Genomic DNA, 65512 nt, shown 5'->3' with positions numbered 1-65512 from the left:
CACATATGAACTAAGGAAAGTGTTAAAAAACAAAATTCAGATGAGTAAATTTGTAGATCTAATTGGCTTTATTTGATGATTTATGAATCAGGCAGCATCCCATCCCATCTTAGCAAATAGGAAGGTGTTCCAAGGAGCTATACAAAGTAGAAAGCTTTTATAGGCAGAAGGAGGCAGAAAAAGAAAGTTTCTTGCACAGAGCGTTTACTTTAGGCAAGGTCACCTTCCTTTGAGAGAAGGTAGGGGGCCTATCAGGCAGATTACCTCACTAGTGCTAACCAGGTAGTTCCAGATTGACTGGTGAAAGGTCATATTCCTAGGAGAAGCTGAAACTGCAATTAGGTTAGGTATTCAGTCTATGGTGATGTGGGCTTAGCACAAGTGACTCCATTTGAGACTTGTCTCTCTCTCTCTTTTTTTAAATTTTTTATTTATTTGTCAGAGAGAGAGAGCACAAGCAGGGGTAGCAGCAGGCAGAGGGAGAAGCAGGCTCCCCATTGAGTAGGAGCCCTATGTGGGATTCAATCCCAGGACCCTGGGATCATGACCTGAGCCAAAGGCAGACAACCGACTGAGCCACCCAGGCATCCGGGGCTTGTCTCTTTTTTTACAAAGTAAACTTCTTCTCTGGTGATGAAGTTGGATGATATAAGGTCAGAGGCTTACAATAGCCATCATTTTAATTTCATGCAGTCCAAGTGCATGAGATAAGACAAAGAAAGTGACATTCAGAGAAGTAAGACATATATAAGTAGGGATATGGAGAGATAGATACAGAGTTAGAGGGAGTCCTAATGGCATTTAAGTCCTTAGCTTCAGGTAGTCTTTCCCAGTAGACTCTATGTGCTATTTGATGGCATATTACTGTTGCCCAGTGAACTAGGTAGACTCCAGGCCCTGGGGCCATGACCCCACCCATCTCAAAGATGTCCAGGAAGGTTCTTGGTCATGTCACAAGAAAGAATTCAAGGACAGACACAGCACTAATAAGCAACAAAAGTAGTAAAATTTATTAAAGCCAAAGTACACTCGAGATGTGAGAACAAGTGAGTTCAAGAGAGAGAGAGAAAGCTGAGCACCCCAGTGTTTGGGTTTCTATCTTTTATTGGCAGTTGTTTACAAAGGGATGGAATACTCATTACTTGGGGCAAGGATTTCTTGGAAGAAGGGTTTTACACTTTTTCTTCCTTATTTGGTCAAGGGTTTCCTGTCATGGCACCCGCCATCTTGGACCTGTCTAGTTTGATCTGGCTCCTTGTGGAGTGCTGCCAGGATAGGCCTCTAACTTTCCCTATAGGTAGCCATAGCTTCCACTATGCTGGCCTCCAGTTATCCTGTTAGAACTGAACTAACTGCTATCAACTCTAACATTACCTGTGTTTATATCCTGAGTGCTTTGGATACAAAATAAAGACAAAAAATGTGGAGTATGTCATAGTCAAAAGAACAAAGGGTAGATTTTTAAATTTAAGATGGTGGACTAAAAAAAATATATTTGCTTTTGCTGTCTCCTTAAACTCTCCTAAAGCAACAGTGTCATGGATTGAATTGTATCCCCCCAAAAGATGTTGAATTTCTAACCCCCAGTATCCATGAATGTGACTTTCGAAATAGGGTCTCTGTAGATGATCAAATTAAGATGAGGCCATTAAGGTAGGCCTTAATCCAATATGACTGGAGTCCTTCTTAAAGAGAAAAATTTAAATATAGGGACAGACATGCATAAAGGAAAAAGTATGTGAAGTCATGAGAATAATGCCATCTGCAAGCCAAAATGCAGGAGTCTACCGAAAGGTAGGAGAGAGGCATGAAGTAGTTTTTCTCACAGCCCTCAAAAGGAACCAACTGTACCTATACCCTGATTTCAGACATCCGGCCTCCAGAAATAAGAGACAATCTATTTCTGTGTTTAAACCATCCAGCTAGTGGTACTTAGTTATGGAAGTCTGTGATATTGTACTTCATAATAATAAATATATATTTGGTCTTTTAACTAGTTCCTATCAGAGCTCCTAAAAACCCTTGGAATTTCCTAAGTGAGGAAAGCAATAAAGATGTATTTTGTTGTGCTAACGAGTGACTTTTGGAATGCCCTTAGGCAACCTAAGAATGGGGGCTGGTCACCAGAGGAACCAACCAAGGGATTAAAGAATTGGAACTTTCAGTCCCACCCTACTCCCCCACTTCCGAGGAGAGGAAAGGGCTGGAAATCGAGTTCAGTCACCAATGGCCAATGACTTAATCAGTTGTGCTTATGTAATGAAGACTTCATAAAACCCCAAAAGGATGGGGTTCTCAGAGCCTCTGGGTTGGTTGAGCTCGTGGAAGTGCTGGATTGGTGGCATGCTTGGAAAATGCATGGAAGCTCTGCACCTCTTCACACATACCTTGCTCTGTGCATCAATTCCATAAGTAAAATGTTTCTCTGAGTTGTATGACCCACTGGAGCAAATTAATCACACAAGAAGGAGGTCTTCAGAACCTCCAAACTATAGAAGCTCAGGTGACAATCTGGATTTGCAATTGGCATCTGAAGTTGGGGATGAGGGGAGCAGTCTTGTAGGACTGAGCCCTTAACCTGTGGGATCTGACACCATTTCCAGGTAGCTAGAATAAAACTGTATGAAACTTGGGGACATGAGAGACTCCATTTTGAGAAAAGCTCCATTCTCCTTTCTAAAACAAATGGCTAATGAATTCTTGAACTGGACAAAAAGACTCTTGAACTGGGCCAGAAGCAGCAATTCTTTTACAAGGAATTGTTCTTAAAAGTCAACAGGACAAGAGTTATCTTGATCATAAGACTTGATTGCAGACTTTCTGAAGAGAAGATAGTTAGCTAACGCATACCAGGAATAATTTCGTTTAACGCCAACAGAATAGTCAATCAATGTGTAAACAAAAGCAGCTCAGCCGGTTAGTGCCAATTGACATTTTATTTTTCTTTTTTTATCCAGGTCATATAATTGCCACCTTTCCTCTTTCTCATAAAAACCCCTTGCTTTTATAACCGGACCAATGTGAGTTTTCTCTTCAGTGAGTCAGATACATCAGATGAGTTGTCCCACAAAGTAAACTTTATTTGCAGCAAGTAAGGAGATCACAAGGAATAATTTCCAAAGACTGTGACTCCCTCACAAGGGTGAATGGATTCCTTTTATTTAAGGTTAGGATGGATATTTAGATAAGGAAGCCTTGTCATCATATGTAGAGGCAGGCATAAGGTCACACACGTGCCTTAAGGAAACATTGTGCCTATACATACATTATATGTTATGTAAATGAGGCTGAGGTTCCTCCTTGTATGGAGATCTTATTTTTTCATTTTTATTTTATTATTATTATTTTTTAGTATTATAATGATGTAAAGGCAATTCTCAGTCATTCCAGGGGTTATTCCCTGGTCCATCTGTGCAGGCACAAGTTTAGCTCAAAAGGTCTGGGTGGTCTGAGCTATAGGAGGTCTTGTCAGGGCAGGCAACATCACCTGACGGGTGGTTTCATTTGCCTGAGTTAAAAGGTAAGCTAGAAAGAAGAGGTCAAGGAAAAATGTAAGACAAAGGTTAGTGAAAGTGAGCAGTGAAAGTCAGGTCTTGGGACCCAGCCGGTGACAATTTCATCCCTCGGTGGGATACTATTTGGGTTTCTACCTGAGTCTGTGCTCCCCAAATTGCAATTCTGAGGCCCCAAATAAAGGCTTTTGTTCTTTTTCAGCTTTGCCTCTCTTCTCAGATGACTATAGTATCAGAATTGAGTTGAATTGCAGGACACTGAGTTGGTGTCAGAGAATTGCTTGGTATGGGGGAAAAACCCACATGTGGGAATTGGTGTCAGAATCCTACAGCCTGAGGAAATAATACAGACTGCAAAAAGAAAAAGGAAGTAAAAAACTCACAAAGTCAAAAAAAAAAAAAAAAGAGAGAGAGAGAAAATAGAAAACCATTTTAGAGTCTAAAAAGAGTGGCAAGTGACAAATAACATACTTAAGAAAGGAAATCCTAAACTGACAGTAGTGGATACCTAAAGTAGCCCATTATTCATTAAAGAACTGAGAGAAAGGCTCAGGCATTTTTGCCCCCAGGCTACCTCCCTTGCCCCATACAACCATGTGATCGTCTCTCCTTACTCCCTGTACAGACAGGAGATTTACTGGGTAAACAAGGTCTATGAACTGTGGCAGAAGGGGAAAGCAGGCTCAATCCAAGATGGTGCACTGAAAACGGAGTGGGGGTGGGTGAGGGGGAGATTCAAAATTTACACACATGAATACCCCACCTTCTTCCTCCTAATCTGTGCCCAGAATTCTGGCAGCCCAGCTGGGTTTGCATGCATACAGAATTTCAAAAGGGCTTTGTAGTGCCCTGTTCTTAAATACAAGCAGACAGTAAGGAGTCAGGATTTGAGGGAAAGATCTGATATGAAGCAAACAGTGAACAACAACTTCAAGAGAATAAAAAAAAAAAGACTACTTAGGGAAATTACAACCTCAAAAAATTTATCATTAATATCCTCAGAGAAACAAGAGAAAATATTGCATCCATGAAACAAAAATAGCTACAACCAAAGAATATTCAGACCATATAGAGAGAGAGAGAGAGAGAGAGAGAGAATGAGGAAGGTAAAATTAAATAGAAGTATTAGAAGACAGTTGAAATGTTTTAGAAAGTAAAGTAACAAGGCAAAAAGATGAGGAAGGAGGCCAGGGTATGTAAATTAGAGGTCCAACTTTCAAATACTAGGAGTCTCATAGAAAGGATACAGAAAACGTGGGAGGGAGGTCAGATTTTATTTAAAGTTAGTTATGCCTTTAAAATCATAAGGGAGGGACGCCTGGGTGGCTCAGTCAGTTAAACCTCTGCCTTCAGCTCAGGTCATGATCCCAGGGTCCTGGGATGGAGCCCTGAATGTCCTCCCACCCCCTGGAGCTCCCTGCTTAACGGGGAGTCTGCTTCTCCCCCTCCCTCTGCACCTCCCCCCGCTCATGAGCACTCTCTCTCTCTCAAAAAAAAAAAAAAAAAAATCTTTAAAATCCTAAGAGAAATTATTTTCTTCCTAGAATTTTATGCTAAACTATTATTTAAGTATGAGGGTAGCACAAGAGAAAACTTGGACATGGAAGGTCTCCAGAACTGTGCTTCTTCTGTATCTGTTTTCAGAAAGAAAGCATTCCCAAAATGAGGAAGTTAACCAAGAAATGATAAGACATGGGATATAGGAAATATATAGGATTTACAGTGGATTTAACATGAGAGATAAGATAATCTATATATATAGATTAACATATAACATACATGTTTTATATACAGTATGTACATATGTATTAACCCCCACAATCCTCACAAAATAATATAATGTATATGTACTCATTTTGTCATTATTTTACAGGTGAAGAATTTGAAGCATAGAATGATTAAGTGACTATAACCAGAGCCAGAATTTTAACCCATAAGACCTGATTTCAGGCTCTTAACCATTAATAGTCATTTTCCTGCTTCCCAATACACTCATTTAATAAAAAATTATGATAGAACTATATTTAGAAGATGGGAGAGGACACAAGAAATGTTCTCATGTGCCCAGGTAGCCAAGGCAGAGATGGTGATGAAAAAGCTAAGATTTCATCTTCCGTAATGGCAAGTCAATGCATGATACTCCAAACTGGAAATAAAAATCAGGAACAGCAATATATGCATAGTATTTGGAGAAATGTAGGTTTAAAAGGATCAACTACAACTATTACAAGTAGGGAGTGGAAAATAAGTGCATGGTAAGGGGGTGTTATTTTCCTTCGTAAGCCTTGTAGAGCTATTTGACTTTTTAATCTGTATGAAAGTCTATATTTGATTAAAAGGAATAAAGCTTAAATTAAAAAAAAATAAGAGCAGCAGATTTTTCAGTTTGGAGTTTGAAGTCTAAGTAATTTGAGTATAAAACCAGTTCAGTCAACTCAGGCTTCTGCAGGTTATACCACTTCTCTGTCATTCAGCCTCCAAAGCTGATAAGTAATGAATTAAATGCTGCACTTTAGGCATTCAAATAGTTATGATTACTTACCAATTATTTGACTCCTGATGGACTTTTGTCCATTAGAGAGCAGGTTCTAAGTTTAGTGTAAGAAGGGAGTACAGCAGATGACCAATACGGGCAAGTTTGTCATATAAACTGGGACTCAAGAAAGGTCTGGACACTTTGTACACTGATAACATTTGTCAAATAAGGACCACAATAACCAAAGGGCAACAGAAACAATTAAAGAATAAGTACTGAAAAAAAAGTACCGAGAAGCTGAAATACAGAGAAGAGACATTATATTTAGTTGGCCTTATTACGTAATTTTGCTTATAACTAACCTTTTATGAAACACAGGGAAGAAGTATTGTCTTTGGGATAGTTCAGGACTATAATGGTCTCCTTGTCCTCTAGATCTCACCTCTTACTTATGCTTAATTGACATCCAAAGCATTTTATAAGTTACATGATCTCTTTTCTCTTTTCAGAACTTTACAATGGCTTTCATAGAATGTGTGATAAAGATCAAAATGCTTCAGCTCCCATGTAATGCCTTCCCTACAAAGATGCTAACCTGTCCTTCCAGATTCATTCCCATTATATCACTTTTGGTATTTTTAACATTCTCCATGATTCACATTCTCATTTTTCCTCTTTATTCACAGACAAAAAAAAAAGCTCTTACACTGTATATTTGATGTTTAAAATTTTATTATTCTGTAGGGTTCAACTCAGGTATTACCACATTCACAATACCCTTTCCAGACTTTAAATGTTATGAGGCATTCTGAGGTGGCAAATAGTGCAATTATGGGTTAACTAAGGTGAAGGTGCCAAGAGAGACACTGGCCAACATCATTCGAGACAGCATGTAAAATATCTCCCACAATTGAATTCTCAGTATATCTTGGACAATCCATAAATCACTATAATTATTTTCCCAGTCAGTCTGCCAGCTCAAGGGCAAACTTCCCATCCTGGTCTCCTTTTTGCCTTCCAGACAATCTGTTTACCCAAGGACAAGAAAACAAAACTTGCTATTTTCAGACTCTGCAATTTTTCTCCTCAGCCTCTTAAATTTGTTACATAAATCCCATTTTTGCTTTATTTCCATATTCTTATATACAAGTATACTCTTAATGTGTAAAAGAATCAGACCCTCTAATAACCGTCTTACAGACCACACTTAAAAGGCTAACTCAATAAGATTCAATACTGTAATTCCTGACAGATAAAGCGTAGCAGAATTGCCACCTCAAAATATGTTTCTTTGGCATAAGGATTATCCTAAACTGGTTATTTTTAATAACAGTAGACAGGAGAAGTTCTGAAAACTGAGTAAAAGTTTTGTAAGAGACATTTATGTTTATAAGGGAAATCTCCATTTGTAAGGGTGTCTCCTTCTCTTTCCCAAGAAGAAGAAGATGACTAAATCTCCAGAAACTCTCAACAATGGAGAAGACAGTGATTTAAATCTGCGTAACAACTATACTTTCATTTACTGTGCTTTTCCTGGTAACCTCTCATATCTCCCAAACCACCCAATCTTCTTTTGTCTTTAGCTGGAGATGGTATTCAAGGTGATGGCTTGGGCCATTTCAGGGAGTCTTTCTTGGGTCTCTCCCATGTATACAGGAGGTATACATGTTATTAAATTTTTATTTTCTCGGGGCGCCTGGGTGGCTCAGTCGTTAAGCATCTGCCTTCAGCTCAGGTCATGATCCCAGGGTCCTGGGTTTGAGCCCCGGATCGGGCTCCCTGCTCAGTGGGGGCCCTGCTTCTCCCTCTCCCACTCCCCCTGCTTGTGTTCCCTCTCTTGCTGTGTCTCTCTCTGTCAAATAAATAAAATCTTAAAAAAAAAAAATTAAATTTTTATTTTCTCTTGTTAATTTTTTTTTTTTTACTGGGGTGTCTCAGCCAAGAACCTAGAAAGGTAGAGGGAAAATTATTTGTCCTCCTCTACACAGGCCACTGCAGGGCATCCTGTACTGTTGTATTTGCCTCCAACCCACAGATAAAGCTAGTCAACATAGCCCAATCAATCATTTTTCACACCCATCCTCCCCACCACCAGGAAGGAGAATCTATATTGCTCTTCTGTAAATCAATATATGTCCATCTTTCAGGTCTCCCTCTTGGATTGGAAGCTTTGTGCTATCAGAGTCAACTCCTCCCACTATGTAGGTGTAGATACCTTCTTTCAGATAGTGATATCCCACAAGACACTACCCCCTACAGGAGTTTTAGTTTGGGTAAGTAACAAACTATGGAAAATATGGGGGTTTTTTTGTCCAGAGTAGTCACCCCAAGAAGCCCAAAGTAACCTGTAGAGGGTGGCTAGTGCAGCTTCACCACCAGACTACAGAAGATTTAATACATATTTGTGTCACTTGGGCTAAGAAAGAGGTAAGAGAGAATCTCTACTGCTTAAAATCAGAGCAAAGGGGCACCTGGATGTCTCAGTTGGTTAAGTATCCAACTCTTGATTTCAGTCAAGTCATGATCTCAGGTTCATGATCTCAGGGTTCTGAGATGGAGCCCTGCATTGGGCTCTGTGCTCAGTGCAGAGTCTGGTTGTCCCTCTCCCTCTGCTCCTCACCCTGCTCACACTCTCTCTCTTAAATAAATGAATAAAATCTTTAAAAAAAAGTCAAATCAAAGGAAAGATCTAGAAAAAGACCTAAAGAACCTAGAATTCTGCTGACAAAAATAAATAACTGTAGTCCTTTTCATCACCACTCCCAATGTTCTTTTTCAGATTCTCACCATCTTTAACTAGGATTTTTACACTATGCTCCTAGCTGAAATGAGGATCTGACTTCCTTACACTTCACCCAAGACCTCAAACTTTCACTGGAGTATCTTTCTAAATATTGATCACATTATAAAACTCTCCTGCTAGGATGATTGACTATTGAGTGTCGTGAGAGGTCAGATTGCTGTCAGACATGGCCCACGGACATGGGCATGAACACGGCCCTAGTAAACTGGAACTTCCAGATTATAAACAATGGAAGTAGAAGGGACACCATTAGCAGTTGTCCAGGAGAGGCTGGCTGCACGAGGGCTAGGGGATCCATGGGGCCGCAATGAAGCTTGGAGATACATTGGTGGCTTTGCAAACAATGTTTCCTTTGTTGGTGCATTACTAAAAGGATTCAAACGGGGATTTGCAGCATTTGTGGTACCTGTAGGGGCAGAATATTACCTGCAGTCCAAGAATAAAGATAAGAAGCATCACTGAAGATAATACCTGGAAGTATCTTAAAGGCTTCTTAACTCTCTTATAAAAATAAGATTTCTTCAATGTAGCCTACTTGTCTGTGTGTTTTTCCCTTAAAGAATACTAGTAAGATTTAATAAAGTAAGAATACATATGCAAAAAAAACCCCAAAAAAACAAAAAACAAAACTCTCCCACTAATAAAACATTAAGTAGAGCATGCCAGCTCTTTCCTGTAAGGATGAGACGTGCGTTCAGAAGTGGCTCTTTGTAACACATCTCTGGGGAAGGACCTCTTAATGGTCAATCCCTCAAAGCCCAACAACTTACCTGCCTGGGACAGTTTTCTGACACCTGAATCATTAAGACCCATGCACTTCACCAAAGTGGTTTGAAAAACCTTTCTGTTTTCTTCCAACTTCCCTGCCTGCAGCCCTGGTCTGGTCGAGTCAAGAATTTGGGCTTTGGAGCCAGAACCTCTTCAGCTCCCATCCAGGCTTTGTCCCTTGTTGTCATGAGATCACAACACAAGATGGCAAAGGAGTAGGGGACTCCGTTTCAACCGGTCCCCTGAATTTATCTAGATATCTACCAAGCCACTCTGAACACCCACAAAATCAGCCTGAGATGTAAGATTATACATCTGGATCTCTACGGGGGCACAGGATCATCAGTCAAGAGGGTGCACCTTGCCTGGATTGTGGTTGATATTTTCAACTGTACATCCCCTCAACCACAACTCAACAGAATGATTAGGAGGAGGAACTCCCAACAAAGAAAAGACCTAGAGACAATGGCCTCTCTCTCAGACCTAATGGATATGGATATAGGCAAGATGTCAGAAATAGACTTCAGGGTAACAGTTATGAAGACAATAGCTAGGCTGGAGAAAAACATTAATGGCAACACAGATTCTCTAAGGGCAGAAATGAGAGCTAATCAGGCCGAACTTAAAAATGCTATAAATGAGATGCAGTGTAAACTAGATTCTCTAATAGCTAGGGTAAAAGAGGCAAAAGAAAGAATTAGTGATCTAGAAGAAAAACTGATGGAAAAGAAGAAACAGGAGGAGGCCTAGAACAAACAGCTTAAAATCAATGAAGACAGAATTAGAGAAATAAATGATGCCGTGAAACGTTCCAATGTCAGAATTATTGGGATCCCTGAGGGTGTGGAGAGAGAGAGAGAGGACTAGAAGATATATCTGAGCAAATCATAGCTGAGAACTTCCCTAATCTGGGGAATGAAACAAGCATTCGTGTCCTAGAGGCAGAGAGGACCCCTCCCAAGATCAAGGAGAACAGACCAATGACCCGGCATGTAATAGTAAAACTCTCAAATCTTAGAACTAAGGAAACCATCTTAAGGGCAGTTAGGGGGAAGAGATTCCTTACGTACAGAGGGAGGAACATCAGAATAACATCAGACCTATCCACAGAGACCTGGCAAGCCAGAAAGGCCTGGCAAGACATATTCAGGGTACTAAATGAGAAGAACATGCAGCCAAGAATACTTTACCTGGCAAGGCTGTCATTTAGAATGGATGGAGAGATACAGAGCTTCCAGGACCGGTAGAAACTGAAATAATATGTGACCAGTAAGCCAGCCCTGCAAGAAATATTAAGGGGGGTTTCTATAAAAGGAGGAAGACCCCAAGAGTTATATAGAACAGAAATTTACAGAGACAATCTACAGAAACAAAGACTTCACAGGCAACATGATGACAAAAAATTCATATCTTTCAATAATCACTCTCAATGTGAATGGCCTAAATGCTCCCATAAAACAGCACAGGGTTGCAGATTGGATAAAAAGACAGGACCCCTCCATATCCTGTCTACAAGAGTCTCATTTTGAACCTAAAGATACATCCAGACTGAAAGTGAAGGGATGGAGAACCATCTTTCATACCAATGGACCTCAAAAGAAAGCTGGGGTAGCAATTCTCATATCAGACAAATTAGATTTTAAGTTAAAGACTGTAGTTAGAGATACAGAAGGACACTATATCATTCTTAAAGGGTCTATCCAACAAGAAGATCTAACTATTGTAAATATCTACACCCCCAACATGGGAGCAGCCAACTACATAAGCCAACTGTTAACCAAAATAAAGAGACATATTGATGATAATATGTTAATAGTAGGAGACCTCAACACTCAATTCTCAGCAATAGACAGATCATCTAAGCAGAAAATCTACAAAGAAACAAGAGCTTTGAATGATACCCTGGACCAGATGGACCTCATAGATATATACAGAACATTCCACCCTGAAACAACAGAATACTTATTCTTCTCAAGCGCACATGGAACTTTCTCCAGAATAGACCACATACCGGGTTACAAATCGGGTCGCAACCAATACCAAAATATTGAGATTATTCCCTGCATATTCTTAGAACACAATGCTTTGAAACTGGAACTCAATCACAAGAAAATTTTTGGAAGAACTTCAAACACTTAGAAGCTAAAGACCATCCTGCTCAAGAATGTTTGGGTCAGAGGTGCCTGGGTGGCTCAGTCATTAAGCATCTGCCTTCTGCTCAGGTCATGATCTCAGGGTCCTGGAATCAAGCCCCGCATTGGGCTCCCTGCTCAGTGGGAAGCCTGCTTTTCCCCCTCCTACTCCCCCTGCTTGTGTTCCTTCTATTGCTGTGTCTCTCTCTGTCAAATCAATAAATAAAATATTAAAAAAAAAAGAATGTTTGGGTCAACCAGGAAATCAAAGAAGAACTTAAACAGTTCATGGAAACCAATGAGAACAAAAACACATCGGTCCAGAACCTATGGGATACTGCAAAGGTGGTCCTAAGGGGGAAATACATAGCCATCCAAGCCTCACTCAAAAAAATAGAAAAATCCCTAATACACAAACTAACTTTACACCTTAAAGAACTGGAGAAAGAACAACAAATAAAGCCTAAACCAAGCAGGAGAAGAGAAATAATTAAGATTAGAGCAGATATCAATGAATTAGAAACCAGTAATACAGTAGAGCAGATCAACAAAACAGGAAGCTGGTTCTTTAAAAGAATGAATAAGATCGATAAACCACTGGCCAGACTATCCAAAAGAAAAGAGAAAAGACACAAATTAATAAAATTATGAATGAAAGGGGAGAGATCACGACTAACACCAAGGAAATAGAAACAATTATCAGAAATTATTATCAACAACTATATGCTAATAAATTAAGCAACCTGGAAGAAATGGATGCATTCCTGGAAACTTACAAACTACCAAGACTGAAACAGGAAGAAATGGATAACCTGAATAGACCAATAACCAGTAACAAGATTGAAGCAGTGATCAAAAACCTCCCAAAAAACAAGACTCCAGGACTTGATGAATTCCCTGGGGAATTCTACCAAACATTCAAAGAAGAAATAATACCTATTCTCCTGAAGCTGTTTCAAAAAATAGAAACAGAAGGAAAGCTTCCAGACTCATTCTATGAGGCCAGCATTACCTTGATCCCCAAACCAGGCAAAGACCCCATCAAAAAGAGGAATTTCAGACCAATATCCCTGATGAATATGGATGCCAAAATTCTTAACAAGATCCTAGCTAATAGGATCCAACAGTACATTAAAAGGTTCCTGGGATGCAAGCGTGGTTCAACATTCACAAATCAATCAATGTGATAGAACGCAGTAATAAGAGGAGAGAGAAGAACCATATGGTCCTCTCAATTGATGCAGAAAAAGCATTTGACAAAATACAGCATCCTTTCCTGATTAAAACTCTTCAGAGTATAGGGATAGAGGGAAAATTCCTCAAGTTCATAAAATCCATCTATGAAAAACCCACAGCGAATATCATTATCAATGGGGAAAAGCTGAGAGCCTTTCCCTTAAGATCAGGAACATGTCAAGGATGCTCACTCTCACCACTATTGTTCAACATAGTACTAGAAATCCTAGCAACAGCAATCAGACAACAAAAAGAAATAAAGTGTATTCAGATTGGCAAAGAAGTCAAACTCTCTCTCTTCACAAATGACGTGATACTTTATGTGGAAAACCCAAAAGACCCCACCCCCAAATTACTAGAACTCATACAGCAATTCAGTAATGTGGCAGGATACAAAATCAATGCACAGAAATCAGTTCCTTTCTTATACACTAACAATGCAACTGTAGAAAGAGAAATTACAGAAACGATTCCATTTACAATAGCACCAAAAACCATAAGATACCTCAGAATAAACCTAACCAAAGAGGTAAAGGATCTAAACTCTAGGAACTACAGAACACTCATGAAAAAAAATTGAAGAAGACACAAAAAGATGGAAAAACATTCCATGCTCATGGATCGGAAGAATAAACATTGTTAAAATGTCTATGCTGCCCAGAGCAATCTATACCCTCAACGTCATCCCGATCAAAATTCCAATGACATTTTTCAAAGTGCTGGAACAAACAATCCTAAAATTTGTGTGGAATCAGAAAAGACCCTGAATCGCCAAGGAAACGTTGAAAAAGAAAAACAAAGCTGGGGGCATCACGTTGCCCGATTTCAAGCTATATTACAAAGCTGTGATCACCAAGACAGCATGGTACTGGCACAAAAACAGACATACAGACCAATGGAACAGAATAGAGAACCCAGATATGGACCCTCAACTCTATGGTCAAATAATCTTCGACAAAGCAGGATAAAATATGCAATGGAAAAAAAAACAGTCTTTTCAATAAATGGTGCTGGGAAAATTGGACAGCTATATACAGAAGAATGAAACTCAACCATTCTCTAACACCAGACACAAAGATAAACTCAAAATGGATGAAAGACCTCAATGTGAGACAGGAATCCATCAAAATCCTAGAGGAGAACATAGGCAGTAACCTCTTTGACATTGGCCACAGCAACTTCTTTCAAGATACATCGCCAAGGCTAGTGAAACAAAAGCAAAAATGAACTTTTGGGCCTTCATCAAGATAAAAAGCTTCTGCACAGGAAAGGACACAGTCAACAAAACAAAGAGGCAACCCACAGAATGGGAGAAGATATTTGCAAATATCTACAAATAAAGGGCTGGTATCCAAGATCTATAAAGAACTTCTCAAACTCAACACCCAAAAAACAAATAATCAAGTCAAAAAATGGGCAGAAGACATGAATAGACTACTTCTCCAAAGAAGACATACAAATGGCTAACAGACACATGAAAAAATGTTCATCATCATTAGCCATCAGGGAAATTCAGATCAAAACCACATTGAGAGACCACCTTACACCAGTTAGAATGGCAAAAATTGACAAGGCAAGAAACAACAAATGTTGGAGAGGTTGTGGAGAAAGGGGAACCCTCTTACACTGATGGTGGGAATGCAAGTTGGTACAGCCACTTTGGAAAACAGTGTGGAGGTGCCTCAAAAAATTAAAAATAGAGCTACCCTATGACCCAGCAATTGCACTACTGGGTATTTACCCCAAAGACACAGATGTAGTGAAAAGAAGAGCCATATGTACTCCAATGTTCATAGCAGCAATGTCCACAATAGCCAAACTGTGGAAAGAGCAGAGATGTCCTTCAACAGATGAATGGATAAAGAAGATGTGGTCCATATATACAATGGAATATTACTCAGCCATCAGAACGGATGAATACCCAACTTTTACATCAACATGGCTGGGACTAGAGGAGATTATGTTAAGTGAAATAAGTCAAGCAGAGATAGTCAATTATCATATGGTTTCACTTATTTGTGGAACATAAAGAATAGCATGGAGGACATTAAGAGAAGGAAGGGAAAAATGAAGGGGGGGAAATCGGATGGGGAGACGAACCACGAGAGACTACAGACTCGGAGAAACAAACTGAGGTTTTCAGAGGGGAGGGAGGTGAGGTGGATAGGTTAGCCCGGTGATGGGTATTAAGGAGGGCATGTATTGCATGGAGCACTGCGTGTTATACGCAAACAATGAATCATGGAACACTACATCAAAAACGAATGATGTACTGTTTGGTGACTAACTTAACATAATAAAAAATAAATTAATTAAAAAGAAACATTAAGTAGTCCTCATTGTCTTCAAGTTCAGTATCTGAATTATTTAATTTAAGCCTTAACAATATGACATTTTTCTTTAATTCCATGCTCCCGCATTTCCCAATACATAATTTATACTAAACTACTATATAACAAAGGAAGGAAGCCAGTAGAAAGTAAACAATTAAAGAATAAGAAAAAGGAAGAAGAAGGAGGATGGTAAGGATGGGGAACTACCTTATTTATACCCATAAACAGTTGACCCTTGAACAATGATGGGGGGAAGGGTTAGGGGTGCTGATCTCCATGCAGTCAAAAATCCATGTATAACTTTTGACTCCCTCAAAACTTAATTACTAATAGCCTACTATTAACTGGAAGCCTTATCAATAACAAACAGTTGATTAATATGTATTTTCCACTTCTGTGTATATATATATAATATGCTGTATTCTTACAATAAAGTGAGCTAGAGAAGAAAAGCATTATTAAGAAAATCATAAGGAAGCAAAAATACATTTATAGTATTACACTGTATCAAAAAAATCCATGCATAAGTGGATCCACACAATTCCAACTGGTGTTCAAGGGTCAACTGTATATTATTAAGTTTAAACATAGTAAAGAGAATTTTATTTAAGTAAAAAAAAGTGAGTTTATTTGGGAACAGAGGAGGAATTACAATTCAGAACAGGAAGCTATGGTGAACCATAAGTAGGTCCAAAGAGACAAAGGGAAGGTCAGCTTTTATTAGGTTTTAGGAGGAAACTGGGAATGGTTGTTTGAACAAGTTTATAGGGACAATAAGAGTTTGAAGTTGTAGAGGTGTCTCATTGTTTGCAAGCAGTGGTTAATGTGTTGTTGCTGGGGCAGGGAGGGATCTTCCTTCTTTTTCTAAAAAATCGGGAGATATAATGTCATCCCTTATTAAAATAATTCTTATCTTCCTTATTCCTGCTGGCTATGTAGGCTACAATGAGGGGTACATGCTTGAGAGCTCCCCTTTCAGGGCTTCCCAATTCCATTTGGAATTATTTCCACAATATAAATGGACATTTTAACTTAATGGGCTTCTAAACTTGTATCTTCCTCTTCAGACCCCACTGTCCCAGATAGGAAAATCCAGTAATCTCAGCCATTTCCAGTGGATTCTTTTATAAATATTGTAAATTATGAAGGCCTAATACAGAATTTCTTTTTCTTTTCTTCTTTACAAATTGAGAATTTCATCATTTAATCTCAAGGAAACTTTGATTTTTCCCACTGGCACATCTGAACTTTTTTTGCTGCTTTAGTGAAGTCGGCATTACCTTAGATTAACTTGGTATATATTTTGTCATGAAATGCCTTTTCCCCATTTTAGAAATCACTATCTTGAATTTTCCCCTAAATCTGGTCTTGCACATTCTTCCCTAATCAACAGACAGCTACACCTTCCCTAATCCTAATCAACAGCTACACCTTCCATGCATTGGCTCAGGTCAATGATCAAGGAGTCATTTTTTCATTCCTTTCCCTTACTACATTTCTCAACTCAATCCATCAGCAAATGTGGATGATTCTATCCCCAACACACCTTTCAAATTCCTACATTTATCTCTATTTCCACTTCTAAGATCACCATGTTAGTCCACAGTCATGGGCTATCCACAATCGCAATTCCTAGCCACAATCACCTCTTGTCTACTCTTCCTCAATATCTCCCATCTAGTCTTCATGCTTTCATACTTGTCCTATTCCAGTCCATTCTTCTATATCATCAAGAGTCATTGCCTCAAAATTCAAATTGCATTGGGGGTGCCGGGGTGGCTCAGTCAGTTAAGCATCTGCCTTCGGCTTAGGTCATGATCCCAAGGTCCTGGGATCAAGCCCCATGTTGAGCTCCCTGCTTGGTGGGGAGCCTGCTTCTCCCTCTCCCTCTGCCTGCCGCTCCCCCTGCTCGTGCGTGCTCTCTCTCTCTCTCCCTCTGTCAAAGGAATAAGTAAAATCTTAAAAAAAAAATTCAAATTGCATCAAGTGACTTACTGTTTAAATTTTCAATGGTTTCTCAATGCATGTAAAATACAGTGTAGACTCCTTGCCCCCAAGACTCCTTTCCCCTCTGACCCCATTTGCTGCAGTTCTCTCTTTAGCTTACTAGGCTCAGCTACTCTTTGTTCAGCTCCTCAAACTTATCAAACTTTCCCTAGTCTTTGAAATTGTTCTTCCCTCACTCTGCCTTTTCCAAGGGTTCTCTGCGCTATTCATGATTGTTATCATTTTATTTTTTACTTTTTCTTGAGGTCTGTGAGGACCATGAGTCAGAGTCCCTGACTGTCTTGCCCACTCTTTTACCCCCAGCTGCCTCTGCACTATTCCTGGCAGATAATTTTTTAAACAATACCTTTTGAACACAGAAACTGTTGAATCAATGTAGTGCAAAACCTAATTAGAAGTATTATATTGAGGAGGAAGGACATCTATTTCAATGAGACTGGAAAGAAGGAGGAAGAGCAGGTGCTGGTCTGCAGGAGCTTGTAGCTTTGGGGTAGGAAGTTACCTGAAGGCTTGATTTCCTTTCTGAATGAGGAGGACAAGTCCCCTGCCTAGAATTAATGAGTGGGTGAAGGGGCATGGGGTTGTAAGGGAGCCACTGAAAAAAAATTTTTAAGATTTTATTTATTTATTTATTTATTTATTTGAGAGAGAGAGAGAGAGAGTGCAAGTGGAGGGAGGGAGAGGGACAAGCAGACTCTGCCCAGAGCCCGAGGCACTGCTCCATCTCACTACCCTGAGAGCATGACCTGAGCCAAAATCATGAGGCAGTTGCTTAACCAACTGAGCCATCCACACACCCCAAGAGCCACTGAAATTTGAATAACTAATAAAAGGAGTAGGAGAATTACAAAAGAAACTCTAGAAGAAATGGCAGGTGGTTCAGGTGGTGTTGGGGACCATGACCTTGTCATGACCTCTCTTAGTAGAGTTGAGAGCTTTCTGCAGCACTGCTCAGCAGCATAGGCTTTGGGGAGAAATCAGCTTCACTGAACCAATGTTTAAAGTTTGAAGGATAGGTGTAAAGAAAGTAAAAAGACATTTAAAAAAATTGAGAACAGTGGTGAAAGTGATTGCACTGATTAACAGAGACCTTAGATTGAATAGAGAAAGAGGTGAAGCCAAACGGCTGCTAATATTCTGACAAAATGGGAGGATTACAGGAATGCAAGTATCCATGTGTCTGAGGAGAGGGACAGGTGGAGGGGAGAGGTGGGGCTGAGAGATCTCTTTAGAATAAGGTACTTATAGGAGGATTTCATAGGAGGATTTCTTCCAAGATCTTTTTCTACCAGATGATGTTTTAACTGCTTCAGTACTGCGGTATCTTGAAGGAAAAACAAGCCTAGAATATTTTATGGAATGTGTGATAATGAAGTGATTCATTTGGCAGTGGCAAAACAAGGCCACCACAGGGTCTATTAACAATTCATGCATCTTAACAATTTCCAGAGGCAATTTGATAAATGACTCAGGATAAATTCAGATCACCAGCAGCTTATCCTCAGTTAGAACATTTTCCCCCTTGGGCTGAGGGAGCATTCCAAGAATGTATTTAATGAGGTGCTATACTAATCAGCCATTCCCTGGGTATACGTCTCTATGAGTGCTGAAGCTAATTGCCAAATAAACGTGTTTTCTCAAATATTCCTTACCTCTATACAGACCATTTTAAAAGGAATCACATACCTTTAGTTGTTAACCTCAATCAACAAATCTTTATTGATGAAATAAAGTGACTTTCGGTGCGACTTAATGATAACAACAGGATGACTGGCAAAAGGACAAATGAGAACATAATTCTCAGTAGGATCTTAGCAAAAGGGTGAAAATTTGATGTCAATAGTAAGAGTATCAAATATGTGTGCGTAATACTTTACAGTTCTTGCCATTTATATTTAGTTTATTTGATTCTCATAACAATCCTTGGAGGTTTTATTAGCCCCTATTTTACAGGTGGGAAAACTGCTTTACAGATTTTCAATGATTTATCTAAGGTGACTGGCAAGTCATTTTCCCCCGATACACTTCACTTCCTCAATTGTCCAGTAATACGTCAGGTGCACAGCTTAGCGCTACACGGCAGGATGGTGTCCCCAGGTAGGATCCCTTCTAGGCTGAGTTCAGTTGCTCCAGGAACTGGAGAGGCGTGCGCATAGCCATTTCTACCATGGCTCCACTAGGTGGCAATGAAGGCCACCCCACTCGAATGTGTCACTCAAGACATCTGGCTTTAAGTGGTCAAAGCCAGAAAGAGAAAAGCAAAGCGATGCTCTTCTTCTAGACTCAGAAAAGACTGCATATGCATGTGTATGCGTGCACGCGTGTGTGTGTGTGCGCACATGTGTTTGCTAGGCAGAGGAACTGAAAAATGAATAGAAACTGTTACTGCACCCTATGCAGTTTCTCATACTGCTAGTGGGTAGGACCAGAGTGAAAGAAAGACCTTGATATTTGGCACCTTGATGCTATAATGTGTTCTCTTAGCCCATACCTGCAAGGATGGATCCTGGATATCCACTTAGGTATTACATGATGTCCAAGAGTATCATTGTCATTTGGCATAAAAGTGAATGTTCTCTCAAGAGGAAGAATTCATGACTTCGGTGCATTGTCTGTGGGTTGTGCCTACGCTCTTGTCTTTCTCCTCGAGCGTATTACGATCTGTTGTTGTGTTATAGCTGGCAGAAAGAAAAACCACTTGCGGTATCCTATGGGTAAAGGAACTCAATAGCTAAAGGAATTCAACATACTTTTGATGCTTTCTTGGTTCAGTAATAATCAGCATTGCTAGAGGTTAGTTGCAAATTTTGGCCACTGGATAAAGAATTGGAGTTCCCAATTAGAGCAACTATTTTCCACCTTAGAAAATAGATGTGGCTGGAAATGAAGAGTTGGAACCCATCCTTTCCAATGAATAATGTTTACTTGTCATCCTAAATCTTCCAGAAGTTGGGGAAAAAAAGTTTCATTTGTCTGTCTGTAGCAACTCTGGGGAAACCCCCACCCCATTTATAAAACCAGAATTCCCATCAGTTTGAAGAGTGTTCCCCTCGAGGAGACTCATCCACTGGGGGCACCTGCTTCTCTTCTGGCACTGGGGGTAGATCAGGTGCTTTCTGTCCACACCTTGCAACGGTGAAGCGACTCATGTGAAGAGCTTCTTCATACCCTGGGAGAGTGTCCAAAGAGGAGGGCAATTGGCCGAGGGGGCTGTGGGAGTGAGCCACAGCCAGGATTCTTCGAGCTGCAGGGCCAAATATTGACTGCAGGGCTAGGGAGGAAAGAAGGAATAGAATTAAAGTAAATGTGACATCTTCAGAAATCAGGGACTTACAACACACTTAATTTCCCTTCATTTTTAGCAAGTGTCCAAACCATTGTCACTCTCGGCCACAAAATGTTATGAAAATGCTGTGAACCTTGTTTGGAAACCAACTTCACTCTGCTGGAAGATACTGTCTTCTCTGGGGTCCTCAACTAATCTAAATTGTGTCCCCATATCTGACAACATTGTCCTTCCCTTTTACGGACTTGGGACACTTTACACCAACCCACTGATAATGCAGACTCCTTAGAAATATTTATTTCTGTCTTACTTATCTTTTTTCAAAGGGCAGTGAGTGCAACAGGAAAGGTGAACAGCAACGTAGTCTCTCTTCAAAAGAAATTTCACAATGTTGTGCCACCTGCTGTTCTGACTAGTCTTTCTTCTCCCATTTGGGGAAAGAATATAATGTGAAGAAGAGAACAGAAGGACGTAAAGGAAAGTGTTTTATAATCATCAAGGTGATGTTAGGCTAACATATAAGTGTATCAGCAGATACACTACAGAACAAAGAATTGCAAGTACACATGACTAATTTCTTCAAAGATGTAAAATAATATATAGGTAATAAAAAATACAGGTTCTCACAAAATCCAAGACATTTTTGAAAAAGGGATACACCCAGAGCTTAAAATAGTTTTATCAAAATAACTTTATAAACTGGGTAATTCTTCCTATAAGACATTTCCATTATTTTCTCCAACATTCTACTTCTTTCTTCACTCTATCATTAGACCAGTATTTGAGAACACAGCATCAGTGAGAGCCCAGGTCACCACACCATCAGGTTTCTGGAAATTAAAACAACCCTGAGTTCTAGAATCTTTAATACCATTCAATCCATGTTTCTATATTGTTTCATCATCCTGATCATTCTTTTACTTGTCTTTTTTTTTTTTTTTTAGTAGGTTCCTCACTCAGCGTGGGACCCAGTGAAGGGCTTGAATTCACAACCCTGAGATCAAGACCTGAGCTGAGATCAAGAGTCTGACACTTAATTAATTACTGAACCACCCAAGGGCCCCCAATCATCCTTTTTTCCCCTTAATTTTATTTATTTATTTGACAGAAAGAGAGATAGCGAGAGAGGGAACACAAGCAGGGGGAGCAGGAGAGGGAGAAGCAGGGTCCCCGCTGAAGAGGGAGCCTGATGAGGGGCTTGATCCCAGGATTCCAGGGTCATGACCTGAGTGGAAGGCAGACAGTTAACCCACTGAGCCACCCATGCGCCTCCTGATCATCCTTTTAAACCCCCTTTCAGGTTATAATGTCAGAGTACTCACAAGTGATAGTGCTCTGGAGAGTGCTATCATGATCAAAAGCTATGACTGTCACTTCATAGGGAGGCCGGCCCTCATCTTCCCCATTTTGCTGGCGACTCAGACAGCAGCGGAAGCACGCAGAAGTCAGGCCGCACAGAAGAAGCAGTGCTCCAATTACCACCAGCAACCTGCAAGAAGACCACCCCCCAGTGAAAGCTCTGTGATCTGGTGTGTTTCCCAGCCCTGGCCATAACTGGTCTTCAGTGTCTACGTTTTTGACTTTGACTATTTTGCACAATAATCATAAGATTTTAATTTCAACACTTTCACTTCACATGCATACTTATTTTGTCAGCAAGACTAAATCAGTTCATTAAAACAGTAAGAGATCTAAGGTGGTTTGGAGGGTCTGCTTTCTACTTTATATTCTCCTCTCTGTAGAAATTTCTAGAGCTGATCCTGACAAAATACACAATAACCTTTTGATGGCTGAGGAGATGGTATTGAAATAGGAAATCCTGGCATATTGTCACATAGTTAATGATGAGGTAAAGAAACTTTACTCCATGAGATGCTAGGTAAGTAGGCTGGCTGTCTCCTACATTTTTTTCCTGCTGTCAATATATTTAAAAACTAAAAAAATAAAAATGAATGCCCTTGAGAAAAATAAAGTTCCTTTGAAATGTCTTTCTGGGTATGATAGCTGAAACTTACCATATGTACCAGAGATGCACCCAATCTGTGGTCAGGCAACTATGGAGAAAGAATAAAGTTTTTTTTGCAATAAAAACACAGTCGGTGCCTGTTGTAGTTCCAGAATCAGGAATACGAGTGACAATATAATTTGCTACCTTGTTATAACAAAAGCATCACAACTTACATTTATTTTTTTAAGTTTGAGTTTTAATTCCAGTTAGTTAACATATAACAGGTTATTCTAACTTCAGTAGAGCCAGCAGAATCTATTGCAAAATGGGATGCCTTAAAGTGTTTAGTACTACAGATGACATTGGGTAAATAATTTTGTAAATCATTATAAGACAGACCAGTGATTATGAAAATGGTGTTAATAGAAAATATAACCATGACCACAGTAAACAGTTACGATGACAATTACCAAGAAAGAATTTGGAATGTAAGTTTACAAAGTTTGAAAATGGGTAGGAAAGTTAAGGTTTGTGTGTGTGTGTGTGTGTGTGTGTGTGTATATATATATATATATATTTGAGTTCAATAAAATTTAAACATAAAGAAAATTTCAGTTATAAGCATGAAAGCAATACAATGAAGTTTGTAACTTATGTTTTGCAAATTGTTGCGAAAAGGGTCACCATTAAACCATAAAAATTCTCACCATGAAAAAAAACCCTGAACTTTCACATCCAGTATCAAAACTAATATATACACCCACTGAAGCCAAATAGGAAGGAGGAAAAATGTAGAAACCAACTTCACCATGTTGAAAGGTAATTAAAGTAACTGAATTTTCTCTACAGAGATGACAAAAATATGGATTGCAAGGAAGAAGGAGTGTGGGGTAAGCTCAGGAGTGGGAAGGGGAGAGGAAGGAAATATTTATGTTTGAAGATGAACAAATTTAATAATACTTTCTGATATATTGAGCTATTGAAACCTATTGAAATTTTCTTCTACGTCCTCTCTTTGGTTGCACAGTTGTAGAGTATACAATTTGCTTTTTCAATAAACAATGTCTCCTGTAGGTTTCTCACATTCTCCATTTATTTAAAACCTCTTCTAGTTCTATAGTGTTAGTGATTCTGATTCTGTTAAAAGTGATTCTTCCTGAGTAGTAGGTGTCTAAAACCTCAGACAGTGTGACAAGCAACCAAGGCCGCCACCATTTCCCCTGGGTTTAACAGTCTTGGCTATTGAAAAACCCTTCCCATGGCTAAATATGTGTTTTCCTTCAGGCTGAGCAAGTGTTTTGTTCCAACGGGCCCTGCTTTCTTAATAATTTACCTCCAAGTGGAATGAATCTCTTCCCCTTTTATGTCCTCTGTGTCTGTGTAAGACCTAATTGTGATAGGTTTAGACTAAGGGATAACAACATCAAAGTGACAGCTGAATGAAGTCTGCAGTAAGTATTGATATGCCCTAAAATACAGAAAATGCTCGTCATATTTCAGATGGTGATGCTACTTTGGAATTACCCAAACGTATCTGCCCGGGATGAGATTTTAAATCCAGTCTGTCCTGATGAGTCACTGAGAAGCATGGAAAAGAAACACTTTTGCAAATTTCTGTGACTATATAAATTGTTTTTATATTAATTAATATAGAACTTTATATATTTTATATTAATTATTTAAAAAATTAATACAAAATGTATTAATTCCATTGTTTTAATGGGAAGATAAGCCTTGGAAAAAATGCTTTCAGGGATGTTATTTTAACTACTTAGGATGACACGAGGGCATGTCTTTATTTTTGCATGACCCATCTGAGATTAGTGGGTTGATGTCCATTTAAGTAAAGATAAAGGGAAGTCACAGATATTTAATGACCTCTTAACCCTGTTTTGGGTACTGTTTTTGTCTGTTTCTCCTTCTTCCCAGTTTGGTCTCAGATACTCACTGTTCAGGATTCACGCAGTTCTCCTCACATCTTGCTGGGGGAAGCTGTAGGAAGGGAAATAGTCTCAGACAGGGAAATGTCTCATCTGCTCTGCTCAGCAGTCTACCAACCATTCCTCATGACTCTGCTCTGTTAGTTTACTTGGTGAGAGCCGGGACAATATGAGGACAAGGTCATAGGGTCAGCCATGTTTAGGACTGTTTTCATTGCTCCCATGCCTGTTGATTATTATATTTGAAGTGGGAGACACTGGAAGAGCAAATATCTAATCTGTGGGGGGTTTTTTGTTTGTTTTGGTTTTTGGTTTTGTTTTGTTTTTTTTGTTTTGGGGTTTTTTTTTTGGTGGTGGGTAAGCATTACAACTTTTGTGAGTGGGAGGCAGAAGCAGCATTTAAATCAATTTGTCCTAGAAATGTCCTGATCTGTCCCTCAGGATATTGTTATTGCCATCTTAATTCTTTCCCAGCAACAAATTGAATTCTACCCCACTCCTCTTTTTTATTCCCTTAACTCATCAATAACACACCATACAAAAAAAAGGAGAAAAAGGAGGGGAACAATTTTATTTATTTAATAGCTACTATATGCCAGTCAGGCTGCTAAGAATTTGCAATATGTCATAACATTTCATCACAAAACTCATGTAGGTGGGTATATTTAGCCTTAGTTTGAAAGATTACGTGACGGAGGCAAAGGGGTTTAAGTTAACATGGCCAACTGCATGCTCCTATTGATGTAGCCAGAATTCAAATCAAACTCTATCATATATATATGTTGAATGAATTAGTAGAACAAGGGCTAAATCTGCTCTAACAACTCCTTGATGTTGCTATCAAGTCCCTTCTGCTACTGATAATGAAAGCTTCTACTCCTTCTTTTACCTGGTATTTCAGTTGACTTTTTCCTTCACATAGAGAAGCTTCTGTTTAGAAACCGCATCTCACTTCCAGTAAATTGAATGACTTAATATTCTCAGGAAATCATCAACAAAAACCACAAAGGTCCCCCACAAGGACAGATATTTGTACTTATTGAGAGTTTATGGGAGGGGGAGGGGACACACAAACTCATGACATAGCAGGTGAAAAGGATTTGTAAAAGGACTAAAGAGCTGTCCTCTGCAGACAACATTTGAGAAACTGCTTTTTTTTTTTTTTTCTTTTTAATTTAAAATGGTTGATCACTGGGCGCCTGGGTGGCTCAGTTGGTTAAGCAACTGCCTTCGGCTCAGGTCCTGATCCTGGAGTCCCGGGATCGAGTCCCACATTGGGCTCCCTGCTCAGCAGGGAGTCTGCTTCTCCCTCTGACCCTCTCCCCTCTCATGCTCTCTGTCTCTCATTCTCTCTCTCGCAAATAAATAAAATCTTAAAAAAAAAAAAATTTTAAATGGTTGGTCACTAAGGATGACAAAGTGTGTACTTCCTCAACCCAGCTCTGGTTCTTTGTTTTTCTTTTCTGACTAAAGATAAGAGAAGCTTAAAGTGCTAAACAGATAAAATACTTCTTCTTGTGACTATTGCCAAAAAAAGAAAAAAAAAAGGAAAAGAGAAAGAAAGTGAAGGGCAAGGAAAAGAACAGGAAGCAAAAGGAAAACACAAGAAGAAGAAATGGATTTACAGACAATAATTTAACTGGGATATAGAAAGCAAAACAAGCAGTCCATTCTCTACTAAGATATGTACAGGAATATGATACTAGCCAGTTGCTTGTTTTTCTTCTTCTTTTTTTTTTTTCTTTTAAAGTAGGCTCCACACCCAGCGTGGAACTCAACACGCTGGGCTTGAACTCACAACGCTGAGATCATGACCTGAGCTGAGATCAAGAGTTGGACACTTAACTGACTGAGCCACCCAGGTGCCCCTGCTTTTCCTCTTTACTAGTGTTCATAGCTATGTAAATTTCCCCTTGACAGTTGTCCAGAATCCTCAATCTAATGACCCTTTTCTCAGCTAACAAGTTACAGGGGCTTCTGATTTTTGGTAGGGAGAAATAAAAGGTTGGAAGTATTTTTCAAGAATTTTCCCTCTTTTACCTTATTTCTGATCTGGAGGCACATAAGCTGCTAGAATTGTATCAGGGCTGATGTGGAAACTCCGTTTAGGGGAATTATGTAATTCATTTTGATAATTTATTTAGGATTTTGAGGGATGAGTGACAGGATGCTAAAAGAGAGAAATATAGATAAGTGGCACTTCTAAATTACCACAGCTATCCTGCATGTGTACATGGTTACCCTAATTTCTGTCCCCCCATTTCACTGATGCCATCGGCCACACATGGGCCATGTAACCCTATAACACTAAGGAAACATTCTAGTTATTCTTTTCCCCACTACCTCTTCGGTTCAATACATGTCTTTCCCCTCAATCATTTCCCCCAGGGTTCTTCTGAGAGTTGGTTTATCTGAGAAACAACCAAACAAACAAAAGTTTTATTTTTGCATTTTCGCAACTCACCTGGATGCAATATACCAAGGCAGAGACAGTCACGGCCCGGGTTCGCACCCCCATGGGGCTGAACTGCTTCTCCAGGATCAGGTACGGCGTGTCCATGTCTGTTGCCTCCTTTCCATGCTCTGTGTTGGTCTGACTTCTTGACCTGGAGGACTTAAGGAGACAAATTTTTCTCAGCAATAAAGCTTTCGCTCTCTCTTTTCCTCTTACTCCTTTGGGCTTTTATTTTCTGTGGTCTTTCTCTCTCCTTTCATCCTGGCTTCTTTCTCTATGTCTATTCTGTTGTTCCGGTCTCCACATTTGCTTCCTTTGGCCTTCTTTCCTTTCCTTCTACTAGCAATCCTTTCTATAAGTCTTTAACTTTCCCCCACTGCCCCCAAAAGGAAAACATTCAGGGAGGACATATTCAGTCCTCAGAATTAGGTATTTTTCTAGGCAGTGGTGAGAAACTTGACTTGAGGAGGCTCAACAGTGAATTGCTGGTGACCAAACAAGTTCTCTCATCTCCATCAAAAAAGGAGTAATACTCTTGGTCCTTTACTGCAGCACTTCAGGGGGACCGTTGAATAACTGCCAATCACCATCCACTCGCCTCTCCACGTAATAAGCCCTCCTCTCTTGCTCTTTGAAACCCTCCCCTTTGCTATGTTGATAATCAACTCTCCTGGTTCTGGGTCATTTATTCGTAACCATTGCAGTAGGACTGAGAGGTTAACAAATGGACCGGAAAGCACTCCCATCTTTGAGGAAAGCAGATCCCATCTACCTTGACTTCAGTTCTTTTTGAAACACATAAGTCAGACAGACACACATCACATTTTTTTAAACTGGGTTCCAAAAAATAAAGAATAAACTGGGTTCCAAGATCTATGGGTCTCTAGGGTTCTCTCTCTCTCTTTTAAATAAAATCTAAGGTCAGTGTAAAAATAAGCACACGTGGAAAGAGAATATTCCTAAAGAAACATCTCTACAGGAACGAGTGAAGGTTGTATAAACGATTTATTTTTAAGTCAGTAATTTTTTACTTAATACAAAGTACTTCAAAAATTTTTTTTAAAATACAAAGTATTTCATAGGAAAATTAGACATCAGTCGATGCAGATTTACCTATCTCATAAGAATTGAATAAAACCACCTTTCAGATCATATCTAATGCTGAAAGTCTAATTTTACTTTTACTGAGTGATTGTTGAGGGCAACTGTTGGGTGGGATTGATTCAAAGAGTCCTCACACAGCTTTAAAATATGATATCAGCATAGAGAATATAATCTTTTTTTCCTGTTAGCTAAGGGAATCAAATAGTGACAGAAAAGCCTAATATGATACTGGTGATTAGACATCATTAAGTTCCAAAACTAAATGAGCACTACATTATTTTTTTAGAAAGGAAGATAGAAATAGGATGAAGAGTATTTTTCAAATTTCAGCAGAAAAATTGACAAGGTGGGAGGTATTTCATAGGACAAAGAGAGCAGAAAAATCCTGGCCCTCCACTAAATTATTTGTGGTTTCTCCAAGCCTTAATTTTCCCATTTATAAAACAGAAGAGGAATGCTCACTTGACCTGCCCTAGATGTTGTTTCATAGAAAAAATACCATTGGAGATATGAAGGCATTTTGATTAGAATATTTCTACTTAGAGTGGCCTGTATATGGTAGCATCACTAATCTTTCCCTGCCCTTTCTCTTGTCAGAGACACAGCAGAGCATCGTGGCTAAGAATCCAGCTAGCTTATCTGGGATTAAATATTTGCTTTGTCACTTATTTTTATTTATTTATTTTTTTGCTTTGTCACTTATTAGCTGTGCAATCTTGGGAAAGTTGTTATATCTCTGTTGGGTCAGTTTCATTCTCTCAGAATGGGGTAATAATAATAATGTTACTTCATAAACTTACAGAGATTAAGTAAGTTAATGTATGTGAAATGCATATAATTGTCCTGATGTAACAAGTATTTTATAAGCATTAACTAGGATTATCTTGATTTCCATTCAGTTTTGCCAATGACCTTCACCTTCAATATGCTGAATAACTGATGTCCTCTTGGTGTATTATTACCATGACCATGTTTTAGCTTTCCTGGTATTCCAATTCTTGAATATTTCCTCTTGCTGTTCTGGCCATCTCTTCTCCCAATCATACCAGCCAAACCTGCATGAACAGGTTTGTCAATTAACATGATTTTTCCCCATTGCACTTTCCTGCATGTGATTGCCGTCATCTTTTTGCCCTCTAGCTTTCTAACAGGTTTGAACAAAATGGGATTCTGTTAATGACTTCCTTGTTACTTTTCTTTCTTAGAATTACTACTGCTATTTGTTGTTGTTGTTCTCACTGGATTATTCCTTGAAGAAGTAGAACTTCTTGTTTGTCCTAATGAAAGTGATTATGCCTTGTGGCAATTTTAGTGCTGAGTTCAGTCCCTGTCAAAGCCTCCATAGCAGGAACGATGACAGAGGAAAGAAGATCCCTGTAGGAAGACCGAAGACGGTATACAGTGGAAGGGCAGGTAGCTGAGGTAGAGGGGAATGACCTCATTTCAATCCTACACGATCTTGTTGTACTTCCATTAAGTTTGTGAATCATTAGCTTATACCCAGGTTGTTAAGGACTTGGAGTGGAACCAATGGAGGGTGCATGTACATAGGCCTTTTCACCTATGCCTCAGGAAATTGTTATACAAAACCTGTAACAAGTGAAGCTAAAAAAATTACTTATTTCTGGCCCCTTTGACTATTCTCCTTTTGACCTTGTCTACATCAGGTGACCAACCAAGAATTCCCTTCCTTTCTGTGCCTCAGTGAAATAGATGCCAGGACAACACTTACTGTGAGTCATCAAGCATGAGTTATAAAGTGTTGAGCAATGAGTTAGGCCATACCCATGGCTTCAAAAATAGATAATAAAGCAGAAGAGATTAGTTCCATCTTGCAACTTCTCTACTAGGAATTCCCTCTATCTTATGAATCAAGATTGCAGTGTAAGCTTTGAGTGACAACCTCAGAGGTATTGACAGTCAGGATTAGATTTAAGGACATTTAACAAAACAGAAGGATTAAGTTTATCACAGGATTATTAGTTTTATATGCCCTCTAACACATTACCACAAATTATATGAGTAACAATGTAAAACGACACACATTTTTGTTTATCTCACAGTGTCTGTGGATCAGAAGTATAAAAGCAGTTTAGTTGGGTCCTCTGTTTAGGGTCTCACGGGCTGCAGTCAAGATGTCTGTTGGGCTGTGTTCTCATTAGAAGGCTCAACTGGGGAAGGATATACTTCCAAGCTATGTCAGGCAGGAATTCATTTCTTTGTGGCTATAGGATTTGTGTATGCTTGTTTCTTTAAATCTGGCCAGAGAGGCAGAAAGGAGGGAGAGAACCTTTAGCAAGATAGGCACTATACCTTACATAATCACATATATGGATGATATATGTTCCATCACCTTTGCCACATTCCAAGCCACAGATACCAACCCACACTCAAGCGGAGAAGATTACACAAGGGCATGAACATCAGGAAGCAGGGATAATGAGAACCACTTAGTCTGTGAAACTTTTCCAGCTATCTGCTACATCAGGATTATAGAAATTATCCCATGGATCTTTAAAAACAGAAGAAATACAAATGTCCATCAATGGATGAATGGATAAACAAAATGTGGTATATACACACAATGGAATATTATTTAGCCTTAAAAATAAAGAGAATTCTGATACATGCTACAGCATGGATAAACCTTGAAGACACTATGTTAAGTGAAATAAGCCAGATACAAAAGGACAAGTATTGTATGTTTCCACTTATATGAGATACCTAGAGTAGTCAAATTCATAGAAACATAAAATAGAATGGTGGTTTCCAGGAACTGGGAGAAAGAAAGAATGGAGAGCTATAATAGTCAGGGATCTCCAGAAAAACAGAACCAATAGGATGTGCATATTTATAGAGAAAGATTTATTATAAGGAACTGACTCATGCAATTATAGACTGGCAAGTCCAAATCTGTAATGTGGACCAGCTGGCTCGAATCCCAAGAGAACCAATGATGAAGTGCCAGCCCACAGGCTGTCTGCTGGAGAATATTTTCTTATTTGAAGCAAGATTAGTGTCTTTGTTCTAGGCCTTCAACTGATTAAATGAGGCCCACTCTCATTATGGAGGGAAAACATTACCCTACTGATTAAAATGTTAATATCATCCAAAAACATTCTCAGAGAAACTCAGAAAAATATTTGACCAAATATCTGGGTGCCCCATGGCCCAGAGAAGTTGACACATAAAACTAAGCATCACAGGAATTATAGTTTAATGAGTACAGAGTTTTTAATTGGATAAGAATAGTGAGCTGAGTTCTTATCTGACATCAGATAGAAAAGAGATGTTCAGTAAGTCACTTACATTTTTTGGGCTTTAGCTCCACATTCTCAAAATAAAAAACTAAGACATATTTTCCTTAAATTTCTTTGTATTTTAAAACCCAGCTTATTCTGGTGATGTCTTAATAGCTAAGAATCTCAAGTGTTAACTGTTTACTATTTACAAGATATTAAAGAACATTACAATTGATATGGTATGCCAGGGTGATAGGAAAGAATTAGTTTTTATTAATAGAAGGGGATCTATTTTTACTTCTAAAGAGCTTGTAATTTGGTTGGAGAGATGGAATAATTTTAATGGAATTGAAAATCAATAGAGTGCACTATTAGAGTATATAAAATGAGGGAGTAAAAATTGTTGGCAATCCTACCTGTAGATGTTGAGTACAGAGGATTTTTTAAAGAAAAAAAAATGAATTGTATTTGTAGGGAGTACAGGATTTGTAGAGCTCATCACCAGGTCCTGGACTGTTTAGTGAGTTTCTTATGAGTGTGGACCCAAAAGGACAATGGATGATTATGCTCTCCTGGGTTTCATGGGTGGGGTATGAAGGTGAATAACTGAAGTCTGAGAGATCTAGCTCAATCTTAGACCTTCTCTAAAGAAAGTAGTTTTTTCTAGTGCTGTTTGTATCCTTGGGCGTTTTAGCTATATAGTAACATGCATCTTTCCAAGACAATCCTTCGTAGGACAATCCATAAAAGGTTACTAGTAAGTGATGAGCTCACAAGAAAAAAATGTTTCATGTCAACAAGTGTGCTTCTGTATCACTTCTTTATCACTAGAATATTGATGGCATACAAAATAATTGAGTCACTGTGGAGAATTATAAAATGTCCTCTTCATTGTGACATGATTTCAGTATTTATTAGTTCATTATTAAAAACACTTTCCTGGGATGCCTGGGTGGCTCAGTTGGTTAAGCGTCTGCCTTCAGCTCAGGTCATGATCCCAGGGTCCTGGGATCAAGTCCCACGTTGGGCTCCTTGCTCAGCCGAGAGCCTGTTTCTCCTTCTGCCTGTTTTTCCCCGTGCTTGTGCTCACTCTTCTCTCTCTCTCTCTCTCTGACAAATAAATAAATAAAATCCTTAAAAAGAAATAAATAAAAATAAAAATAAAAATACTTTACTGAGATTCTATTTATGTGAAGGTCAGCATGGTGAATGCCGGAAGCAATCTTGCTTCCTGGCACTCACAGTCAAGGGAGGTGGGGTGGGGCTTCAGTGATAAAGGTAAGTAGCATTGATTTGTTACAAGCTGGTTTGACTAGGATATATTACAGGCTGAGCTTTTTTTGTGAACTGTATCATAGAGTAAAACTACATTTAATTTTTTAAAATCTTTCTTTCTTTCTTTCTTTCTTTCTTCTTTCTTTCTTTCTCTTTCTTTCTTTCTTTCTTTCTTTTAGAGACAGAGCACAAGCTAGCAGAGGGGCAGAGGGAGAAGGAGAGAGAATCTTTAAGCAGGCTCCACACTTAGGGCAGAGCCTGACATGGGGCTCGGTCTCATGACCCTGAGATTATTACCCTGAGATCATGGACCTGAACTGAAATCAATAGTCTGATGCTTAATAGGCTGAGCCACCCAGGTGCCCCATAGAGTAAAACTTTAAATGACAGGTGAACTATTTTCAATTTGGTCTCAGATATCCTGTGCAGGAAAAGGGAATACAAGTAATCCAGGAAGGAGGAAGGAAATGGAATCCTAAGTAGACTGTCAGTATCAGTGATTTTTCTTAATAGTTTCCTAGATATTTTATTTGTATGTATTTTTTTTCCAATGTTCTTTAATGTATCCCCTCCTTTTATTTTTTTCCTCACGTAGTTTAAAGCAAATTCCAGATATCATATCATTTTGCCCATGAATACTTCAGAAAATATCTCTAATACATAATATTTTTTTTTTTAAAAAAAGCATGTATAACTGCAATGAGATATTTCTTCTCTGGTTAGGAGGTTGTAGAGGGAAAATAGGTGAGAATTCTATCAACGAATTCATATAAGCATCCTTATGGGGAGCTCACTGAAGTCTTTGAGACTCCAGTCATTTATGTGTAAAATGTATCCTTTGATGGGCAATTCAATTGTGCTGAATATTACTACTACTAATATTAATAACTATCATTTATTGAGTTCTCATGTTTGAAGTAGAATACTTAGCATTTTGAAACAATATTTCATATGAATCCAGATAGCAACATTACCAACATTATCCAGTGGACATTGCAATGTCCCAATTTATAGACAAAGACATAAGTTCAGAGTATTAAGTAATTCCCCAAGATTATAGACTAAGGTACTAGCAAAGGAAAGATTTGAAACTAGCTCCATCTGGCTCCAAATTTCTGCTGCTATGTTATACTGCCACTGTATGAAATAGCACTCCTAATTAAGTTCTTAATTACCCAGGTCACCATGGCTGGAGATGAGTCACATGTGATTAACTCCAAAATTTCTAATCTTCTGCTTATTTAATTTAAACAGTCAAAATTAAAAAGGAAAATGTTAGACTTATGAAAGCCACAGTATAGAGATAGTCTGCTACAGTGAAGTAAACAAATATGGACACTGGAATCAAGTAATCTGGTTTAAATGCAGAGTCCTCTACAAATTTAGTGTGACTTACTCTTTTGAGTTTCAGTTTCCTTATCTGAAGAGTGAATACAAATGCCTGTCCTCTAATGCTCACAGAAAATAGTTTTCCCTTTCATAAATTACTTACTGAAACATCCTGAAATACTAGCAGAATCACCACTTTCCCCACCTGCAATAGACATAAACCAAGAATTTGCGTCAGCCAACTTCCCAGTATGAAGCAAAGCCTCTTCTTCCTCCTACCAATGATTGAGTCATTCTTCTATTAAATAGCAGTAGCTATTTAAACACTCTAGCAGGAGCTCACGGATTTTTACTTTGCAGAAGTCCTTGACTGCTTCACTCTCTCATTCTTGGAATGAATTTGGAAATGACTTTTGATGACTTCAAGAGCAAGACTATGAAGGATCAACCTGATCAGAAGCCAAATATAAAGAAAGCTAAAGGTATTAGGGGTGGGTGAATGTGCACAGCAACAGAATTCTAGGATTAGCCCAAAAATGTAAATTAATTGAATATAAGATTAGAAAGCTAAAACACCCGAGGATGGAAAAATATTGTAGAATTAATAACATTTACTTAAAAGAAAAACAATTCAGATATAATGGTGATGATGCTGATGATGATGATGATGATGATGTGAATGAACTAACTTGGTATGAATCATGATGTATAGATTCTGATAACTTTTATTAAACATTATCATACGTTATGTTCTATCCTATTCACTTTACATGCGTTATTTCTCTGAATCAGCATTTATAGGTAGACATCCAAGTTAACAGTAGTCATTTGCTCATTCATTCATTCATTCATTCATTCTTCATGTTGTAAATATTGAGTACCTGAATTTTTACAATTATGAAGCTAAATATCTCAGATCAGTCACCTACTGAAAAGAATCCAATTGCTTTCTGATCAGAAAATCACTAATGGGAACAGAGGTTGGATTAATGGTCTCTACCTACCCACGAAATGGGGCAAAGCGTGTCCTGTAGAAAATGGGAGCTTGTGCCTTCCCTGAACAGGTGGTGAGCCTATGATTTTCTTCTAAAAATTCAGGAGTTTCTTCACTCAAGAGTGGTAGACATACACTCATAGTATAGAATGAATACTGATCAGAGGGAAATATTGGTTGACAGATTTACACAGATATCTACCCCCAAGCTAGAATCCTAAGCAATTATTTGCAAGAGATACAACTATCTTCTACTTCTTTGCCAACTTGCCACATACACTCCAGGACCTTAATGACTTTTGAATCAGTGAATGAACTGTATTTCTTCCTGTTAAGATTTCTATTTTGTCTGTCTCATCTCTAGAGTCTAACAGAAGCGCTTTTGACTCTGTGAATATATTTGACCATTGATTGATTTGGATCATTACACATTTGCACTAGAAATTTTGGGATGTAATGTTCCAAGCCATGTAGCAACTGACCGTTGGATTAAAGACCTATGTTTGGATCTTAACATCTGTGTGATCTTATACAATTCACTGAGACTTCGGGTTTCCTTATCTGCATATAAATGATAACACGACCAGTACCCTATTTGTTTATTGTACAGGGTTAGGAGTTCACATAGATCATATGAGATATTTTCCCGTTGAACCAAAATATCTGTGCTTTTGCAGTGGTGGAGCTGTGAGCTACATGACTTATTTGTTTCTATAATAACGGTGAACTTTTATAACAACAAGGGCCACAGCTGGTGTAAGTATAGGACATGACATTAATATGAGTCAAATGAATATTGAAGTTTAATTTCTATTTTTCTTCAGTCAATAACCTTACTTCCAATGGTAATTTTAGTGGAATAAAAATTGAAAGCACAAAATTATAATTATTTGAGGTGATCTGTTGATTAACTAACTTACTTGTTTGGTGTCTGACATTCTTTTATGGCATACTACTTATAAAACACACTGTGTATGAGGTGCGTGTGTGTGCGTGTGTGTGTGTGTGCATACACATAGTCTATATTAAAAGTATCAGGCTCTCTGTTCTGTGGATGAAACTGATCCAACCAAGCTAGACTGAGAGTTTCTTAGAGAGTCATTATGGGGAGAGTAGATAAAGTATAAGCTTTAGAATCAGATACTTAACATCACATTATCTGATATTGAATCCTGGCTCTTAAATTGTGTCAGTTGTGTGACCAAGAGTAAATTACTTAAATTCTCTGTCTGTATTTTTCATCTGTAAATATGGACAATGAATTATTTGCAGAGCCCTTGGGAGGACTTCTACGGTAAGAAATGCAAAGTACAAGTTACAGACAGTTTCCAAAGAATTGTTTGATGACTTGCTTTCATCTTTTATGTCTTTCTGATTCTATCCTCTGTCACTCTAGGTCCTCATTTTCTTTCTTCTCGGTGGTGGTGCCCTACTGCTGTGACCCTGGGGATCCTTTGCTTGGGATTACTGGTAACTCTTATAATGCTAACAATGCAATGTAAGTACTGGAACAGGCTGAAAAAGAACTTACAAATATGGTTTATTAAATGGTTTCATAACTATAAACAGCCTTGATTTAGATACAGTCTAGACAAACTTTTTGGAATAAGTGGGAACATGAATAAGTACATTGTGCTTGTCCCTCAAATTGACTGGGACATGGAATTAAGATTATGAATGGTAGGTTTTTGTTTTGTTTTGTTGTTATAACTTCATGGGTAAAGTCTGTTTAAATCCTGGAATGATGAAAAAGAAAATAATTTGAAGCTACTAAGCCACAAGATCCCCTGAGACCCAAAAGGAAAAGAAACTTCATATAGTTCACATTGAGGTTGTTTTTTTGGTTTTTGTTTGTTTGGTTTTTTAGAGAGAGAGAACGCGAGTGGGGGGAGGAGCAGAGGGAGAGAGAAAGAGAGAATCTCAAGTAGACTCCATGTTTAGCACAGAGCCTGACATAGGCCTCGATCTGACAACCCTGAGATCATGACCTGAGCTGAAATCAAGAGTCGTATACTTAACCTACTGAGCCATCCAGGCACTCCTACATTGAGTTTTAATTGAGATGATTAAATACCAATTTAAAGTTAAGAATCAGAAACACTATCTCAATAAATGAAACATTTAAAATAACTGTAATTCAAATTTATAGTATGGCCACTTATAAGAGAGGATGTTGAGAGGAAAAGAAGTGATAAGAAGGATGAGAGTGGCCAAGAAGGAATGAAAATGGTATCGATCATCCATATAATCTGCCTGTGTATTTAGATTGTAGATCTGAGTTATTTTGTCCATCTAGAATCTAGATGATTAAGGCCTTGGAAGTGCTATTTGTTTCTCAATTGTTGGTTAAAGTCACCAACCATTTATTTTTTCAATCTGTTAACACTTAGGGCCTTCCCTAATGACTAGGATAAGTGCCCTTGACTCAGTGGTGGTGACTGGATGAGTCTTCCCGTGAGAAGAATCACTTTACAACAGTCTCAAATCCAGCCTTCAACCCAAGGGGTCAGTCTGTTTTGTACTGAATCATCAAGCTTCTGGAACTGAAACATTTGACCCTTTTGCCTGCCAGATTTCACAAACTTTATTTCATCCCCACCCTTCCTAAAATGTACTGTGGCTAAAAAAAAAGAACCCAAGAAACAAAAAATGCTTGAAATTGTTATGACATAGCACCTTAAAATAATTGGGAGGGTGCCTCAAAAAAGGGGTGTCACAGTTTTTAAATAAAATTAGGAAGTCTGGAAGGGTAGAGAGTTAGCAGCGGAATAAAGACACAAATAGAGTAAATCATTAATGACAACTATTAATAATCACTGAGTCTGGTTGGCATCTATTTCAGATTGTCTGTATTTTATTTATGCCATTGATATACCCTTTATCTTATGATTGCTTTTAAGCTTGTCTGTAACTATCAATAACAAGCAAAATCCTGTTTGTTTGTTTTTTAATCAAAAGTGTCTGTGACAGTTCCTGACATTTAAAAAAAAATACTGCAGGAATATTAAATAACTTTTAAATCCATAATTTCTGAGTAATTTTCCAGCAGTTTATCTGTTGTCAAAATAGATAATTTGATTCAATTCTTTGATTTCCTCAAAATCCAGTGGAGGGATTTTTATTCAGGATTGGTAATGGAGTTCTTATTTCAGCTATGATTTAGTATCACAGGTTTCTGATCTTCTAAAGCAACAGCAAGCAAACCTTACTAACCAGGAAATTATACTGGAGGGACAGATCTTAGCACAGAAGCAGGCAGAAAAATCTTCCCAGGAGTCAGAAAGGGAACTCAAAGAAACAATAGAAACCCTTAACCAGAAGCTGGATGAAAATTCCAAAAAACAGATGCAACTTCATCATCAGAACCTGAATCTCCAAGAAGCTCTGAGGAAAGCAGCAAACTTTTCAGGTATGGGGGATGGGGAGGTGAAAAGAAGTAGTGGAAACTTCTCTGTTTAATCTAAACTCTGCTTTGAAAATGTCTCTAGGCATGAAATTGGCATATTAACATATATTCATAATGTTTGACACCAGAATTTCTCTATTTTTGTCAACCCACCCTTCTCTCTGCTAAATTCTTGAGATACCTGATTTAATTAAGCACAGCTTTTGGTGGATTTAAATTTTCTTTCCTCATAAGAACCTCTTCTTTATTTTTAAAATTTAGTTTTGAGATATTTCTGGAAGAATTCTCCCACCCTTACCCTTTGCCATGGATTCTTACTTCTTTCTGTTCCAATGTATCTTTTTTTTTTAAGGATTTTATTTATTTGAGAATGAGAGAGAACAGAGTGAGAGTACCAGTAGGGGGGAGGGGCAGAGGGAGAGGGTGAAGCAGGAAGCCTGATGCAGGGCTCCATACCAGGACCTGAGCGGAAGGCAGATGCTAACCGACTGAACCACCCAGGCACCCCTGTACCAATGTATCTTAATCATTGATTTCTTTCCCTATGGTGTCTCCTTTGTCCCTGGGAAGCTCTACATTAACTTTATTCTATAACTCTATTACTTAAAGTATACAACATCAATTTAAATTAAATGAATGGAGGTAGGCTGACTTGCAAGTGTTGGGTAGATACTTTAGGTAAGAAAAAAATATAAAGGGCCCAGGAAGTCAGTTTATATAAGAAGAATTGAGTTGATCTCAGAATCTAGGAGGCAGGTAGAAATAGCATCTATAAGAAGGGGATGATGATGTGAACTCTGATGTTATTACAGAGTTATCTGTGTCATTTAGTCTTTGTACAACATGTAATTAAGTCAGGCATATGCTTTTCATCATAGGGAGATTTAAGGGATATGAGATGGAATTACTCTCAGAGATGCATTGCTTTCTTGGCGGTGTATGAATGAGTCTCCTATTCTCAGCATTAGTAACTAACTGCTACTAATAAACAGAGATTTCTCCAGTTTCTTGCTTGTACATCTCACTTGATCTCAACCATGCAATTTATTTGAATATGGATTATATAACAGTTCACAAATACCCACAGATCTTTATTTTATAGATGAAAAAAATTGATAGCCAGAGAAGTTAAGTGATGATAAAATGATAAGTAGTTTTTTTTTATAAAGTTTTGGAGCTAATAAATCCTTTCAATATTTACAGGGTTATTTAAATTTGCAAAAGAAGCAGAGATTTTTGGACAAACTGATCTTTAGCAAGTATCAAACCTGTATTTAATGTCTTTATTAAGGAGGGAGCTATCGAGGAAATTAAAGAATACATTGTCTCTAAAAAGGTGTAAAGGAAGGAGACTAATTTATCAAAGATAGGAATGTTTATATAAGCAGACATAGCTACATACCAACCAATGATTCAGTCCCCAGATGGGGCTGTGAAAGTTTTTTTTTTTTTTTTTTTTTATCAGTTGTATGAGATTAAATCTACGTCAGGACCATCCAGAACTGTCTCCCAGAGATTCCAGGCATGGGCAACCAATCAAAAATATTAAGTAATATGTTTTTCACTGGTAGATATCCCAGGTAACACGTTCCATTCCTTGACAGTGTCGGATAAAGGCCAATTAATAGAGATAGCAAATAAAGTACTGCTTTTCATCAAGCAGCTTTGAGAAGATTCTCAAAAACATTAATAATAAAATACCACATGGAAAAAAAAATAGACCAGTTTCCTCAAGTTTGAGACAAGTTTTATCTTTCTTACTAACAAGTCTGTGGTCCACAGTGTAGATATGAAGAGAGAGAGATTCTGAGAAGTTACCAAATGTGGTTTGCAGGAGGTCATCCAGCTAGAAAGGTGCAGGGTCTTCACAGTAATAGACTTTATATTTAGGACTGAAATTAGTGGTGGTTGTCAACCTTTGGTGTACAACATTATCACTACAGTAGCTTTTTAAAAATGGTAACTTCTAGGTTTACCCCGAGATTCTGTATCAAAACATCTTGAAGGGCACCAAGAAATTTCCTTAATTGATTCAAACGCAAAAGTTTGAGAGGTAGTGCATGTCGTGATTAAACACGTGGATGTGAGAGCGAGTCTGCCAAGTTTCACATTCCCATTTACTCTATCTGCCAAAGGAAGAAAATGAATGGAACTTATTTCATCATGTTGTTATGAGGATTAAATAAGTTAATGTGTGTAAAGTACTGCCAACATAGTGATATTGTGTTCGTTAAAAAAAAAAAGAAATGAAAAGAGGACCCCAGGCAGGCTCAATCTGTAGAGCATGAGATTCTTGATCTTGGGGTCATGAGTTCAAGTCCCACCTTAGGGGCTTGGGTGTAGAGTTTACTTAAAAAAGAAGTTTTTTTAATTAAAAGAAACACAGGTAGTTTGAATACCACATAGGGCTATGTATTGGACAACGTATGTCTAGAAACAGGAAGCACAATATATAAGCTTAAATTCATTATTTGAAAACCTGAAGTTTTAAAATACATAAATGTACCTTTTTTAAAAGATTTTCTTTTTTTTTTTTTTTAGATTTATTTATTGATTGATTTTAGAGAGAGAAAGTGCACATACTAGTGAGGGGGAGAGGGGCAGAGGGAGGGAGAATCCTGAAGCAGACTCCTTGCTGAGCACAGAGCCCAAGGGGCTCCATCCCACCAGCCAGAGATCATGACCTGAGCCAAAATCAAGAGTTGGTCACTTAACCTACTGAGCCATCCAGGCACCCCAGATTTTATTTCTAAGTATTTTCTACACCCAGTGTGGGCCTAAAACCCACCCCGAGATTAAGAGTTGTGTGCTCCCCTGAGCCAGCCAGACACCCCAAGCTTATTTTCTTAATAGCAGTGTGGCTATTAACATATCCACTCCCCGAGCTCTTCCATTATTCCAAACATAATTATAAAAAATAGGTCAGATTCTAAAGTTACATCTCAGCTCAAGTTTTGCCTTTGAACACACTTGTTTTTAATTTAGTTTACTAAAATCAGAATACTTTAGGAGAAATAAAGACTTTTGGTCTATTGAGGTCTTTGAAGACTCTGGATATAATTCTAATTAAGAAGAGATGATATGCATGTGACAGTCCCGAGGGGAGAATTGATTTAAGAACTGTAGAAATATTTTTACTCAGGCATCACTCACTGATTAGATATACTACACTTCCTAGGTCCTTGTCCCCAAGACTGGCTCTGGCATGAAGAAAACTGTTACCTATTTTCCTCTGGCCCATTTAATTGGGAAAAAAGCCAGGAGAACTGTTTGTCTTTGGATGCCCAGATGCTGAAAATTAATAGCACAGATGATCTGGTGAGTTTTTATGGTTGTACATTGGGCTGGAGTAGTGCCTTATAGGGAAATAAATCAGGTTTATGCCCTTGGTGGAGGAGCTCGTGTTTGAGAATCAGAATACTTATTTTCTAGGCTCATCTGACCACTAATGATATGCATGACCTTGGGTAGAGAGGTTACATTGTATCTCTAGGCTTTTGTAAACATTTCTGTAAAACCACGGAAAGGATGTCAGGGATCTCTTTTGGTTCTTTAGGTTTGTGAATCTAACCTAAACATTACTCCCCACAGAAATTCATCCAGCAAACAAGTGCCCATTCCAATTTCCCATTCTGGATGGGGTTGTCTCTGAGGAAACCCAGCAGCGCATGGCTCTGGGAGGATGGCTCTCCTTTGATGCCCCACTTGTAAGTTTCCTATTCTTTGCTGAACGTGCTAGTGAAGTTGCTTCCACATTCCACATAATGTCCTCTTCTTGTCAGGGAGAAGCTTGAGGAATTTCTGAACATTCCTTCTCCACCTCTGTCAGACAAGGACTTGCCCATTTAGCCTTTCAGACCTTCTCTGGAGTTTTCCTTCCCACATTTATTACTGATTTGAAGCTTTAAGACAAGGTTAAGTTTCTGGCACAAAGTGGCAGTAAATCTACCTTTTTTTTCCCCCCCTTCCCTATCTGCAGGTTTAGACTCCAGGGTCCTGTTTCACAGAACTATCCTTCAGGCAGTTGTGTATATATACAAAGGGGAGCTGTTTTCGCTGACAACTGCATTTTAACTGCATTCAGTATATGTCAGAAGAAGGCGAATCTATTGAGAGCACAGTGAGTTCGAAAGCTCTGGAAGAAGAGAAGGAGAATTCTTTTCTGGAATTTAAGTTGTCCTTCATCACTTAGGTGTAAACCACGAGAGCCCTATGAACTGCTTGTTATTAGCTGATGGCAGAACTCCCTAGCAGAGACTGGGCTTCCGGCTGCCTGGCACCTTGATATCAGAAATTTTGATTCTGTTTCTCTCTCTCTGTTTTTCACCTAGCTTGTCCCAAGTCTCCCTGCCAACCCTTCAATCCCCCTTCACTTTTTTTATTTTAAAGTCTTATTCCTCTTCAAGTCTTGGGAGCCCTCTGTACTCAGTCCTCTACCTCAGTACCATCTTCCCCTCACCTTCCTAAACCACATAGAAGATGGAATGTGGAGAACTTGCCCAACTGGTGGATGCATGGAAAAATGCATGCGAAACAGAAAAGAATGCACGAAGAAACAGAAAAAGGGAAAGGCCATGCTGGAATCCAGAAACGTGTGTTCTCAACGTTAAAAGCTACCACTTGTTGGTCTTTTAAATTGTGATCTTTCTCCAGATTCCACCACGTACACATGCGCACACACGACATACACACCCCACATCATCACATTTTGGGGCAATTGGGATGTCCCAGGAAGTAATTACAAATTGAATGATCTTTTCAGTCAACTAATCACAATTCATTATTGGTTTTGGAATCTAATTATTTCTTCATCCTTTATCAAAGGATAGCTTAATCGCTTTAATCCTTCAGATGGTATTTGTTAGAATCATGGGGACTGAGGCAAAAATCGATTTTTTTTTCCCTAAAGTACACACCATTTGTAAATGAGTTCTTCTCAACTCTGTTGTGCTGTGCTAATATGGAAACACACAGGACGAAAATATGAAGATACTCAATTAAAGAACAAACTGAGCCAGGTATGGAAATACAGCTGAATAGAAACAGATGGAATTAGAAGTATTCCTTCTATTTTCAGTATTTCTACTCCCTTGCTACCTCCCTTCACAGGTTATTCTACTTTTTAAAGGAAGCCTTATCATTTTGTTGCACATAATCTAGCACCAACTTCATAAAAAAAAGAAAAAGCTGTATCATTCCTAGGAAGACAAGAGATATTTTCTTTTCTTAGCACATTTATTGATGTTTAATTGGCATATAACAAACTTAATATATTTGAAGTACACAAGAATTTTCATATATGTGAACATTTTCCATTGAAATCATCGCCACAATTAAGATAGTGAACATTTCCATCATCCAACTTTTATCATCCTCTCCCCAATGCCTTCTCCTCAGACAACCACCAAACTGCTTTCAGTTTGCATTTTGTAGCATTTTATATGAATGGAGTCAAACAGCATGTCTTCTTCTTTATTTTTGGTCTAGCTTCTTTCACTTAGCTAATCATTTTGAGATTCATTCATCTTATTGCTTGCATCAATTTTTCACTCTTTTTAAATGTTGAGTATATATATGAATATACCCCAATTTGTTGATAAATTACCTGTTGATGACCATTTGGGTTGTTTTCAGTATTTGTCTATCGCAGATAAGGGTGCTATAGGTATTTGTGTACAAGTCTTTGTTTGTACATAGTATTTCTCTTCTCTTGGGTAAATGCTTAAGAGTTTAATGTCAGGATCACTCAGTAGGTGTATTTGAGAAATTGCCAGACTATTTACCAAAGTTGTACCATTTGATATTCCTACCAGCAATGTATGAATGTTCCAATTCCACCTATCCTTGCTAACACTTGGTATGGTCAGTCTTGTAATTGTAACCTTCTAATAGGTGTATGGCGGTATATTACTGTGGTTTAATTTGCATTTCCTAAATGAAAAATAATCTTGAGGTCTTTTTATTTACTTATATTGCTTATTTACCATCTACATATTTTCTCTGATAAAGTAATGTACAAATCTGAGAAGTTTCGAGTTGTTTGTTTTTTTATTGTTACATTTTGAGAGCCCTTTGTATATGCTGGATAAAAGTCCCTTATCAGATGTCTTTTTGATCATCTTTTGTTTTTGTTTTTCAGTTTATGGCTTGACTTTTAATTCTCTGGAAAAGCAGTTTTAAATTTTGATGAAGTCCATTTTCATGTTTTTACTGGTGTTTCTAAGAACTTGTTGGCAAACTCAAGGTCACAAAATTTTCTCCTGTGTTTTCTTCTAGACATTATATAGTTACAGGTTTTACATGGAAATCTGTAACTTACTTTGGGTTAGTTTGTAAGTCATGTATTAAAGTGCTCTCTCTCTCTCTCTCATTATTATTATTATTTTTTTTTTTTTGCATATGGATATTCAACTGATTTAGCAACATTTGTTGAAAAGACTATTCTTTCTTCACTACATTGCCTTTGCACTTTTGTCAACAATCAGTTACCCATATGTGCATGGGTCTATTTCTGTCTCTCTATTCTATTCCACTGATCTACTTACATATTTTTACACCACCATGAATATTGCAATTTCTCTAAATCATGTAGTGGTAATCCTTCAACACTGTTCTTTTTTCAAAGTTGTTTTGATTAATCTATGTCTTTGTATTTCCATGTTAACTTTTGAATTGGCTTGTCCATTTCTAAAACCTAACAAACAAACCCTGTTGAAATTTTGAAGGATTGCATTGAATCTATTAGAAAAATGTGGGGAAAATTGAAATTTTAAAAATACTGATTTGGGGGCGCCTGGGTGGCTCAGTCGTTAAGCGTCTGCCTTCAGCTCAGGTCATGATCCCGGGGTCCTGGGATCGAGCCCCACATCGGGCTCTCCCCACTGCAGGAAGCCTGCTTCTCCCTCTCCCACTCCCCCTGCTTGTGTTCCCTCTCTCGCTGTGTCTCTCTCTGTCAAATAAAATAAATAAAATCTTAAAAAAAAAAAAAATAATGACATGCTCAGTAAATAAAGTTGCAAAAAATAAATAAATAAATAAAAATAAAAAAATAAAAATACTGGGTTCCCTGCTCGGCAGGGAGCCTGCTTCTCCCTCTGACCCTCCCCCCTCTCATGTGCTCTCTCTCTCTCATTCTCTCTGTCTCAAATAAATAAATAAAATCTTTAAAAAAAAAAATAAAAAATAAAAAAAAAAAATAAAAATACTGATTTGTTCAACTCATAAACAAGGTATATCTCTCCATTTACTTGTGTTCTTTAATTTCTTTAAGCAATGTTTTGTAATTTTCTCTGTATAGATGTTTCACATATGTTCTTAGATTATCATCATATATTTCATATTTTTGATGCTACTAGAGATGGTATTGTTATCATTTATAATTTTAATTTCCAAATGTCTCTTGATAGTATATAGAATTATAATAAACTTTTTTATACTAACCTTATATCCTGAAACACTTATTTTTTCTAGTAATGTGTGTGTGTGTGTATTCCATTGGATTTTTACATAGATAATCATGTCATCTGCAAATAAAAACACTTTTATTTCTTCCTTTCTGGATGATTTTTATTTCTTTTCCTTGCTAGATTTCATAGACTAGACAGACCCTCTAGTAAACATTGAAAGAAAGTGGTGAGAGTGAATATCCTTATTTTGTTCTTGATCTTGGAAGAAATCAGTGTTAATACAATTAAGTATGGTGTTAACTGTGTATTTTTCATAGATGCTCTTTTTTCATTTGAAGAAGTTCCCTTTTATTCCTAGAGTGCTGAGAGATTTTATCAGGAATGGGTATTGATTTGTCTACATCTACTTTTTTTACATCTATTGAAATGATTACATATTTTAATATTTTTCTTTTTAATTTTTTAACGTGATGAGTTACATTGAATAATTATAAGAGGTTAAACCAACCTTGGGTTCTTGGGATTTATTATCATTTTAATATATCGGTGGATTAGTTCTGCTAAAATTTGTTTTAGGATTTTTGCAAGTATGTTTATGAAGGATATTGATATGTAATTTGCTTTTTGTGTAATGGCTTTGTCTGGTTTATGTTTTAGAGAAGTACTGCTCTATGTCAATTTTCTGGAAGGTTTTGTGTGGAATTGGTACTATTTGTTCATTATTTATATAGTTTACCACTGAAGTCATCTGGACATGGGTTTTCTTTTTTTGTAAGATTTTTAACAATAGATTCAGTTGAATGGATGTAATATCATTCAAATAATTCTTTCTTGAGTGTACTTTGTTGGGCGTTAGTGTCTTCCAAGGAATTTGTCCACTTTATCTAAATATTTAATTTCTTGGCCTAACATTTTTCCTTGTATTTTCTTTTTATCATTTCAATATCTCTAGATTTTGTATTAACGCAACTTCTCTCATTCTTGACATTGTTAATTTTTGTATTTCTCTTTTTTTAATTAGTTGGTTTAGAAGAAAAAGTTCATTTTTCTTCTTGATGAAACTCTTTTTTTCATTGAATTTACTTTTTTTGTAAAAAGTACAGTCTATTACTTTTGTTTTCTATTTTATTAATTTCTGCTTCAATTGATATTTTTTCTTTCTTCTACTTAATTATGTTTTAATTTGCTCTTCTTTTTCTAGTTTCTTAAGATGAAAGTTCAGTTCACTGATTTCAGATCTTTTCTTTCTTTTTAAATATAGCCATGTTGTGCTCTATGTTTCCCCTTAAGCACTAACTGTAGTGGTATGCAACAATTCTGATTTTTTTTCATATTTATTCAGTTCAAAATACTTCCTAATTTCCCTTTAATTTCTGTTGTCTCATAACTCCCTTGGGAGCTTCCTGTTCCTGGATGAAATCTGAAACTGCCTCATCTCCCTTACTCAAAGGGCAAGGGGAGACCAAAGAGAGGCATGCTACTCCAGGTTGGGAGGTAGCAGGTTTAATAAGCAAAGGGAACTTACATACAAGGCTTGTCTCAGGTGGCAGCAAGACTAGTTAATCCCCCACCCACACTCCAAATATTAAAAATTTATACAGAGGCCTTAACTAGGCTCAACCATGCACACCAGGCAGGTGTTCTCATCACCACATCACTGTCTCGAGGCTATATCCTTGGAGCAGCTCCTCGGAGCAGAAAAGGCAAGCAGAACCCACATTTGAAAGACAGAGGAGGGAATGAGGAACCTTTGACTGCTGGTCCAGCTCACAGGTCAATTGGAGGTCATGTCTTTTCGATGACCTTCCCCAAAACTCCACCCTTCTTGACTGGCTCTTATAATCTCACGTACCCCTCTCTTTCACAATGTGCCCTGAGCAGTCAGCAAGGGGTTTCACCAGCATGGAGGCGGCTCCTTTGGTGGTTCTCTGGCTGCATTGGAGGCAGATGCCACAGCAAGAATACAGGTACATGTAAGAGAAAACAATGATTTTAAAATCAGTGACACATTTTTTCTACCAAGAGACCAGTGATCCAAACCACTGATTTATTAATTCCCCTGGGCTGGGGGTTGAATCATTTAGGGCATTTACCTGTGTCGTTCTGTGACTTAATAAAGATAATACATTAGCAGATGTATTAGGTATGAACACATAAAATTCTGTTTGGATAACGGCATCGGTGCCTCCTTGAGAGGTAGTAATAATGTCTAAGGCCATATTTTTGAAGACTCTCATTAGAGTCATTTCAGCGTTCAGTAAGGACAGGTTGTGTTGACTATCTGTTGGGTGAATTTCGTAAGGGTTTCTATGTGTCCTATAACATCCTCTAAACCAATGGGGAGCAAAGATAGCAGCCAAATAATGAACTAGTAGAAAACAGAATGTGCCCACCTGGCCTCGCGAAGAGGGAGGCTGGCAGTTTTAGGAACCTGACCTGGTTGTACATACCTCTGGGGGAGGCAGCACTGTCAGGCAGGAAATGGACTGGGGACAGGATACATCAGACCAGGACCCTTATCTTCTCCTCTCTTTCAATGACACATGTTCCTGTCCGTTCATATATTCCAACAGGTGCATCTTGCATCAAGACAACAGAATTTCAGTGGAGATTAAGTAGTTTCCCCTCACCCAGAGGGTGCAAAGTAACTCACCCATCTTGGGGGGATGTCCCATTGCAAATTCCAGTAGATAATTTTTTTCCCCCAGTCATTATGGGGCTTTGTGCTCTCAGCAGCATGGAACATTGATCCTCAGTGAGAATCAGGTCAATGGCTGTTTCCCAAGACTTCCATACCTTTATTGTATTTGTGCCTCAGCCGGGGTCTCTTGTCTGGCATGTGAGGCGACAGGCCCTACTGGTGGATCATTCAAATGTATTAAAGCCTGGGATAGTATTTTAGCCCACCCAGTCAAGATGGTTTTACCTGTTAATAATTTAATCTGCTGTTTTAGTAGTTCATTCTTCCTTTCTACCAACCCTGCTGCTTGCCATTTGTAGAGGAGATGGAACATCCAATGTCAATTCTTTTGCCCAGTCTTGTACATCATAACCTTTGAAATGTGACTCCTCACTACTGTCTGTGTGTAATACTCAGCTTCTCTCATCCCCTAGTGGTGGCAGCCGGTTTCCCCAGTGACAGGGGAAAGCTTGGATTAGGTCAGATTCAGTGTCCACACAAACCAAGGCATACTTAGAACCCTCACTCAGAGAAACGGGGCTGACATAATCAATTTGTCAATCCCTTACTGCCTGGGAACTTCAGTGGATGGTCCCAGATTCTTCCAGCAGTTGTCCTGGGCATTGTTCAGAATACACAGGACATGCTGTTACTTCATTAACCAAGTCACTGTACTTCAAGGGCAGTCCAGCATCCTTGGCAATACTGTGGTGGTCGTTTTTGTACGCACCCAATCTGCTTTTTTTTTTAATTATGTTATGTTAATTGCAATACATTACATCATTAGTTTTTGATGCAGTGTTCCATGATTCACTGTTTACATGTAACACCCAGAGCTCCCAATCTGCTGAATCTATTGAAGGGTCAGTAGCTAGGGTCCGTAACTGAGCTAGAGCATCAGCTTTCTGACTGCAAGGGGGTGTCAGTGCCTCGTGAGCTGGCACTTGCAGGACAGTGAAGAGTGCCTCAGGCTTTTGCAGATGGACCCAAATGTCTTTCCACATATCCTGCCCCCACAAGAGCTTATATATGATCATCCATCCCTTGGCTTCCCATTGTCCAAGCCATAGGATCGATCCCTCTGAAAACTGCCCAACTGTCCTTGCAAAGGATTAATGACCAGGACTCAAGAGTGATCACTAGGCAGATTGCTTTGAGCTCAGCCCACGGGCTACTGCACTGGCAGCTGTGTGAGAGGCTCTCCCTGGAGGAACATTGTGTACGCCACCAGGAGCTGTTGCTCTGTAGGGGTATAATGAGTTTCTGTCCCCTTACAGAGCCGGGACCAAAGTCCTAGGGGCACTCCCCTTCCTGCTGTCTCTGCCACAGCGCTCAACTCATCCCTTCTGGAGTCGCACACACACGTAACTCAAATGGTAGCCCTGCTCCAGAGAGATGCCCAGAGCTTTAATTTACTTAACTCGAATTTTTGCTTTTTCATTGCTGCTCTGATCCCCAGTCCCATATGCACCCTTTTTTTAGCAGGCAGTATAAGGAATGGAGGCACTGAGCCAGGAGAAGAATAAAAGTCTTCCAGAACCCCATAATCCTTACAAAGGCTTGTACATCATTAATTATAGCTTTTGGGGCAACATGGGTTTTACCCAACCAGACAACATCTAAAACATTATAACGGTGCCTGGGCTTTGGATTTTCCGTTGGTCCATTACCCATCTTCTCCCTTACAGATGCTCTAGCAAAGTCTGCAGGGTGTCCTGCAGCAGAGGCCAGTCTTCCCATGTTAACACTGTATCATCAGTGTCAGGGGCCCATTTTACCGATGTGGGGAAGGACAACAGGGACAAGTCCCAGCTACCATCCTGCACATGGTGGGTCTATGTAGGTAGCCTTGCAGGAGCACTGAAAGGTTCATCTTTGTCCCTCACACATGAAGGCAAATTGATCTTAGTTATCAGAAACCTGTGCTTGTCCAAGTCTTTTCCATGAAATCTCCTTGAAGATGAAGCACTTATACAAGACTTTTTTTTTTTTAACCAAAGCATCAGAGTAAAACAATAATTGCAAATGACAAAAGAACTTAAAATGGCCATGCTTAAAGACTTGAGAGTTCATCATGATGAAATTGACAAGGGAATTTGGTTATTTCTATGACATACCTTTTAAAATTGTGATTGGTGGGCGCCTGGGTGGCTCAGTTGGTTGTGTCTGCCTTTGGCTCAGGTCATGATCTCAGGATCTTGGGATCCAGTCCCACATTGGGCTCTCTGCTCAGCGGGGAGCCTGCTTCTCGCTCTCACTCTCCCTCAGTGCTCTCCCTCTCTTTCTCTCTCTCTCAAATAAATAAATAAAATCTTAAAAAAAAAAATTGTGATTGGTAGCATTATACCAGGACATATCAGATATTAAGAATTTTATACAAATATACCGTAAAGCAAGTTTAGCACCACTTCTGATTTGACAACGCTTCTCATGAAATTTAACCTAGACAAAAAAATTACATAGTTGTAAAAAAAAAAAAAAAAACCTTATTTTTTTTAATAGACAAGACTCAGTTTCTTAATAAAAACCTGGTAAAGACAAAACATGGAATCTTTATTTTCTAGTCAGATTACATTAAGAGTAAAGGAAAACCTTCGTTTATAATTTCTTATTAAGAGCAGACCAATAATCTACAAGAACTTTGTCCTCCTACTAGAGAGAAAACCAAATTTTCATTTTACTATGGTGTACTTTTGAAATCAAAATTCTCCTCTAAAGCAAACAAACTTACATAAATCAATTCTAATCTTAGCTTGACTACAGGTAAAATTCTTTTCTCAATATGCCTTTTCCATAAACCTTCTGCAACTTTCTAAACCCATACAGCTGTCATTCCAAAATTCCAGCTGGGAATTGGGTACCCACTCCCATGGCTTAAGCTTTTCACTGATATTTGTGATCTTTGGAGGCTGTAGACTAGTTCTGGGGCAAGGGAACTTCTACAGCACTGTGCGTTTTAAAAAGCCTTTCTCGTTTTATTTTTTCCTTCAGTCTCTGTGGGCAAAGGTTATCTACTGGGTGTTTACATTTCAAAGACATGTAAGATTTACAGCTCAAAAGGACACAGAAAGAATGTAAGTTTTCTCTTGGAAGTTTTGGGGTAATTGCTATTTAAAATGTTCTTTGTATAAAGGATCCCAAGTCATGGGGTACTTTGTTCCCTCATCAATCACCATAATAGCCTCCTCTTCATTTTCATCTTTACCAGAAATTCCACCTCTTAATCAGGCTTTGTCACCAATGCCTGGATCTTAATCTGTGGCAGCTTGCACCCTCCTAGCTTTGCAAAACAGCATGCTAATCTCTCCAACTGATTATCCTGCTCTCCTACCTTGGCAGCCAGCCGGAAGCTAGCGGACTAGTGGACACCCACACATCCTCCTCTAACGTCAGCTCTTCTAACTTTCTAACCAGAGCATCAGCCTAGTTGGGCATCGGTGGCCAGCCGAGATGCCCACGGTAGAGGCCAGCCTGATGCAGCACCCATATGCTTCCTTTCTCTGCCACAGTGTGCTGTCCTCAGTTTCCCCAATAAGCACATTACAGCAGCCAGTGCTTTCGAGGTGTCCCTGGAGTCATGCAGTGGTCCACAAGCATCTAACATATGGACCACCCCTCCCCACATAAAAGTCAATGGATTCCCCCAGAAGATCCCTCTTTCCCATGGCTTGTTTCTTCAGTCTCCTGGCTGGCTCACCAGTGTGTCGGTTCGCAACCCTCTTGGGAGTTTCCTCCACGTAGTCTGAAACCAGCCCCATATTCACCAAGGGCAGAGAGAAATGAAGGAAAGAGGCAGGCCTTTCAAGATTGGTAGGTGGCAGGTTTAATAAGCAAAGGAAACTTACGTACAAAGCTTGTCATGGGCGGTCATAAGACAGTGAATCCCTATGCCCACCAATTTAAAAGTTTATGTAGAGACCTTAATTAGGTTCAATCACCTACACTATGCAGGTGTTCTCAACACCACATCACTATCTCAAGCTTATGTCCTTGGAGCAGCCCCTGGGAGTGGGAAAAGCAAGAGGAATCATATCCAAAAACAGAGGAGAGGGTGAGGAGCCTCCCTGGGGTTAGCTCACAGGTCAATTAGCAGTTACATTTTTTTTTTTCAATAACCTTCCCCAACAACTTCTTCTTTGCTCAATTGGTTGTTTAGAAATGTGTTATTCAGTTTCCAAATATTTGGGGATTTTCCAGAGATCATTGTGCTATGGGTTTTCAATTTAATTCTATTCTAGGCAGAAAACAAACTTTCTATGACTTGATCTTTTAAATTTATTGAGACCTGTTGTTAAATTTTTCATGTATACTTGAGGAGAATGTGTATTCTGCTGTTGTTAAGTGGAATGATCTAAAAATGTACATCAGATGAAAGTGGTTGATGACTTAGTTCAAGTCTACTATATCCTTGATGATTTTTTGGGGTCTATTATCCTATCAATTATTGAAAAAGAAATATCTAAACCTCTGACTATAATTGTAATTTTATCTGTTTGTCTTGTAGTTCTATCAGTTTTTGCTTTGTATATTTTAAAGCTCTGATAATAGAGGCATAAATATTGTGGATTGTTATTCCCTCTTGAGGAATTAACCCCTATATCATTATGAAATGAACTTCTTTATCTCTGTTAGTAGTGTTTGCTATGTATCTATTTGTCTGAAATTAATGTAGCCATATAGCCATTCCTGGTTTTCTCTGACCTTTTCAGTCCTTTTACCTTTTTTTAAAAAAATATTTTATTTATTTACTTGAGAGAGCAAGAGTGAGAGAGAGAGAGAAAGAGGGAGAGGGAGAAGCAGACTCTCCGCTAAGCAGAGAACCTGATGCAGGGCTTGATACCAGGACCCTGAGATCATGACCTGAGCCAAAGCCAGATGCTTAACCGACTGAGCAACTCAGGTGCCCCAGTCCTTTTACTTTTAACATATTTTTTTCTCTTTATACTTAGAATGTGGTTCTTTTAGGTGACATATAGTTGAGTCTTGCTATTTTATATAATTTGACAATTTCTGTCCTTTAGGTGTTTAAACCATTTACATTTAATGTGATTTTGATATAATTAGATTTAAATCTTTTTTATATTTGTTTTCCATTTGTCTCAACTTACCTTTGTTCTCTTTTCCTTTTCCTGCCTCCTTTTTTAAAAAAAGATTTTATTCATTTATTTGAGAGAGAGAGAGTGTGTGCACAAGAGCAGGGAAAGGCGCAGAAGGAGAGGAAGAAGGCAAGAAGCAGACTTCCCGCTGAACTCAGAGTGGGGCTTGATCCCAGGATCCTGAGATCATGACCTGAGTCGAAGTCAAATGCTTAACTGATGAGCCACCCAGGTGTCCCTTCCTGCCCACTTTTTTTTTTTAAAGATTTTATTTATTTATTTGACAGAGAGAGACACAGCGAGAGAGGGAACACAAGCAGGGGGAGTGGGAGAGGGAGAAGCAGTATTCCCGCTGAGCAGGGAGCCGGATGCGGGGCTCGATCCCAGGACCCTGGGATCATGACCTGAGCTGAAGGCAGACGCTTAAAGACTGAGCCACCCAGGCGCCCCTCCTGCCCACTTTTGTATTAATTAACTATCCCATTTTATCTTCCTGTTGGCTTATTAGCTATTTCTCTTCATTATATTATTTTTGTAGTTGTTTCAGGATTTATAATACACATCATAACTTATTGAAGTGATATGCAACCTCATGTATAGGAATAGAACCTTACAGCAGGCTACTTCCATTTCTCTTCTCCCAGTTGTCCTGCTAATGGTACCATACATTTCATTTTTATATATATTATAAACATCAAAATACATAGTTATTATTTTTGCTTAAAGAGTAAATTATCTTTTTTTTTTTAAGATTTATTTATTTGGGGGGGGGCAGAGAGAGCACATGCTCTGGGGAAGGGAGGGGAGAAGGAGAGAGAATCCCCAGCAGATGCAGGGCTTGATCCCACAACTCTGAGATCATGACCTGAGCCAAAACCAAGAGTTGGCTGCTCAACTGACTGAACCACCCAAGCACCCCAATGTAAGTCATCTTTTAAAGATGTTTAAATAATAATAAAAAAACTACATATTTACCCATGTAGTTACTATTTCTGATGCTCTTCATTTTTTCCCCCTAGATCTACATTATTATCATGTGATATTTTCATTTGTCTTGAAGGACTTCCTTTATCATTTCCTGTTGGGATGGTCTGCTTGTGAGGAATTCTTTCTGCCTTTTGACCACGTTTGGCAAAATTTAAGCTACTAAGCTATTATCTATTCAAATATGTATTCTGCTTCACCCTGAACCCCTCTTCCCTGCCACACACACTATTCAGGGACTCCAATCACATGTATATTAGGTAGCCAGAAGTTATCCCACAGTACCCTAATGCTTCTTTCCTTCCTTTTCCCTCCCCTCCCTCCCCCTCTCCCTTCCTTCTCTCCCTCATTCCTTCCCTTTTAAAGTTATTTCTCTCATGTTTCATGTTTGATAGTTTCTATTGTTAAATCTTCAAGTCCATTAATCTCTTCTGCTGAGTGTCTGTCATTAATATCCTTCAGTGGGGTTTTCATCTTACACTTCATAGTTTTCATTTCTCGAAGTGTGCTTTGTTGTTGTTGTTTTTAAAGATTTTATTTTTAAGTAATCTCTACACCCAATGTGGGGCTCAAGCTCACAACTCAGAGATCAAGAGTCACATGCTGTACTTACTGAGCCAGCCAAGTGCCCCTACTTTTTAAAAAAATATCTTCCATGTCTTTATGCAGCTTTTTAAATATATGAATGTATTAAGAACATATGAACTATTTAATGTCTGTACCTTTTAATTTTAACTATTTAAATATCTGTACCTTTTAATTCTAGCCTCTGAGTTGGTTTTGATTATTTTTCTCCTCATGACCTCATCTCCCATAAGGGTCAGTTTTTCTGACTCTTGGCATGACTGTTAATCTTCAATTGAAAGCCAGGCATCATTAATTTTACCTAAGTCAATGCCAGATATTTTTGTGTTCCTATAAATATTCCTAAATTTTATTGTGAGATGCATTTGAGTTATATAGAAACAGTACAGTATTCCTGGTTATTCCTTTTATGATTGTTGGGCAGTACCAAGGAAGTTCTCACCCTGGGGTTAACTATTCTCCAAGGGAAGATTTTCTGAGGAGTCTTCTCAGTGGTCTAGGAACTGTGCTGTTTTCCAGCCTTGCTGTTGAGAAAGGGCAATTTTGCCTGCCCTGAGTGAATACTGTGTAGTATTTCCCCTGTTCTTCTTGGAGGGTTCTTTTTCCCAGTTTTCTGGCAGTTCCCTCACACGCATGCTTTGATCTGTCCCCTGATGATTGCTCACGGTGGACCATCTGCAAATGTCTTCTCTCTCTCAGCAGCTATTTCTCTTGTGCTCTTCTTCAAACTCCGGCTGGCTTTGTCTTTCTCAACTCAGGTATTTTCCAGTACCCTCCTCAGTTCCCCTTCCCTGTGTGTGGCCTGCAAACTGTAAACATGACAGGCTGGGGCAACGGCAGAGCTCACCTTGTTTGTTTTCCATCTCCCATGAATCATGGCCCCTTGTTGTCTGATAAGCAATGTTTTGAAAACTGCTGTTTTATGATTTGCCTGCTTTGTTTGTTTCAAGTTAAAAGGTAAATCCATCTTGACTTTAAGCAAAAGTCCAAGAGAAAGATTTCATAATTAAGTACTTAAGCTACTGATATCTCTGAACGAAGGTAGTTTGAGGGCGCCTGGGTGGCTCAGTCAGTTAAGCGTCTGCCTTCAGCTCAGGTCATGATCCCAGTGTCCTGGGATCGAGTCCCACATTGGGCTCCCCACTCAGTAGAGAGCCTGCTTCTCCCTCTGCATCTGCCTCTCTCTCTCTCTCTCTGTCTCTTACGAATAAATAAATTAAAAAAAAAAAAAGGTAGTTTGAGCTGAAAGAATCCCTGGGGAAAAAATTCTAGAACATGAATTTCTTGCCTCTGTGTCTAGCATAGTTTCTATTTCAAAGTTGATGACAGAGCTGTCTTTGTAAGCCAGGCTGACAGTGCCTATGAGTCACTGTCCAGTCGCACTTGCTATTTCTATCTCCCGTTCTTACAGACATTGGTGGCTTGTCTTCCTAAACCTTAGATTCACAGGCAATTGACCTAAACTGATCAATTTGGGGGATCTCTCTCTTTCTTATTTTAGGTGACTGTTTCTTGATTGGTTTAAATCACTTTAAACAATAAAGTTATTGTTAAACCACTACAGCTTTTGGTCTGTAGCCTATTTACGTATACCTTGACAGCAAAGACTGGTTTTTACATTTTTAAAGTGTTATTTAAAAAAAAAATATGCAGCAGAGACTGTAAGTGATCCACAAAGTCTAAAATATTTACTCTCATTCTTTGCACAAAAACATTTGCTGACTCCTGATATAAATAACTTAATGCATTAAAGACATGCACAAGGATGCTGAATTTGGACTATCTGAGTTCAAATTCTAGTCTATTACTATCTCTGTTGTCTAAGGCAAGTTACTTGATATCTTAGTACCTTGATTTCCTTAATTGAAATCTTTAATTGGATATCTTATTACCTTATTTCCTTAATTGAAAGATACGGATCATGCTAGTAGCTCACAGATCTTCCTATCACATCTAGTAGCTCATAGATAGAGAATTTAATGGGATAATGTTTATGTAATACCTCACGTAGTGCCTAAGATTTGTCAAGCATTCAAGAAATGTTAGTTATTTATATTATTAGTTCATTTTCTTCCTGTCTTTATAAAGTCCTACAAGTGTTTCTGTTTTTAATAGTAGTTTCTCAACCTCTTACAACAAATTTTGGCCAAATAACAAAGACTTTCTTAACCTAGGTTTAATTGTGTTTGTAAACATTGCTTAGAATTTCATTGTTGTTGTTGTTGAAATAGTGTGCTGTGGAATGTACCCTGACTTGGCACTTGTTTCCTTAACCATAAAAAAAAAAAAAAAATTACTGTTCAACGTTTCTTCCTTTCTACTTTGTAGAGATTTTCTGAGTTAATCAGGGCTCTGCAAGACATTTGGGTCAGAATAAGAATAGATGGCATATAAGTGAATATGATTTCAAATATTGGGTTACCTTAGAACATTTCACAGAGTTAGGTCATGCTGGTTTGGAGACATGAGCAGAATATGTATACTTTCCTGAACCTATCATTCATGTTTTACAGCTTAGCAAGTAAAATGAGCAAATTTTAAATATCCAATCTTCATATCTTAATATCTCCAAATGTACCTTCTTTGCACCTACATTTACTTCCAACTTCTGCCTCTCCATGATCATTTATCCTCATCCACACAGTGTGCACGGTATTAACCTGTCAAGGATTCCATGGACCAGAGAATTGATGGACCACGTTTCCTGGGAGCAAATTTTAAAAATGAGAGAGAAGTAAGTGGTTCTGAGCATCTGCACAGTTGGGAAACTCAGAATTCTAAGTAAGAGTACTAGCCATTTGGCTTGTACCTGGACCATAAGAAAATCTAAGCGGCTTTGAACATTAGTGAGTTGGCCCTTAGTTAGGACACATTTAAACTTAATGGTCCCTATAATAAGTCAGTGAACAGTTACATGCCTCAGCTCTTCCCTGGGGCTTTTACTCCATTAAGAGCATAGCTGACAGATCATTTATAATTCTACCATTAGAGAATAGACAATCCAGGGGTAGTATAAATTATTTAAGTTCCCTAAAGCAGCCTATAAGACTGACAGCAGAAATCTACCTCAATATATTCATAAATGTCAAATGATCTGCCTTCGCTAAGCTTTTTTCTGAGATATGCTTATATAGGACCAAGTCTTTTATTTGTTTGCAACAAATCTCAAATATTAACAAAAACATTTGAATGAGCAATTTTTCCAAATATTATGACCATCATATTAAGCATGTGTGTTACATTTTGAAAATAATGTGGGATACTTAATATTTAATTTTAAAATAGCTGGTTATCTATTAAATACCCAAATAATAGTATCAAGATATTTTGTTTTTCTCCAAGTTATTCTAATTTACTTTCACAGAGAGATGTGGATTAAATTTTTCTCATTTACATTTTTTTTTTTTGGTTATTCATTCATTAACAGCTCTCTTGAGTGCCTTCTTTCTTCAATACTCACAGTGTAAACAGTAATGAATATACATAGAGCCTATTCTCATGCTGCTTACAATCTAGTGTGGATGAAGAAAGACAACAGTTAAATTAAAAATAACTACATGTATACAATTTTATTCATTTATTTAACATGTACAAGTACTATTCTGGATGTTGGGAATTAATAGTGAACAAGACAAGGTCTCTGCCCTCTGGGAACTTATGATATGGTGGCAGAAATTAAGAATAAAAAATTACGAGCGCCTGGGTAGCTCAGTCGGTTAAGCATCCCACTCTTGGTTTCAGCTCAGGTCATGAACTCATGGGTCATCTGCTTGAAGATTCTCTACCTCTGCCCCACTCCACCATGCTCTCAGGCGCACACGCTCTCTCGCTCTCTCTAAAATAAATAAATCTTTAAGAAATGAAAAATTAAATAAACATACATGGCAATAATATAGATGCCTTTAAGCAGAGTGAAAGTCACATTTTTATTATGAATTGGGACCAACCTGCAGAAATTCTTCAGTTTTACTCACAAGTGAATAAAATAGTCACTTCCTCTAACTTGCCCTGAAATTCCCACCACAAAGCAGCAGATGGCCCCATCACCTCGTTCATGCCTGCCAAATTTTGCTAAATCTTTTTGATTACTTTGTCCTGACTTCACTCAGATCACACACCCCATGGAATCTGTTTTCATTTTTTTTTTAGTTATCCTGTACCTCTCTTACTCACCATCCAATGTTCCCAGTACAGATTTAAGACCCATCATACCCATTTTACTGGTGAGGAAACGAGCAGATAAAAAAAAAAAAATTAAACAACATATCTAAAGTCAATCAGCGACAGAATCAGGAGCGGCCAGGCAACATGATGCATTTTTTAGAACATGGACTTCGAATACAGAAGTTCTGCCAACAAGAAGTTCTTAGGGATATTTTTTCCCCCTATGCAATTCAAGTCCCCTATCTTGGGTTGCTTCCTCTCTCTCAAAAAAAAAAAAAGAATGGGATATACCAGGTGAATAGCTTCTATTTTGTGGGTTCAATTGCTTTTCTTCTAAGTGAAATTATATATGAAATTCCTACATATAAAACAAGCAAAATCATGGGTGCCTGGCTGCCTCAGGCAGTAGACCATGCGACTCTTGTTCTTAGGGTCCTGAGTTCAAGCCACATGTTGGGCATGGAGCCTAGTTAAACAACAACAACAACAAACAAAAACCACAAACAAAATCAGAGATGCTCTGGTTGTATCAATGCTGGGGCAGTCTAGAGATTTCCCTGTTTGTTCTGTCCTGTATCACATTTTGCTGTATCTTTCTTCCTATTAAAGATGAGGCTGAGTTCAAGGGTACAGGAGAAAATAAAAATGCAGTTAATGCAGTCATGTTCCACTAAAATGTGAATGTCCAATGTAGCAATAAAAGTAAACACAATGGAGAAAGAAGAACCATGATGGGTGGAAGAGAGAGGGACAATGCCGCAGGTAACCTCACACAAACACACAAAAAATACTTCCCACTTGAAAATGACACCTACTGCCCATTGTTTTCCTCTGCTCTCCAAAGGAAATTTAAAGACAACTTGGTTGTGATTTGGGACTAGAAATTAGAATTGCCAATAGTTTGGTTCTTTCATAAGGTGTATAATTGCTTGTCCGCCCCCCCAAATAGACACAACTCTGGAGACACTGTACTAGACTTTGGACAGAGAATACCCATAGAGACAGAATTCTTATCTTTTTGGAGTTTATAAACTGGATTAGACAATAGAATTGGATAATTTTAGACTATAAATATGAAGGTAAATGTGTATATTTTGCACATATATTATTACTTTTAAAGGTTTTTAATTAATTTATACATTAACCCAACATGTATTTATTGCTAATGTGCCATGAATCAGAAGCTAGTGTAGGTTCTTGGGATATTTCAGTGAACAAGACAAACAAAATTCTTAACTCATGGAGCTTACAAACTTGTGAACAGGGGGAGTCTAATTATAAACAGAGGAGTGATTTTTGAATAGCATGAAGTGCTTTGAAGAAAAAAAGTGAATAACGATGTGATTCAGAATGATGGGAAAGCACCCCGGTTGTATTCTGCTTCAGACTGAGGAATCAGGGAAGACTGCCCAGAGAGAATGATGTTTGAACTGAGAACTGATTATCCAGAAAAATCCCGCATGCAAAGTTCTGAAGGCAAAACATGTAGCCAAAGTATAAGTGCAAAGTCTCTCAGACAGGAGCAAATCCGTGTGTCTGTGTGATAAAAAAGAAGGCCAGTAGGGCTGAGAGATAGAGCCAAGCAGCGATAGGGGTGCAGTGAACTATCTGCAGAGAATTTAAAAAATAACAAAATTTATTAAAGATCAGTCTGCTTTTTATCACCAGCAATACTTAACAATGTCAATGATAAAATAGTCCCTGAAAATATATTTTGCTGCCCAAAGTTTTGAACAATTTTTGTGATTATTGTTTAGTCTTAAAACTCTGTTTATCTGTTTATCTACACAGTCCATTCTCGTTATTCATGGTAGTCCATTCTCGTTATTTATGGTAGTTATGATCTATGGCGTGACAGAGAACACTGAATAACTATTGCTTCTGTGGGAAATACAGGGTTACATTTCTTTAACATCTGATCCCAACATTTTCTGTCAACAGATTGATACATAACCTTGTTTTATATATGTTTCTGTTTAAAGACACCTTAGCAAATATATAATGTTGTTTCATTAACATTGAACTCATAGCCAACAGCACTATTACTCATGCCTGCATAAAGCTTATCTAATACACATATTTTCTCTGTAAGGCACATCACAGCCTTCTTGAGCTTAGGAATACCGGACTGCACTTCAGCACGATGTTTGAGGGCATTTTAAGCAGTGAAGTAATCAACAAAGAATGCAAAAAAAAAAAAAAAGGCGCTAAATAGACCGTGAAAAGGACACTCTTACGATATGATGGCTGCAACTAGAAGGCAGTGTTGCTTTGTTCAAAGTCATCTGGAATCAGGCATGTTGCGTTGCAGGCTGCCCCAAGATGGGCCACTTTGGCATAGCGATTGTTTTCAGTTAAAGGTAATCAAAGCCCAGCAGATGCAGGAAAAACTCTCTGCCTCCCCCACAACTGCCTAAATTTACATTGGAAAGGAGAGCCTGCGACAGGTACAGGAGTATTAACTGAGACTCTCTTTCACTGAAGGAACTTATTTGCATAATAGGACAAACTTGCTCCTCCAAACATCTCCTCTCACCTTCCTGCTAAAGGCCTTCCTCCCCTTTGTGTCCCCAGACCCGCCTACTCTCCTTAGCTCATATAAGCTTCCTGTTGTCTCCTTGTCTTCAGAATCTCTGTCCCTTACCTATGCCTATTACTTTTGATTTCCTCCTGTTACTTTGTCTCGTGTAGTTTGATTCTAAGTCCAGCTAGAAGGACCACAGGGCAAAGGAGGGTCTTTTTCCCGAACAGCGAGGATCAAACTTTTCACTGTTCTGCCCATGCCTGTGAATGATCGTGAAAGAGCCGTGATTATTGATTTGGGATTACAATTAAATTTTAGCAAGTAGGCAAATTTGTAATTTTGGAATCCACGAACAATGAGGATCAACTTATCTGTGTATATAGATCTATATTTATATCTATCTATATATGCTTCAAATTAGCATTTGATTAGCAAATTACCTTTTCCTTTAGTAAATGTATTCTACATGGAAGTTAATTCACAGAACTCCTAGTTGTGGTTGTGGAACAATTTGGAATGGTTTGGAATTGCTCAAGTTCACTCAGAGTACCGCTTGGTTTGCATTGCTTGCAATTACTCATTATGGAATATTTCTGTTTAAAATGTAGATTTGAAATCAACATCGATAGCATTGCCCAGTGATTATAAAGTGAAAAAGAGTTTGAGCTTCTATTAGTTCTATGTGACAATTTTCAATTATCATATGTCCTTACACAATTTTTCAACCTACAGAGAAATTTGAAGTTTCTAAAATTTATCCTGAGAAAACAAAGACATAGACAATATTGTAATTTCTGGAATCACTGTGAAATAGAATTTTTATAAATCTTTGCCACACATATTCTATGTATAAGTCTTTTTCCTATTTATATATCTGTTGCTTCAGTGAAAGAAATTTTTTCAGAATTAAAATTGATGCAGTTTTGGGATATAGGTGAGGTTCAATGGGGTGGAGTCCAGAGCCAATGACTAAGAAAGAATTCTTGAGATGTCTTTGGTGCAAAATGGTGGTTTTATTAAAGCACGGTGACAGGACCTGTGGGCAGAAAGAGCTGCTGCATCGGGGTTGTGAGGGGTGGCTGATTATATACTATGGGGTTGGGGGAGGTGAGGAAAAAGGGAGGTTTCTGAAAGAACTTTCAGATGCTAAAGAAGACTCACAGGATCCCGGAGGCCTCACCATTGTCAAGTTAAGGTTGTTTACCCCTCTAGTAAGGCATTAACATGAAGACAGTTGGGAACTTCTGGGAGGAACATTACACTCTGCCCACTTCAAGTATGTCGATGGGCGATGGGCGGCAGGTCATAAAGACATTTAATTGTATTTACACTCCCTTCTGGAAGCTATTGCTAAGGCTTTTGTAAGTAAACTGAGGAAGACTCCGGTCTTGCAGGATTGCAGAGCGGTACTCTGAGTGAACTTGAGCAATTCCAAACCATTCCAAATTGTTCCACAACCACAACTAGGAGTTCTGTGAATTAACTTCCATGTAGAATACATTTACTAAAGGAAAAGGTAATTTGCTAATCAAATGCTAACTCTCTTTAAGTTAACTATTTGTTTTTCCCTTAGGGCAGCCAGGAGTGCCTGAGGAATGTCACATATATCCCATGGGGGTGGGGGGTTGTGGGGTGTCAGCTTCTGCTTTGTCCTCAGCTTGCCTTCTGTTCCCTCAACAAAATGAACAAAAAATGGTCTTAAATCAATTTTGAGCAAAGATGAATTGATGTGTCTGGAAACACAGTCTACTTACCACGAACATGTAAAAAAGATTAATTTTGACAATATCATTGACAAATTTGGAGAAGGTAAGGGACACAAACAGAAATTGTAATAGTATTTATTATTGTGACATACCTATATATAGGTGTAAATTCCACTCCCTTTCCAAAAAAATAAAGGCATTAATGTAATTGAAAAGATTTTATCCACACATTTTAATTTTCATTGGCATTATTTTATATACAACTTTTAAAAAATATTTTATTTATTTATTTGAGAGAGACAGCATGCACGAACTGGGGGAGGGGCAGAAGGAGAGGGAGAGACAGAGAGTCCCAAGCAGACTTGTGCAAGCTCAGAACCCCACATGGGGCTCGATCCCATGACCTAGAGATCATGACCTGAGCCAAAACCAAGAGTTGGACACCTAACTGAAAAAGCCACCAGGCACCCCTATTTTATATACAACTTTCAACAAAAAATATTCACTACCTACATTTGTTTTCTGACCCTTATTATTCATTCATTCCATTTCATGATCATTACTGAAAACTATTTTGTTGTGTAAAGGAAAGGAAAGGAAAAATTAAAAACAAAACAAAAATAACAGTCTGGGTGTTAAATATGCTAGGTACACCACTGCTTAAGAACTCAAGGATTAGTGAGGAAAACTGTTATAAGCATCTAACAATAAGAAAATGACACATAAATTCATCTCTTCCTTGGGGAGATTGGGAAATTTCAAATACAAATGCCATAGGAGAGTGATGTATACACTATATATACTTCTCCCCCATTAAAATGGAAGAAAAGAGGCACAAGGTGGAAGGGATAATAGAAGTTATATGTGAAATGTGAACAATGTAGCAAATGGAAACCATGAAGCTACTGGAGCAGAAGGGTAGCAGGAGCATAAATAGATTCGGAAAAGATGGTTGAAGGCACATTTTAACTATGAAGGATCTATTGATATAAAGACAGCCTTTGGTTTATTTAAAAAGTTGTTAGCCCTCTAAGAAAGAATTCCATGTCAACTACCTCATTTGTGATAAGCTTAAAATTAAAACTGGAAAGAGTGCTGTGAACAAAGCTAAGTAATTTTTTGGTCTGCCCAAACCAGAGGTACTTAAACAATTTAAGTGTTGGTTTTTTGTTTTGTTTTTTTGTCCTCCAAATATAATATGAAACCAATTAGGGTGGGGATTGGGTCTCATTCTTCTTTGTATTCAGACTTCTGAGAATATGGTACATGTTTAATTGATGTTTAATTGCTTAATGGATAGAAGAGGTTAGAGAAGGGGGGGATGGAGGGAGGGAGGAAGGAGATCCAAGTTAGCATTCAAATTAGAGATGCAATTTGAGGATTTTTTGGAAATTTGTGAACATTAATGGGGAAGATACTTTGGAAGGTTGCTATCTCCTGTAGACTCAATATTTTTTTCTACAGTTTTAAGTGAATGCTAATTTGTTTTTAATAATCTTGTTTTCTATTTAATTCATTTATTCATCTGTTTATATCTATTTATTTATTTTTATTCACTTCTTTATGTAAGTTTTCCAAAAAGTCACCCTGAACATATGCTTCAGGCTCTCCTGTGTTTCCTTTTGCTGGTTTAACACTCATTCTAGTAAACCTAACAAAATAGATATTTGTGTAGGAAAGATATTATTTTTTGAGCTTTAATTCTGGGAGTAAATGCTACTGTTGATAACAAGCTAAATATATATAGAAATGAAAACATGACCAGGCTGATTCAGCCATTCTGAATGTGATGACTTATTGATGTAATATTGAATTCTTGATTCAACTAATTGTATTTTCACTTTATAAAATGTGTTTTTCATTTTTAAGAACTCTTCTCAGATTCATTTTTCTTTCAAGAGAAACTTGCTGTATGAATGCAATTTTTCATCAAATTTAATTTCACTGAGAATGTGAATTAGATAATTGTTGTTTGCTATTTTTGTTGTTGTTTGTTTTGATTAGATTGGTTTGTTTTTTACCTGCTTCTTACATTCATGTTTAACCAGGGGTATTTTCCTCTGAATACATGGATTGTTCTCCCCACCCCCTCCTGTTCCTTGAAATACTGAAATACTGAGA

The 65512-nt window shown here is 38.2% G+C and overlaps 2 protein-coding genes and 1 pseudogene across 2 annotated transcripts; 2 read left to right on the top strand and 1 right to left on the bottom strand.

Moving 5' to 3' along the window:
• Positions 1-8916: 8916 nt before the first annotated feature.
• On the top strand, positions 8917-9397 carry LOC118519177 (NADH dehydrogenase [ubiquinone] 1 beta subcomplex subunit 3 pseudogene; annotated as a pseudogene).
• Positions 9398-20270: 10873 nt separating this feature from the next.
• On the bottom strand, positions 20271-29125 carry TMEM52B (transmembrane protein 52B). The gene is made up of 6 exons (XM_036066458.2): positions 28919-29125; positions 26906-27055; positions 24450-24493; positions 22569-22607; positions 21876-22042; positions 20271-20538 (listed from the first exon to the last, which is right to left on the bottom strand). Exons 1-6 carry the CDS (start codon positions 29123-29125, stop codon positions 20297-20299), a joined length of 849 nt encoding a protein of 282 aa, XP_035922351.2. The 3' UTR covers positions 20271-20296.
• Positions 29126-34169: 5044 nt separating this feature from the next.
• Positions 34170-45238, top strand: OLR1 (oxidized low density lipoprotein receptor 1). Its single transcript, XM_036066452.2, has 6 exons — positions 34170-34328; positions 36237-36338; positions 38004-38249; positions 41425-41564; positions 41838-41953; positions 42226-45238. The coding sequence occupies exons 1-6, from the start codon at positions 34241-34243 to the stop codon at positions 42368-42370; spliced, it is 837 nt and encodes a 278-aa protein (XP_035922345.2). The 5' UTR covers positions 34170-34240; the 3' UTR covers positions 42371-45238.
• The last annotated feature ends 20274 nt before the right edge of the window (positions 45239-65512 follow it).

The sequence above is a fragment of the Halichoerus grypus genome, chromosome 6, assembly GCF_964656455.1.
Source record: "Halichoerus grypus chromosome 6, mHalGry1.hap1.1, whole genome shotgun sequence".
NCBI lineage: Eukaryota > Metazoa > Chordata > Mammalia > Carnivora > Phocidae > Halichoerus > Halichoerus grypus.
Note: the sequence above shows the minus strand (reverse complement) of the source record. Positions and strands in the feature narration are given on the sequence as shown.

What these genes read in the sequence shown, in the direction of transcription:
- TMEM52B (XM_036066458.2), bottom strand. Translation starts at nt 29,125, where the DNA reads ATGACGGCAATCACATGCAGGAAAGTGCAATGGGGAAAAATCATGTTA. An exon ending in AGTTATTCAGCATATTGAAG is followed by an intron (nt 27,056 to 28,918) that starts GTGAAGGTCATT and finishes TGTCTCCTTAAG; the next exon opens with TCCTCCAGGTCAAGAAGTCA. An exon ending in TCTCCAGAGCACTATCACTT is followed by an intron (nt 20,539 to 21,875) that starts GTGAGTACTCTG and finishes TTTCCTCCCTAG; the next exon opens with CCCTGCAGTCAATATTTGGC.
- OLR1 (XM_036066452.2), top strand. Translation starts at nt 34,241, where the DNA reads ATGAATTTGGAAATGACTTTTGATGACTTCAAGAGCAAGACTATGAAG. An exon ending in AAATATAAAGAAAGCTAAAG is followed by an intron (nt 34,329 to 36,236) that starts GTATTAGGGGTG and finishes CTGTCACTCTAG; the next exon opens with GTCCTCATTTTCTTTCTTCT. An exon ending in TATAATGCTAACAATGCAAT is followed by an intron (nt 36,339 to 38,003) that starts GTAAGTACTGGA and finishes GCTATGATTTAG; the next exon opens with TATCACAGGTTTCTGATCTT.